At 38.3% G+C, this 72,089-nt stretch overlaps 3 protein-coding genes and 1 non-coding gene across 11 annotated transcripts; 3 read left to right on the top strand and 1 right to left on the bottom strand.

Annotated features, from left to right (window-relative positions):
- Positions 1–15,875: 15,875 nt before the first annotated feature.
- Positions 15,876–32,316, top strand: LOC112737769 (probable serine/threonine-protein kinase SIS8). 8 transcript variants are annotated; one of them, XM_025787846.3, is made up of 18 exons: positions 15,888–16,429; positions 18,223–18,265; positions 18,367–18,623; positions 20,357–20,560; positions 20,926–21,114; positions 21,194–21,438; positions 22,095–22,208; positions 22,454–22,543; positions 24,532–24,627; positions 25,234–25,329; positions 27,909–28,029; positions 28,688–28,934; positions 29,667–29,790; positions 29,893–29,912; positions 30,192–30,348; positions 31,093–31,381; positions 31,517–31,589; positions 31,869–32,316. In XM_025787846.3, the coding sequence occupies exons 3-18, from the start codon at positions 18,378–18,380 to the stop codon at positions 31,949–31,951; spliced, it is 2,394 nt and encodes a 797-aa protein (XP_025643631.1). In that variant the 5' UTR covers positions 15,888–16,429; positions 18,223–18,265; positions 18,367–18,377; the 3' UTR covers positions 31,952–32,316. The 8 variants fall into 8 exon arrangements, with proteins under 8 accessions (XP_025643632.1, XP_025643633.1, XP_025643635.1 ...); XM_025787847.3 differs by having other exon boundaries at positions 15,876–16,429; positions 18,223–18,623; positions 22,466–22,543; XM_025787848.3 differs by lacking the exon at positions 22,454–22,543 and having other exon boundaries at positions 15,876–16,429; positions 18,223–18,623.
- A 6,138-nt stretch (positions 32,317–38,454) lies between these two features.
- Positions 38,455–40,242, top strand: LOC112733102 (uncharacterized). The gene has a single exon (XM_025781977.1). It carries the CDS (start codon positions 38,455–38,457, stop codon positions 40,240–40,242), a length of 1,788 nt encoding a protein of 595 aa, XP_025637762.1.
- A 2,567-nt stretch (positions 40,243–42,809) lies between these two features.
- On the top strand, positions 42,810–43,292 carry LOC140177505 (uncharacterized). Its single transcript, XM_072210621.1, has one exon. The coding sequence runs from the start codon at positions 42,810–42,812 to the stop codon at positions 43,290–43,292; it is 483 nt and encodes a 160-aa protein (XP_072066722.1).
- A 17,632-nt stretch (positions 43,293–60,924) lies between these two features.
- On the bottom strand, positions 60,925–61,032 carry LOC112739279 (small nucleolar RNA R71). Its single transcript, XR_003170212.1, has one exon. It is a non-coding gene; the product is annotated as a small nucleolar RNA R71 (small nucleolar RNA).
- Positions 61,033–72,089: the final 11,057 nt, after the last annotated feature.

The raw sequence follows: 72,089 nt of genomic DNA, 5'->3' as shown, positions 1-72,089 counted from the left end.
TCAGGCTATCCTTAGGTTGAGAGTCCAACCATACTCTAGCTCTGTCTCTTATAGCAAACGGGAAAAGCATAAGCCTGTAGACCTCGGGATCAACCCCATTAGTCTTAACAGTATCACAGATCTGCAAGAATTCAGTTAAAAACTGAAAAGGATCTTCAGATGGAAGTCCATGAAACTTGCAGTTCTGCTGCATCAGAGAAACTAATTGAGGTTTCAGCTCAAAATTGTTTGCTCCAATGGCAGGAATGGAGATGCTTCTTCCATGTAAATTGGAATTAGGTGCAGTAAAGTCACCAAGCATCCTCCTTGCATTATTATTATTTTTGGCTGCCATCTCCTCTTCTTGTTCGAAAATTCCTGTAAGGTTGTCTCTGGATTGTTGTATTTTAACTTCTCTTAGTTTCCTTTTCAGAGTCCTTTCAGGTTCAGGATCTTCTTCAACAAGAATGTTCTTGTCCTTGCTCCTGCTCATATGACAAAGAAGGGAATAACAAAGAAAATATGGAATCCTCTATGTCACAGTATAGAGATTCCTTTGTGTGAGTAGAAGAAGAAAAGAATGTAATGTAAAGAAGGGAAGAGGGAAAACTTGAACACAGAGAGGGAGGTGGTGTTCGAATTTTTGGATGGGAGAGAAGTGTTAGTAGATGAATAAATAAATAGAAGGAGATGAGAGAGAGAATTTTAAAATTTAATTAAAATAAAAATTAAAATTGAAAGTTAGATTTTGAAAATTAAAGTTGAAATTAAATTAAAATTAAAACAATTAGTTAATTAAAAAGAAATTTTGAAAAAGGAGAGAGGGAATTTTCGAAAATAAGAGAGAGAGGATTAGTTAGGTAGTTTTGAAAAAGATATGATTGAAACAAAAAGATAAGATTGATTGAAAAAGTTTTGAAATTTGTTTTTGAAAAAGATATGATTGAAATTTAAAAAGATATGATTGAAACAAAAAGATAAGATTTGAAAATCAAGTTTAAAAAGATAAGAAGTTAGAAAAGATTTTGAAATTGAATTTGAAAAAGATGTGATTGAAATTTATTTTGAAAAAAATTTGAAAAAGAAATTCAAAAAGATTTGATTTTGAAAACTAAAGTTGATTACTTGACTAATAAGAAACTAAAAAGATATGATTCTAAAGTTTAGAGATTGAACCTTTCTTACTAGGCAAGTAACAAACTTGAAAATTTTGAATCAATCACATTAATTGTTAGCATTAATTTCGAGAATATGAAATGAAAATAAGAAAAAGATTTTTTTGAAAATTAATTTTGAAAATTTCGAAAATTATGAAAGAAAAATGAGAAAGATTTGATTTTTGAAAAAGATTTGAAAAAGATAGAATTTTTAAATTGAAAATTTGATTTGACTCATAAGAAACAACTAGATTTTAAAAAGTTTTTGAAAAAGTCAACTCAAATTTCGAAAATTTATGAGAAAATAAGGGAAAGATATTTTTTTATTTTTGAATTTTTAATGAAGAAAGAGAAAAACAACAAAAAGACTCAATGCATGAAAAGTTTGGATCAAAACATGTGATGCATGCAAGAACACTATGAATGTCAAGATGAACACCAAGAACACCTTGAAGATCATGATGAACATCGAGAACATATTTTTAAAAAAATTTTTGATGCAAAGAAAATATGTAAGACACCAAACTTAGAAATTTGCAAACTTCAGACACTAACAAATTGAAAATGCATATGAAAAACAAGAAAAGACACAAAACAAGAAAATATGAAGATCAAACAAGAAGACTTACCAAGAACAACTTGAAGATCATGAAGAACACTATGAATGCATGAATTTTCGAAAATTTTTAGAAAAATAAAAATATGCAATTGACACCAAACTTAAGAATTGACTCAAGACTCAAACAAACAACATAAAATATTTTTGATTTTTTTTATGATTTTATTAATTTTTTTGGATTTTTGTATATTTTTTTTTTCCGAAAACATATAGAAAAAAGGAAGTAATGAATTCAAAGTCCTCAATCAAGATTCCAGGAATCATACCAGGTTAGTCTAAAGCTTGATGGCCAACCAAACTTCAGCATAGCATTTTGAAACTTTAGAATTCATTCTTAAAAATTTTAAAATAATTTTTGAAAACAAAAGGAAAAAATTTTTTTTGAAAGATTTTTGAAGAAATTTTTTTTTGAAAATAAAACAAAAAGAAAATTACCTAATTTGAGCAACAAGATGAACTGTCAGTTGTCCAAACTTGAACAATCCCCGGCAACGGCGCCAAAAACTTGGTGTGCGAAATCGTGATCATTCCATTCCTTAGTAACGGCGCTAAAAACTCAATACGTACGTTCATGATCTTATATCTGTTTCACAACTTCGTACAGCTAACCAGCAAGTACACTGGGTCGTCCAAGTAATAAACCTTACGTGAGTAAGGGTCGATCCCACGGAGATTGTCGGCTTGAAGCAAGCTATGGTCACCTTGTAAATCTCAGTCAGGCGGATTAAATTGTATTAAGAAATTATAGTGAATGAAAATTAAAATAGGATAGGGATACTTATGTAATTCATTGGTGAGAATTTCAGATAAGCATACAGAGATGCTTTCGTTCCTCTGATCTCTGCTTTCCTCCTGTCTTCATCCAATCAATCCTACTCCTTTCCATGGCAAGCTTTGTGTAGGGCATCACTGTTGTCAATGGCTACTTCCCATCCTCTCAGTGAAAAAGGTCCAAATGCTCTGTCACAGCACGGATAATCATCTGTCGGTTCTCGATCATACTGGAATAGGATCCATTGATCCTTTTGCGTCTGTCACTACGCCTAGCACTCGCGAGTTTTAAGCTCGTCACAGCCATCCCTTCCCAGATCCTACTCGGAATACCACAGACAAGGTTTAGACTTTTCGAATCTCAGGAATGGCCATCCATGGGTTCAAACTTATACCACGAAGACACTAATATCTCGGACTCGGTCCCCTGTATTAGATATCCAAGAGATATCCATTCAATCTAAGGTAGAACGGAAGTGGTTGTCAGGAACGCGTTCATAAGTTGAGAATGATGATGACTGTCACGATCATCACATCCATCATATTGAAGTGCGAATGAATATCTTAGAAGCGGAATAAGTTGAATTGAATAGAAAAACAGTAGTACTATGCATTAATCTTTGAGGAACAACAGAGCTCCACACCTTAATCTATGGTATATAGAAACTCTACCGTTAAAAAATACATAAGTGAAAGGTTCAGGCATGGCCGAATGGCCAGCCCCCATGATATAAGAACTAAACGTCCCAAGATGTCTAATACAATAGTAAAAAGTCCTATTTATACTAAACTAGTTACTAGGGTTTACAGAATTAAGTAAATGATGTAGAAATCCACTTCCGGGGCCCACTTGGTGTGTGCTTGGGCTGAGCTTGAAGTTTACATGTGGAGAGGTCATTCTTGGAGTTGAACGTCAGTTTGTAACGTGTTTCTGGCTTTGAACTCCACTTTGCAACTTGTTTCTAGCGTTTGACTCCAGAATGCAGCATGGAACTGGCGTTGAACGCCAGTTTACATCATCAATCCTTATTCAAAGTATGGACTATTATATATTGCTGGAAAGCCCTGGATGTCTATTTTCCAACGCAATTAGAAGCACGCCATTTGGAGTTCTGTAGATCCAGAAAATCCACTTTGAGTGCAGAGAGGTCAGAATCCAACAGCATCTGCAGTCCTTCTTCAACCTCTGAATCTGATTTTTGCTCAGGTCCCTCAATTTCAGCCAGAAAATACCTGAAATCACAGAAAAATACACAAACTCATAGTAAAGTCCAGAAATGTGATTTTTAATTAAAAACTAATAAAAATATACTAAAAACTAGCTAAATCATACTGAAAACATACTAAAAACAATGCCAAAAAGCGTATAAATTATCCGCTCATCAAGAGCCGTACAGAAGTAGGATCAGAGGCTGAGGCTGGTTTGGATGGTGGAAATGGATCTCACAAGGAGGAACAACGACTGAGTTGGGAAGAAGAAATAGCTGAGAACAAAGAGGCTTAGAAATTAGCTATAGAGTCCGATGCTCAGTGCCGTGATGAGGAGGATATTATGGCAATCCTATAGGAGTAAAACGAGGCAATGGCCCTAAAGCGACGACAGGCAAAGAAAAAAAAGAAAAAATACGAAGAAGCCAGCTAAAAACTCGCAAGCCAGTGTGTACTAATAATGTTAAATGATTATAAGTTCTTGGAATATCAGGAGTTTGGGTGGTGCTGGAAAATTCAGTATGCTAAAGAATTTTAAAAATAAGTTTAGATTGGAAATGTTTGGATTGATAGAAACAAAAAAGGAGTTAGTGACTAATTTTGAAGTAATGAATATTTGGGGTAGTGACGGAGCTAGCTGGGAGTTTGGAAGTTCAGTTGGGGCTACCGGAAGGTTAATATTAATATGGGATGAATCAGTGTTCAAATTGACTGATTGCTATAAAGGGGATAGATGGATATGTGTAGAAGGGGTTGTGATAAAAGATAATTTTTATTGTGCTGTTTGTTTGGTGTATGGACCACATGTGAGAGCTGAGAAGATCTCAGTGTGGAAAGAGTTGAGCTATATTGCAAGGTTGTTCCAGGTGCCTGATAAACCACTATTTTGTGGTTTATTTTGTATTGAATTGAGTGGATTTTATCCATTATTCTCACACTTATGCATATAATTTGCATGTTTTACATTTTCCTTCCTAATTTTATGCTATAATTGAAAACATGCTTCTTTGTCCTTAAAATTGCTAATTTTTAATCCTCTTTGATTACCATCGATGCCGTGATATGTTTGTTAAGTGTTTTCAGGTTTTCTAGGGTAGGAATGATTTAGAGGATGGAAAAGAAGCATGCAAAAGTGGAAGGAACACAGGAAAGTGAAGTTTTGAGAATCTAGTAGTGACGCGCACGCGTGGACGACGCATACACGTGACTGAGCCAATGTCCAAATGATGCGCAGCGTGGCTGACGCGTAGGCGTGACGAGCGTCACGTGCTGCAATTTACAGAATTTGCTGGGGCGATTTCTGGGCTGCTTTTGACCCAGTTTCAGGCCCGAAAATACAGATTAGAGGCTGCAGAGTGGAGCTGGAAGGGGGGAATCAATCATTCACTTCTCATTCACACAATTTTAGTTTTTAGATGTAGTTTTCTAGAGAGAGAGGCTCTCTCCTCTCTCTAGGTTTAGGGTTTCTTCTTTCAATTTTTCTTTAGGTTCAGGTTCAATCTTCCTTTAATTTAATTTTTGTCTTACTTTTATTTGTTTAAGCACTTTAGTTCATCTTCTTCTCTTGTTAATTTCCCTTTTTCGTCATTTTTATGTTTATGAGCTCTTGTTACATTTGATTTCTATTAATACAATTTATGTTTTTCATGTTTATTATTACTCTCTTTAATTATTAGTCATTGATGCTTGCAATTGGTTGTTTAGATTTAATATTCCTTGTTAATTTTATCATGCTTCTATTTTGTGCCTACCAAGTGTTTGATAAAATGCTTGGGTGGATTTTAATTTAGATTTTTACGTTCTTGACTTGGATTGATTATTTAGAGACTCTTGAGTTATCAAAAGTCTTTTGTTGATTGGTGATTAAAGATTGCCGGTTAGCTTGAACTTCACCAAAGTTAGTCTCTCACTATGAGTTGGCTAGGACTTGTGAACTCAAATTGATTGTATGCACTTGACCTTCCTCCATTGGTTAGAGGTTAACTAAGTGAAGGCAATCCACATTTACCATCACAATTGATAATGATAATAAGGATAAGACTTCTAATCCTCTTTCCTTGTTAAGAGCTTTTGTAGTTATTACTTTATTTTCTTGCCATTTTTACTTTCTTGTCTCTTAATTCAAAAACCCTAAAAACGTTTTCCCAAAATCAATAGTAAGTACACTTCCCTGCAATTCCTTGAGAGACGACCCGAGGTTGAATACTTCGGTTAATTTTATTGGGTTTGCTTAAGTGACAAACAATTTAAATATTGACTGAGGTTTTATTGTCGGTTTAGAACTATACTTGCAACGCGTTATTTTTGTGAAAATCTTTATCGACATTTTTCCTCCGTCAAATTTTTGGCGCCGTTGCCAGGGAATTGCAAATGTGTGCCTTATTATTGGTTATTGTGAATATTGTGAATATGTTTGCCTTTTCGTTTCTTTGTTAGTTGTTTCTAATTTTAGGAGTTTATTTTCATTATTTCTTATTAGTTTTTGTTTTTATTTTCTCTTGCTACTATGAATTTTCACCTCTTTGGCTATGAGTTTGGTTCAAATTATGTTGTAGGGAATGAAAACTACAATGAGAATATGCATCAAGGTTGTGACAATCAAAGATGGGAGGAGCCACAAGGATTTGATTAACCCTCTTGGCAACAACCTCCTCCAATGTACTATGAGCAACAACCATTCCATGATGCATACCAAGACAATGGTTATGGTGGACTTCTTCGTGACAATCAACAACCACCATATACCTATGAACCCCCTCCTCAATATAGCCCTCAACTACCATACTCACAAGCTCCATTTTACCAAACACCATACTCATATCCACCATACCAACGACTTTATGAGCCATATGAACCACACATAGAACCCTCACCATTCTAACCTAGTTACTCCCAAGAACCACTACCTCAATATACACCACCTCTAATGTATGAGAACTTTCGATCACAAGATGAATTTTTCTTTCCACCGCAACCCTCCATAAGGGAATGTCCATATCCATCAATCCAAGAGCAATATGTTCCTAATTATGTTAGCCAAGTAGAACAAGAGCCACGGGATCATTTTAAGGAAGCAATGGATCGACTTCAAGTAACCATCCATCAAATGGAGCGTAAGGAAAGTTGAAAAGCACACGAAGCTCTCATGGCTAACAAATCTCGACTTGAGAACAAGGGACTGGAGTGTGTTGTACAACAAGTGGAAAAGATAGAGTGTTGAACCGCCACATCCTTATCAAGATGAACCACCTTCCTATCATGAACCCTTTCTCCCATATAATGAACCCTCCTATCCACCCCAAGCCCCAATAGATGATTCTCTCACTTTACTACTTCAAGGGCAAAGAGAGATGCAAAGGACGCCACTGGAATTTATAGCTACCTTGACCGAGGTAGTAGATAATTTAGCTTCATTGTACTTTAACACTCAAAGTACTTCTATGGCCGCATGTGGAGAATCAATAAAAGAGTGTAGCATGAAGGAGATACTAGAAACTCTGATGGAAAGTGAGGAATGTGGCTTTGTATTAGAATAATTGGAGCAGGCCGTAATTGTTGAAGAGGAAGATGTGGTTGAAGACTTAGGAGATGCTGAACCTCCATGGGAATCTAGAGTTGCAGAGTATTCCTCTAAGAAGCTTGAAATCGATGTTGAGGAGGCTAGTGCACAACCTCCAAGGCATATTTCCTATGAAGAATTGGACAGAATAGATCAAATGGCAAGTTCCTTTGGTGATGATGATCATGAATCAAGCCATCCTAGTAATGAATTTGCATCCACAAGTGAACCCCTTGAGTTAGAAGAGCCTTCTCCCGGTGACATTGGAAGCGACGTTGAGGTAGATTCTTCTCAACCTCATATTTATGATTTGAGTGATGGAGAAGAGTTGGATGAATTCGGTGATGAAGAGCTTGAAAGTGAAGAATCTTTTCAAAAGGTGAAAGTCCTTCGGAAAGGTTAGACGGGAGTTGAATATGCTTTGTCAAGATCGTTGGAGACTTCTCTACCTAGGTTGTTGTCTACTCCTTCATTTGAGTGGGTAAAACTTATCTCTATTAGCTTTACTATCCCACTTGAGTATGGTATTCTTGAAACAAATGGCCAACTTAGGAGGCTTTGTGGAATGAAGCATAAGAGAAGGATGTTTAGTAGTTGGAGTTGCAAATCAAGACTCATCGAGGTTGAGATTTCAAGAGGTAGATGCAAGGGTTGGACTAGTGATCAATTGGTTGGATCTAAGAGAAGAGTTTGGTACTTCATTGAGAATTCGGATTACTTGTCACCCGGTTGGAACAATGATGGTCAACTTAAAGAGGAGTGTAGAAACAAGATTTGGGATCCTGGCATACAAGAGGATCAACTTTGGGAGCTCAAAGCTTGTGAGAAACTTCATCAAGGCTTGGTGAACTCATTTGGAAATGTTAGAGCTTACTGGAAGTCCAAGCATTGGTGGAAGTTTCAAAATGAGTTCAAGCACAAGCCACCATGACAAGGAGCTCACCAAATGTCCAACTTAAGGACTTTAACTAAAAGTGCTAGCTAGAAGACACCTCACCATGGTAAATTCTTCCTATTTTCCGTTTTTGTTTATATTGGTAATAAGTTGCATTTTTATTTTTCGTTAGGTTTATTTAGTTTAAGTTATGGTTTTACTTGTTTAATAATGGTTGGCATTACTTTTATAGCTTGTTAGTTTCTTATATTAAAAAAAAAAGAGGATGTCAAGCGTACGCATGACCGACACGTACGCGTCAACGCCTGAATTTGGTTTGTGCCTAAACTGTGCTGAAACAGCATGACAGCGTGGCCTGGACAATAAGTTGTGCCAGGACCACGCTGGTGGGGTGCCAGGCGCACAGCCCAACCCACGCGTGAGCGTGGACAACGCGCACACATCGTATGTTAATGATGCCACCTCCAGTACTAAAACCCAAGATTTTTGCGGGTACTATGCGAGTGTTGTGCGAGGAGCACAAATCACCTCCACACGTACGCGTGACTGACGCGTATGCGTCACTTTGTAATTTCTGCTCTTCACGCGTACGCGTTGCTTCCCCATTCTGCAACCCACGCGTCGCTTCTCTACCCCATTCCTTTCTCACTTTCTTCTCCCCCTTTCTCATCCTTATTCTCTTTTACTTATTGCATTTGCATACTTTCATTCATTGTATTTTAACTCTGTGCATATTTTTATTCTCTTTTCTAAGCTTGCTTTTTTTTCATTGGTGTTAAATTTTCTTACTCACCTGTTAAATATTCTGGCATTGTTTTGGTGCTTAGTGACTTGTTTTATATTGTTGGGTGATATTATTTGTAGGTCAATGCTAATCTTTTATCACACTTGTATTCCTTTTGCATTGATATGAACTTATATTGTCTTTCATGACCCCCTCTCTCTCCCTTATTGTTGTAATTCTTGCACTATTGATATGCCATTTGCTTATACTGCTTTCTCACTTGCATGTTGTAGCTACCATGTAGTTGAGAACCTCATTATTATTTGACATTCGCCCACCCATATTTTATTTGTTTGCATATCCTTGTTTGTGGGTTATTCTTCTTCCTTTTCCTTTTCTTTCAGGATGGCCACCAAGAAGGGAAGCGGAAAACTTCTAAATGGGGTGGACAAACAAGTTTTTGTGCACAATCTTTGGAGAAAAAAGCATCAGTTGTAGCAACCCTAGTCCATTTGCACATCTTTGCATGCACCGAGGACGGTGTAATCTATAAGTGTGGGGAGGTCGATACCGACTTCCGTGGGTTAGTTACTTTCTTTCCAACACTAATGTTTACTTTTCTTTATTAGATTCGTTGTTGCATTGCATGATAGATTTCATGTATAGTTAGTTGCTTGTATGTATATACTACTTGGTTGAAGTGATGAATTCTCTTCCAAGAAACTATTTTATAGCATTTCACTAATTTGAATTAAAACTTTTTGAACTTGCTTCAAGAATTTTATTTTGGAACATGGTTTAGAGCTCGAACACACAAAACCAGCGAGATTTTGAACCTATTTGATTGGTTGCTTCTTATCAACCAATGTTTATTTTTGGTGTGTGTTGTTCTCTCTAAAATTGTGATATTTGTCTTGCTTGATTCTATATTTCCATTGTTTGATGTATGCATACACTTGATTGAGGCCCTTGTTTCACTAAGCTTACATATCCATATGGCCTTACCCTTTCATTATCCTTTGGAAACCAATTTGAGCTTATTTTATCCCATTTATTCTTTACTTTAGCTCATCACTAACTCTAAGCGGAAAAATAATAATGTCCTTAATTTGAATCCTTAGTTAGTTTAAACTAGTGAAAGTGTTCATGATTTAAGTGTGGGAAAGTTGGGTTTAGAAAAATTTGGTTTGAAAATTGAGTATGTTAGACTTTTCTGTGAAAATGTGAAAAAAATGTTGAGGACATATTCATGCATTCAATATCTTAATCATATATATTGAGAAAAACAAAAGAAAAGAAAAAAATAAAAAGAAAAAAAACAGAGAAAAAGAAAAGAAAAAGAGCAAAAGAAAATAAAAGAGGACAAAATGCCCCAAAGTAAACGGTAGTAGCAATGCATATGAGTTGTACTCAAATCGGAATGCATGAATATGTGGAAAACATAGTTAATGGGTAGTTAGACTTTATATTCTGATTACATGGATTGTCTTAAGTTAGGTGAAAAAATTAGGTTAATTAAGGATTCAGATTTTAGTCCACTTGACCAAATACAATCCTACCTTGACCCTAACCCCATTACAACCCTTAAAAGACCTCTTGATATGTATTTGTACATTAAATTTTTTTTGATTGGTAGAAGAAGAGCAAGCCTTAGAAAGCAAGGTTAGTAGAGAATTGAGAGAATCGAACCTTAAACACTTGAGTGATTAGAGTGTATACACTTCGTGTGAGGGTTCGATGCTCGATTCTTTGTTCCCGGCTTTCACGAGCTTTCTTCTTGCAAGTCTATTTGTACTTCATTTTATGATTTGAATTAGTGAGTTCATATTTGTTTTTTTTTTGGAAGATTTATTTACTTTTAACCAAGTAGGTAAAAGCATTTTGCATTTAGTTGCATTCATATAGATAGGTTGTATTTCATAAATTCTACCATTCCTCTTCACCTTCTTTATAGCTTCTTTTGAGCTTAGCATGAGGATATCCTAATGTTTAAGTGTGGGGAGATTGATAAACCACTATTTTGCGATTTATTTTGTATTGAATTGAGTGGATTTTATCCATTATTCTCACACTTATGCATATAATTCGCATGTTTTACATTTTCCTTCCTAATTTTATGCTATGATTAAAAATATGCTTCTTTGGCCTTAAAATTGCTAAGTTTTAATCCTCTTTTATTACCATCGATGTCCTGATATGTTTGTTAAGTGTTTTCAGGTTTTCTAGGGCAGGAATGGCTTAGAGGATGGAAAAGAAGCATGTAAAAGTGGAAGGAACACAGAAAAGTGAAGTTTTGAGAATCTAGTAGCGACGCGCACGCGTGGATGACGCGTACACGTGACCGAGCCAATGTCCAAATGACGCGCAAGCGTGGCTGACGCGTACGCGTGATGAGCGTCACGTGCTGCAATTTACAGAATTCGCTGGGGGCGATTTCTAGGCTGTTTTTGACCCAGTTTCAGGCCCAAAAATACAGATTAGAGGCTGTAGAGTAGAGCTAGAAGGGGAGAATCAATCATTCACTTCTCATTCACACAAATTTAGTTTTTAGATATAGTTTTCTAGAGAGAGATGCTCTCTCCTTTCTCTAGGTTTAGGGTTTCTTCTTTCAATTTTTCTTTAGGTTCAGGTTCAATTTTCCTTTAATTTAGTTTTTGTCTTACTTTTATTTGTTTAACCACTTTAGTTCATCTTCTTCTCTTGTTAATTTTCTTTTTTTTTGTCATTTTTATGTTTATGAGCTCTTGTTACATTTGATTTCTGTTAATACAATTTATATTTTCTATGTTTATTGTTACTCTCTTTAATTGTTAGCCATTGATGTTTGCAATTAGTTGTTTAGATTTAATATTCCTTGTTAATTTTATCATACTTTTATTTTGTGCCTACCAATTGTTTGATAAAATGCTTGGGTGGATTTTAATTTAACTTTTTACGTTCTTGACTTGGATTGATTATTTAGAGACTCTTGAGTTATCAAAAGTCTTTTGTTGATTGGTGATTGAAGATTGCCGGTTAGCTTGAACTTCACCAAAGCTAGTCTCTCACTATGTGTTGGCTAGGACTTGTGAACTCAAGTTGATTGTATGCATTTGACCTTCCTCCATTGGTTAGAGGTTAACTAAGTGAAGGCAATTCACATTTACCATCACAATTGATAATGATAATAAGGATAGGACTTCTAATCCTCTTTCCTTGTTAAGAGCTTTCGTAGTTATTACTTTATTTTCTTGCCATTTTTACTTTCTTGTCTCTTAATTCAAAAACCCCAAAAACGTTTTCCCATAATCAATAGTAAGTACACTTCCCTGCAATTTCTTGAGAGACGACCCGAGGTTGAATACTTCGGTTAATTTTATTGGGTTTGCTTAAGTGACAAACAATTTAAATATTGACTGAGGTTTTATTGTCAGTTTAAAACTATACTTGTAACGCATTATTTTTGTGAAAATCTTTACCGACATTTTTCCTCCGTCAGTGCCGTTCGGTTATTTGGGTGATTTTAATGAAATTATGCATTTGAAAGAAAGAAAAGAAGCGACTAGCTTATCAGCGTTTGCTGAGGATTTTAGAGCATGGATAAATGATATGAAGCTGGTTGATCTGGCGTTAAATGATCGAAAGTATACATAATTTAGGGGGTATTCGTGCAGTCGTATTGATAGAAGCCTTGTTACCTTAGGGTGGCTTGAGATGTATCCAGGGACACGACTAAAGGGAGGTCTAAGAGGCTTATCAGATCACTATCCATTGATAATGAAAAATAGCAGAAAGTTTGATGGCCCAAGACCTTTTCGAAGCTTGGACTCGTGGTTCACACATGAAGGCTTTCTAAGAATGGTGAAGGAAGAGTGGAGGGGAATCAGGTGATGTGCAATTCTTAGACAAGATGAAAGCGCTATCAGTACCACTACGGAGATGGCATAAGTAGCATTTTGGGGATATAGCTGAGAAGATAAGGAAATTTGAGGAAGAGATAAAGAAGGTGGATGATATGGTTAGTAGTGTGGAGTGTATGATGGTACAACAGGCAAGAAGAAGGGCATTAGTGAGATGCTGTGAGAAGTGGTATGTCAGACAGGATGTTCACTGGAAGAAAATGTCTAGGGCTCGGCATGCTAATGAGATGGATAGGAATACAAGGTATTTTCACAATATTGCTTCGGCAAGAAGAAAGAATAACAGGATAGAGTCAGTGGTTATTAATGGGAGACTAGTAAGGAATCAAGCGAGAATCAAGGTGGCGATTCGATACTTTTATAAACGTCTGTACCACCAGGAAGTCTCCCCAGCTTTGAGCTTTACGGATGGATTAGTCAACCGTTTGGAGAGGGAGGAAACTGAAGCCCTAGAGGTGATGCCATCAGTAGAGGAAGTGAAAGAGGCAGTATGGGACTGCAAATCTTCTAAGGCTCCAGGGAGTGATAGATGCAACATAAATTTTATAAAGTGTTGGAGTGAGATTGTATCGGAATTCACTATAGCTGTGATGAGCTTTTTTGCGACTGCAAGACTACCAACAAACTCCAATGTCACATGGGTAGTGTTGGCTCCGAAATTCGTTGGGGCAAAAGAGATAAAAGACCTCAGACCTATCAGCATGGTTGGATGTATTTATAAAGTTATTTCTAAACTGCTGACACGAAGAATGAGGAGTGTCATGCCAGGTTTAGTTGGAGAATTCCAGAGTGCCTTTGTGAAGGGGAGAAAGATACACAATGGAGCTTTAATTGCATGTGAAATTGTGCACTGGTTAAAACTGAAAAGAAAGGCATCAGCGATTATCAAACTGGATTTCCACAAAGCCTATGATAGAGTTAAATGGTGCTTTGTCGATACTGTGTTAGAGAAGATGGGATTCGGTAGTACATGGAGGGTACGGGTCAAGGAGTGTATTAGGTCGGCATCTATCTCTATTCTGGTTAATGGGTCACCAATAAAAGCTTTCAAAATGGAGAGGGGACTTCGTCAAGGCGACCCATTATTGCTGTTTTTGTTTGTTCTGGTGGTGGATGTGCTCAACAGAATGATCAGGGAGGCAGTAAGGAATGGTCGAATATCTCCACTTTTAATCGGTAGGGATGATATTGAGTTATCACACTTATAATTTGCGGATGACACAATATTATTTTGTCCGCCCAAGGAGGAGACAATGAGAAATTATAAGAGACTTCTGAGGTGCTTCGCGATTATGTCGGGATTGAGCATTAACTTTGAGACGTCCAGCTTGATACCAGTGAATTGCAGTCAGGAGTGGACTAGTCGGATGTGTCAGATGCTTGGTTGCCAGGAGGCAGCCCTACTGGTGAGGTATCTTGGTATTAGCCTAGGAGCGAATCCGTGATTAGTAAAACCTTGGAAGCCGGTGATAGATAAGGTGGAAGAGAAGCTCAGCTTATAGAAAGCGAAGGTCCTAAGTAAGATTGAAAAGCTGGTACTCATTAAATCTGTCATAAATAACCTACCAACTTATTACCTGAGCTTGTATAAGATGACAAATGCGGTTGCACGAAGAATCATCTCTTTGCAGAGGAGGTTCTTCTAGGGGAAGGATGACGGACGACCTAGTATAGCTCTTGTAAAGTGGGAGAGGATCCAGGCACCAAAGAAGTTAGGAGGACTGGGGGTGGGTGATGTAGTGGTTTGTAATACTGCTTTACTGTTTAAATGGTGGTGGTAGTTCTCAAAGGCGGACTGTCCGCTTTAGAAGAAGATTGTGTGTTCTTGTAATAGTTTGAACCCAAATCAGTTGTTGTTTACTCAGACTTTACCAGAGAGAGGTGGCCCATGGAGAGACATATGTCAACTACAAATAAAGGAGCAACAAGTAAAGTAGAAGATGATTGATGGCCTTGCTATAGAGGTAGGGGATGGTAGGACCACCAGATTTTGGGTGGATACGTGGCTCCTAGTGGGAAAGTTGAAAGACTTTTATCCGAGACTCTTCTTGATTTCAAGCAAAAAAGGATCATCAATTGGGGATTGTGGGTTTTGGGATGGGATAGAGTGGGTTTGACATTTTCAGTGGAGGCGGGAGCTCAGCCAATGGGAAACAGAAGTGCAATCTGTTAGACTGATAGCAGAAGTGCAAGATAAAGTGGTGTGAAAATTTGACAAGGAAGACGTTTATACTACTAACTCATTTGTGCAGGTTTTTCAGGAAGCGACTTTGGACGAGGAGATTCTCAGCTACAGATTCACAAAAGAAATTTGGAGAGGCTTAGTTCCGCTTCGAGTTAAGTTGTTCACTTGGTTTGCATTGGTTGATCGGGTCAATACAAAGGACCGACTGAGTAGGTTGGGAATCCTATAACAAAATGATAATATGTGTGTGTTGTGTAACAAAAAAATTGAAAATGTTCGGCACCTGTTTGTTATTTATGAGTACTCTTGGTAGGTGTAGTATGCATGGATCACGGAATTTGGTCAGGTGTGGACAGCTCCCGGCACTTTGAAAGATCACTTTGAGAGTTGGAGATCCATGCCTATAAGAAAGGAGGTGCGCAAGTATTGGTTAGTTGGGTTTTTCTCAATTATATAGAACATTTGGCTACGAAAGAATGATGTAATATTCCAGAACAAGACAACAGACGTTGTAGATTGTGCGACTCAATCGTTTTTATGTGCTATAGAGTGGTGTGGTAACTAACTCATGTTGTTGATGGTTATGCCAAAGATAACATAAAAGTTGGTTCGTCTTTTATTTTTTTTGTCTTTGTCTTTGTATGTTCCGCTTCAAATGTTAAATTCTTTCTTTCAAAAAAAAAAAAAAAATTCTTAGACACCAATTTAAATAAATATTCTTTCTCAATTTTAAGTTACTATCGAAATGTTTTATTTTTATTATTTAATTTTAAAAGTTATATAATTTTATATATTTATTTAATTATTGTCCGTTTAGCTAATAATTCAGTGGTGGAGTCAATAGTCAATAAATCAATAACTTGATCACGGATTACGAAGTGGAATTTAATAACCAGTATTTCAATTTTCACGCTAATGAAGCAGCGGCTATTGACTATTGAGCTAGCTGGCTGGGCAATGGGCATGGGAGATCCCTTCCCTCTTACATCTCCAAGACTCCAATCACCCCAAGCACGTGACTCACCACCCGTCAGCTCCCCAGCAGGCCACCACCCCTTTCGCTCTCTCTTGACTCAATCTTATTAGTTATTTACTTCTCTGTTCTCTGACTTCTCTCCCAAACCCACCAAAAGCCCATCGCTTTCCATTAATCCAAAATTCCAAATCCGTTATTAACCCATACAAACAATTCTCTCTCTCTCTCTCTCTCTCTCTCTCTCTCTCTCTCTATACGTTTCCTTGTTTGCATCACATCACACCTTGTTCCTGTCGTTTTCTATAACCACTCTTCACTTGGGCGTCCGCACGCGTGTTTAATGCCTTGGCCGCAAGTCGTCGTTAGAATAATGATTAGCCACTGAAAATCGAATGCCACTGAAGGACAAACCCCGTTTTGCGTTTCAAACCGAATGCTTGGATCTCGTGCCTGGCGGTATAACCTCTCTCTCTCTCTCTCTCTCTCTCTCTTCTTTGTAATAATCATCATTTATCCCCTTTTGGATTTTAGCGATTCTGTTGGCGGCAATTTTAATTCAGTTACCTTCATAATTTCTTTATCCTCCTTTTCTGCATTGGATGTTTGATCATTGATGCTTTTTTTTTTTTCGTATAATCCTTGATGTGGTTTTGTAATTTTTTATATTCCGTTTTTATTTTTAAGCATGCTTATTAGTGATTTAGATTTTGTATTGAATGAAGTTGAGCCCGCGTTGGGGTTAAGCTTGCTTTAGTTTCAATTGAGGAAAAAAGAAGATATTATTTGCCTTATATATATATATATATATATGCACTTTGAAATTGTCACTCTTGCTTACTGTCAATTTTGAAACATGACTAGTAGAACATGGAATTTTGACATTGCGTGGTTGTGAAGTTTTGTTTATATTTCTTGATTTTTCTGCTGTTCTTGCAAATCCTGGGTGCTAGCTGCGCCTTTGATGTCCGAGTAATTAGTTTTTATGATTTTTCCCCTCACGAGATGCATGGTAGTGGTGGTGTTATTCTTTTCCCTAACTTTTTGTTTAGATTGCTTGATTACAAAAGAATCATGCAGTATATAAAAGTTATGTCCATAAGATATTTTTTGTAGGCCTTTTTGAATGTAAAGTAAGCTAATCCAAACATACACTAAATCCTAGAAATGCATCAATAAATCATAGAAAATTAAAAATACATTAATGAATGAAGGATGAAATATAAATAGGAGAGGATTTAATATGAAAAATCTTTCCCTTTTGTTATGCCATTTTACCAAATTGTGTGTAGAAATTGTGTTTGGAAAGAAAATTGAAATTGAAAATCTTGAATGAAGCTTATATATAATAAAAACCTGAATGGAGAAACTTTGGTAGAGAATCTTGATATACCAAATAAAGGCAACACACATTTTACCAATTTTGTCGCGGGAGTTTTATATTTTGTTTTCAAAATAATCTAAATAAAAAATGTATGGAATTCCAATATAGATGCATGTGTCTTGGAGTTTCAATTTTACATGATTAATACATAAAATGATACTGTCAGGGTTCAAAACAAGATCTGCAAGGATCAAATGTTACATTTTTGTCACCCACAAGAATGCTATTTGATATAACCATAACCATAGTATAATTCTATCGAAGCCTAGTATTGAAGATAAGTGCTACTTTTTAACCTAGATAATTGAATCTGTTAATGGAAGTGTCTTGGTCCTCTTATACTCATATGATGTCTAAATCTGTTTTGTGAGGATAGATTCTGGCTTCAATATATTTTGTTTCTCTGTGGCATACCCATAGAAAAGACATGATGGGGGTGCCAAACATGCAGACGGGTTTATCCATGACTAACGACTGTTTAATGTTTACTTGTCTTTTGCATGTTTTAGACTCGCGTCATCCCTGTTCTCTATTTCCCCTGAGCTCGTCACTATTGATAAATTCTGTTTTGTATTTGCCTTGTGTGATTACTCTTGGGATCAATTTTAGTGGCTTACCTAGTAGTGTCTGTTGTGACTTGTGGATGTATAGTTCATAGAGAGATTATTGCAAAGGAGGAGCTAGGCTATTTTAAAAAAATTCTCTCTTATTTTTTAAGGTGAAACTTTACCAGCTCATGGTAGGAAATGTTTTGTTTTATTTGGTATTTATCATTTAATGATTTGAAATTTCTTTGATTTGGATGCTATATTGTGATATGGTTTTCTCATCCTAAACTTCCTGACATCTTTTTATTTGGTTGATGCAGGTTGCATGGCCCTCAACTTGAAATGGTTGAGGCTACAAAACAAGTAGGCATTCAATTCAATGATTTGTGGTTTAATAACTTCCTTAAACTTTCGTACATCTTTTATGGGTTAAGAAGTGTGGCAAAATGGTTTTTCATTCCAAGTATATAAGAACATGGAGGAGACACAAGAAGATGCAGGGCAGGCAACGCAAAGGCCATCCAGCATGTCAGCGTGGCCTTCAGATTTTGCTGGAAAATTTGGATCTGTTTCTTTGGGTTCTCAAGAAACCTTAAATGATAGTGACTCACATAGACATTCTAATGAAGATGTCATGTCACCGCATAAAGCATCACAGATTCTCTGGCACACTGGAATGCTTTCAGAACCAATACCAAATGGTTTTTATTCAGTTATTCCGGTGAGGATTGATTCATACTTTACCCTCTCAATGTGGATATATACATTATCTTCTAAAGTTTCTAGTAAATAATAATTTATTATGTTGAATTGTAAATAATAATCATTGCAGAAAAGTGAAATAAATACTTTTAGATAGTAGAGATATATACCAAGGTTGAATTGTAAAAGTGAAATTTTCCCCTGAAGTTTTCTTTTGTGTTTGGCATTTATTCTTTAGAAGAAATATTATTGTGTTAATTTAGTGCTTGCATTTTCTTTACAATTTAAAGAGAGTGTGTGTGTCTATATATATATATATATTTTTTTTTTTTTTCTTTCTTGGCATGACACATTTTGATTCATTCATGGTACAAATATTCACGCTTGGGTTATCTCAATTAATATATATACCATATTAAATTCTTAAGTTATTTAGTTGTGGGAGTGAAAGTGAGTCAGGCCATATCATATCATTTGCAATTCAATTAATACCTTAATAAGCTGGGCTTAAGAATCAAGCTCGAGATAAGGATTTGAATTCATTCATCGGGTCAAGCTTAATTATGTTCAACTCAACATTCCATAAGATGGGATTTATACTTTATACATATAAAATAGTATTGACTCAATTTACTTTTGCTAAAGAATTGTAGGCCTCTCATTGTTTTGTCCCTAAAAGTTGTGTGATTTAGATTCAGAATCAGGGACTTATCAATTTGTAATTCCTATGGTTAGATCTCCTTTGAAGGATTTTTTGAAATCTTGGGAGTGTTGCGGTTGGCCTTATGGGCCTTGCATCTTTTCTTATAGCTTGGTCGGTTTGGTGCATCTAGCTTATTTTCAATAGTTTTAATTGATTCCATTTTCGCTTGATTTTATTGGAGGGGATTAATTTTTTGGAATGCTTTTGGTGCTTTCCACATGATTGGTTTGATGGTTTTCCTTTGGCCAATATGATATACAAAGGGGTTCTCATACTTTGTTGCATGTTTTTGTCCTTATAGGACTTGGTCTTGTATTTTTGTGACGATGTCTTATCCTCTTTTGTGCTCTTTTATTCCCTTCTAATAATTTTTTTTCTTTCCGTTATTGATAACTATTTTTTAGTACATATATCATGATTGCTATTGTGAATTTGTAGGAAATGGAAGAGAAGCTAGAAGTGAAAATCGAGAAAAGATTAGCACTGATAGAAATGTTGAGGTTTAATTCTTTCTTAACATAGATAGCAGCAGCAACAGTATATATATCCATTGAAGAATAAGTACAAGTTTAGGCTTACTGAAATAAAAGAGAAGTGTGAGAGTGGAGAAACTGGAAAATGTGGTAGAAATGTTTAGGCTTGCTGCATTTAGAATTACCTATTAATCTGGAACCAACTCTTCTTTAGGTTGCTAGGTCAACACTTATGACTGGTTTTTATATAGTTCACTTGAAACGTGAATAATTAAGAGGCTTACCTTATATTATGCTGAAATTTAGGTTTTTGGAAAAAACACAAGTTGCTAATATTTAACTTCTAACCACTTGACCATAGAGGTTTTGGTACCATGCTAGGAGATAACATGTTATGCGAAGACTTATGAGTGGTTTTAGTTATTTAGTATCTAATAAATGCTTTGCAATAACCTTATGCTAAGTTATGGTTTGCATTATTGTTTTAGTTCACAGGTGGTATGCTTGTTCTCATGCATAGGTAAAATGTTTTCTTCCAACACATTTATTATCATTGATTAATCTGCTACGATGCAGGAGAAAAGACTCAAGAAATATTTCGATGATATTCCTACTTTGGATGAGCTTCAGGCTTTGAGTATAGATGGTTTTAAGGCTGATATCATTCTTGTGGACACAGAGAAAGATAGAAAGTTATCCATGTTGAAGCAACTAATTGTGACATTGGTCAAAGGATTGAACTCAAATCCAGCTGCAACGATTAAGAAGATAGCTGGATTAGTAAGTACTCTCATTGTATCTTCTATCCTAGATTATTGATCATTGTTATCCAGCATTAAGATTCTCTGCTGTATAAAAATGTATTGTACAATGTCAAATACTTTCCAGTATTAGGTTGAAAGAAACATTGTTCATTTCGATGCTGTTATGCATGCTTTCTGCTTTTTCAATAACATCAATTGCCACCTTTCTTGAAATGAACCATTCAATGTTAATTATAAAATACAAGTTTGTTGGCCTGCATTAATGAGATTAGTGTACATTCACTCTCTGGACTTTCTTTTTATTGCCTACATGCATTATTCAGTTTTCCTATGCATAGTAAACGGTGATGTCAATTTGTTTTGACCTTGATTTTTATACAGGTTTCTGATTTTTATAAGCGACCAAATGCAGAAAGTCCCGCAAAAGCTGCACTAGAGGAGCCCTCCCATGTGTTTGAAAATTGTGGTGTCCAGTTGCTGGGGCAGATAAGGCATGGTTCATGCCGTCCTCGAGCTATCTTATTTAAAGTATTAGCAGACACTGTAGGTCTTGAAAGTAGGCTTATGATGGTAAGCTATGTTTTCTTTTCACTGTTGCAGTTGTTCTCTACAATGTCAATATGTCTTGTTTCACCAATTTCCTTATCAGGGTTTCCCAAATGATGGAGCTGCTGAATGTATAGACTCTTACAAGCATATGTCTGTGATGGTTGTATTAAATTCTGTGGAGCTGCTGGTTGATCTCATGCGTTTTCCTGGCCAATTGTTACCACGATCAACCAAGTCAATTTTTATGACACATATATCTGCAGCAGGAGAGAGTGATTCAGCCGAAAATGATTCTTGTGATTCACCATTGGAACCAAACAGTCCTTTGTATGGGGTTTCAGAGAGGTTAGATCCTGAGAAGTTTGCAGCCTATTGTCATTTTTGCCCTTGGCTTAACTGCCCTTTTACTTTCTTTAGTGTTTTGGTTGTCACCTGTTCACTAATTTTAGTTGTAACAATCTTGTCCTATTTTTCATATTCATGCAAGTTCTTATGTTTTGTTCAAGCCTTGGAATAGCCATTGATGCATTTATTAGGTTAGGTTGCTTACATTACATCTTTGGGTGCGACATTTTCTTGGAACCTACTTAACGCTGGATGCTTGTACACTAGGCTGCCCTTTTATGCAATTAAACCCTTTTGTGAGGTTTAGATTGATATGGTACACATGTGGGATTGCACCACATATCCAAGTTAGTGAGGTGAATAAAAGGAATGATACATCACCAAATTTATGCCATGTGTGCAAAACAGCTATCGGCAAAGCTAGTCACATCAGCATCAAACTGACAGAGCGATTTAATTCAACAAATTGAGAACTAAGGATAACATTATTGGACTAAAACTGGTCATCATGAAACTAACAGAACCGGACTTATAATTAAGCCTCCTCAACCCCCCCCCCCCTCTTTTTGGTTGCAATTTGTGACTAGCTTCTCTATCTGTTATAGTTATAAGTATTGTCAACTGGCGAGTATTGATTTCTTGGTAACTTCTTGTAGTGTTGAAAGGGAAAACTTTCAGTTCCGAAGAAAATTTGAAGGGTCTTCAAATGTGTCAGGCCTCTCCTTGAGAAATTTGATGTTACGATATCCCAGTCTTGAAAGGAAAATGAGGTGATAACTCCATTCCTTATAGAGATGTTCTGTTTGGCTGTTTCACTAATTCATTGTTTTCCTTTCAGTTGAAGGTTTTCTTCTCTTAGTTTCGCTTGTTTCTTTTCCCTGTTCTACTTCAATTTGTTTGATTAGGATAACTTTTTTCTTTTCTTGGTATCATATGTGAACCCTTTTGCCTAGAATATCTCAAAGATGTAGAATACCAACTGTTTATTGTTGAATGGTTTTGTCAATTCTCTCAGTTTGTCTCATAGTGAACCCAACATTGCAACTGCATTTGGTCGGCATAGTAGGAGAAAGGTCATTGCTGAACAGAGGACTGCTAATTCAAGGTTATTCATTATTCTCTATTGTTTAAGATGAATATGAGTATACATGCTAGGTTAAGAAGAAATTATTGATAGTATTTATAACCTTGATTTTGTATACATTGTTTATCATGATGACCTTTTTTCACCTTCTTCTAATAGAACGGGTTACTTTATTAGAGAGGAGAATATACATAGAGGATAAAAATTGTCATATATACAAAAGAAACAACTATGTCCAGTGTCCTAAAGGGATAATAAACTATGTGACAGGATATCAGCTGAGCTTCAAAGGGAAGCCTAGCAATTAGAGTTCCTTCCAAATAAAATCAATAGTTTAAAAGGAATCACCAAAGTTCCTAGAATTCTTTTCCAGCCAAGTACAGCAAAGCACTAAAAACTTGGAATAGCCATAGAAACTTTGCTGCTTAGTGAGTAGAAAATAGAAACTGATATAACCCTGTAGGGTAAACTCATGATTCCTCAAAGATAACCAAGGGGTTGATATAAAGAGATCTCACCATAGGCAAATGCAACAAAAGATGAACTCCAATTAAGGATCTAATAAGATAAACATTTTAAGTTTGATTGCGAGCACTATGAGTATTTTCTTGACTACAGATTGACTGTTGGTATTTGTCAGAATTCTAAGGTATAGGACTGTCAATAGCCTTAAGTACTAGACACTATGCTTAGCTACATGATATTTTTGGCAAGGAACAACCAAGGTTGTGATAGATTTGTTGATGCCCCGAAGTCATCAATGATTAGTCCTTCTGAATGTGTTACTTCTCATATTTTAAAGTTATAAATATTCCTGGTTGGTATGTCTTTATTTATGAAATTAGTTATTCCTCTGCCTGGACCTAATTGTGTTTTCAAAATGATTCCTTACATTACATAATGATATACTTGGTTTGGCCAGGAAAAAAAATTGATAGAGAGTAGAATATGATGATAAATGGAAAAGGGTTATTTCTGAAAGACATCACTATTGCTAGTTTAGGGAAAAGGTTTTATTTGTCTTGAGAAATCTGTGATTTGGAAGTGACTGTACAGTCACTATAATCTTGGTTAGATTATTGAGACTTCTGAATGTCTTTTGACTTCTATGGGATCTGGCACAAAATGACAAGTAGTTTTTTAGAACTAACAAAGTGAAACCAAGAACGCAGTTACATTTTTTTTTGGGATAAAATAATTTTATGAACAGGAAGAGAAGAATATTACAAAGAGAAAAGGAGAAGAGGTCCTCATCACAAAATCATGAACTAACAAAAGAAGACGTCAAAAGTGCAAGTTTTTCTAATCTCTCTGCATACTTAAGGGTGGGAGAGAAACTCCTCTGAAATGATCATACACTTCTATAGCAAGTAGAGGTCAAATGCCTAATCATATCACACACGAAGTTGTCACAAATTCACAATGCCTGCCGTTAAAGATGCAAGGGTTATACTCCATTCAATTTCACCAAGAAATTGCATAGTCTGAATACCGTCACAAAGATTTGGCTTCTGTGCTTCTCCCAAAACTAGCAAAACTAGTCAACAATGACTGGTATGAAGTCATAGGATTCACCCAGCAATTACCATATACTAACTAAAGCATTTATAAAATGTCAGACATAGAACAATGCAATAATAGATGTTGAATTGGTACAAATTTGCAGCACAAATAACATTGCTGCTGTCTGAGTTTTATGAGGAGCAGAGTAGTACTTTTTTATAGTATTGCTGTTGTGACCATATTTCTTTGAAACCAATTATATCTAAGAACCAATTTAATAATAATGTTTTACGATTGCTAATGGATGGAAATGTTATCACAAGCACATCACTTATTGATGGAGCCCTTGGCCACTGTCTTCCCAAAAATCGGTCTGTGCATTATCATTTTGTGAAATTAGTGGCAAACCTATCTATTTGATCTCAAAACTTCATGTGCAAAAATCCCTTATAATTAATAATTTGTTCACTTTTCTGTTTGTGTTGTAAACGTTTATGCTTTCACAGTCCAGAACATCAATCATTTCGAGCACATCGGCGATCCATGCTTAGCGGTGATAGGTTAGGATTTAGAGATTTTGCTGATGACCAGAGCACATTAAGGTTTATTCCTTTTTGTTCCCTTTATATTTTCTTCTACTTTGTGATGGCAGGTCTTTTTTGTTGTTCTTCATTTTTGGCTTCTAAAGTTTCATTATTTACTAAATGAAAAATAGTTGCTTGTTAACCTTTCTAGTTTGTTTCTATCCCAGTTTGTGATATCATGTTTTTCACATTTTTTATTTATATTGTGTATATGAAACAATTTTACGTCAGCATGTACTTCACTTTTGTTGGTTCTGGACTTATGAAGTTACTTTCCTCTATCGAAACATTGTTGGGTATATCATAAGTAGCTTCAGAATTGGTTTCAGTTCAAGTTTTGATGAAGTAATTATGTTGCTTAGTTTGATTTCATTCTAGAAGAGCTGCCATTGTAAACTGATAAAAATAGAGAGAACAGAAAAATGGATAGACATAGATTTCCATCACCAAGTGTCGTGGTGAACTGGTGCTTAGGGATCTATTTCCTTCTCAACTTTTCGTTGGTTAATGTGGGTTGTTACTTGCCATGCATATGTTTATTAAGTTCATTATATGTTGTTTTGCACCTTTATGCAAGTATATTTTTCCTAATTTTTGAATAGATGAATTTGTAAAAATTTTCAGATCCAGCTATAGGTCAGATGGTGCATCATCTTCACAAGCTCGCAGGGTACGAAGAAGTGTCAGTGTTACTCCTGAGATTGGTGATGATATCGTAAGGTTGACTATTATTCTATTATGCTTCTCAATTTTGTACATGTTGAGTGTTCCATCCTTGGTGCTGATCAGATTTATTTTGTGTTTTTTTTTTCTTTTAACTTTTTTTAATTTTTATGAATTTGGTTGATTACACGGTTTTCCCCCAGTATGATGGTAGTTTACATTAAAAAATGGCTTTTCAGCCAAAATCTCTCGTGTAAGTGAAATGGCAACTTAATGCACAAATTCTATCTTTAAATGTTTAATTAGAAGTGTTTTTAGAAGCAAAATAAGATAACATATATATGACCCTTACCATGGCTCTGGTTCCTTCATATTTTTAATGATTCATTTTGTTTTCTGTTTTCAATTGTTGAGTGAATTGTCTATTTCCTATATTTTAATATTTATGTTTTACCAGCACATGTTTCATTTATTTTGGACATATGCATGCTCATGGAGATCTTTTATTGTGTTAAAAATGATAGATTTCCTGGCGGCCTGGATCATGTTGTCAGTTAATCATATATAGCAAAACTGAGACCTTACTACCTGATCCTGGATCACATTAGTTGAAAATTAATGGTGACACTATAGCAACCATGTTTATCAAGTATGTAGTTGCTTTTAGATGTCTTTGAATTTAGAAGTTCTAAATCAATCGTAAAAACTTGCTCATGAACCTAGAAAGGCTGTTCAGACCATGTCTCTAGTGGATGTATTATCCAAAGTTACTTACACGCCCAATCACACCCAAGACTAGACATCTAAAGTGTGAAGCTTGCTTATTAGAGTTTTGAGAGAGACAGAGAGAAGTTCAGAAATGTGTAATGTGCATTATGAATGAGTTTAGCACTGAACTGTGCATATATACAAGGATGAATAGCTTGTTGTACAAGCAAGCCTAAGGGGCAGAATAGTTCTTTCCATCTTAAGTTAGTTTTGAAAGCTGTTAAGTAGTTACAGCTGTTCCATCCTAGTTGGCTCAGCAGTTACAACTAATACTAATAGCCTCTACTTTATTTTCTATCGACTTTACTATCACTTCACTATCGTGTCAGGAGAACTTGGAATCAACAATTAGAGTAAGAACCAACTCAGTAATGGATGACATGAGCCATGTGAGGAGAGTTCGATCCTTCTCTTCACAGAGTTCATACTCGCTGGATGAGGCGCAAAATGATAGACAAGACTGAGGAGGCGATTGCAGTTGGTCGCTGCAAGAATTTGATGGCACCAAAGAACAAAGCACCAATCATCAAGATTGAGTAACATGTTCGGGATAGGGCACAAATGTGGAAGAGGAGGAACCACCAAAGATGATGAGTTTTCTGGAGGTGGAGACAAAGGGGAGGATCCATCCTTTAGCTCTTATAATTTCTGGACACCATAATAGTTAAGATGACAGAATTTAGAGTAACAGAGAGTAGTTCAGAAATGTGTAATCTGTATTATGACCAAGTTTAACACTGAACTGTGCTTATATACAACTATACAAGGATTAATACTTTAATAGCTTGCTGTACAATCTATCCTAAGGGGTCAAATAGTCCTTTATATCTTAAGTTAGTCATGAAAACTGTTAGGTATTCGGAGCTGTCCTTTCCTAGTGGACTCAGCAGTTACAACTAATAGCCTCTACTCTATTCTCCATAGGCTTCACTATCACTAAGCTAACTTACTCTATTATTGCAAGACCAAACATCTACTAATAACCCAATATAGTGTTTGCATGCACTTATGAGGGATGGTTGTCCAAGAACTTACTAAGGCTCTTTAGGTCTTATGTCTAATATAGATGAGACACTAATAGAATTATATGAAGTCTTTAGGACTTTGATTTTTCCTTAGTATCTCTATCTCTATCTAGATCATATCTTTCATCAAAGTGGGACTTTAAGGGGGCTGAAGGCAATAGAGAAAGGAAGGATTTAGGCTGGGCAGGGCCTGAGGAGAGTGGTGGCTCTCTAATGCTACATTGTTATCTACTTTTAAGTATTTTGCTCTTCCATTATAATATATCAGAGACTGGAGAGTATCACCCTGATATCTTCAGCTCCTCTATTTCTTATCCGTGCACTCTTCTACTCTTTCTTCTACTCTACCTTTCATAATTCTATATCCATTCTTACACATTCTGTTATTATTCTGTTGTCACTGCCTAGTCCTAGTATTTGTGGTACCTAGCTTACAGACTTCTAATAAGATGATTAATATAAGGAGGGGAAACAATTTAAGAGAGGAAAGCTTTACCTTGCTCGAAACAGAAGCAAGATGCTAACTTTATCCCATAAGGAGTTCTTGTCCGAATGCTTGCCATTATAAATGTGAGTATTGAGCTCCAATCAAATACCCAAATAATGGCATGGTCAAACAGATAGTACACTTCCTCAAAGATCAAGTTTCTGTCATTCTCCCCAAACCAACAATGTTAGTCAACAAGAACTGGGCCAAAGCTTTCTGCCACACTCAGCACACACACTAAGGATACCAGCCAATGTAACCCAAAGAAAATCACCATAGAACAACAAAAAACAAGGTGTGGAATTGATTTGTAAGCTGTTTTAATACTGTGATAACACAGGATCTGATTTTTGTAGGGCTGTACGGGCAATGAATGAAGCACTTAAGCAAACTCGTCGTCTAAGAGAACATGGGGATCATAGTTCTTTGTCCAATTCTCTGAATGATAGAACTAGTGGTCCAGATCTTCAGAGAAATGTATGTCCGCAAATTTTCCCCTAACAATGGAGTATGCTATCTTTTTAATCTTCTTTCTCTGTCTATGCATCTTTCAGCATCTCCTGTGCAACAGAGCTAAGATTTTATTGCATAATTAAAAGTATAAGAGAGCAATATGCTATTGCAATAATGATCTTTTTTATATAAAGAAAAAAACATTACATATATTTATTTGTTCATGAATATATTACAAATGATTTAAATTACAATATCTGCAAATTTCATCATTTTATAAAGATTACATCACATTATCCTCTATCTACTCTTTTCTTTCTTACAAAAGAATTACTTTTGATTTAAAATAAATATATATAATAATCACTCTTTTTAAATGAACATTTGGATTAGCCTCTACATGTGTTCTTTCTTGATCTTTCCGAGTTTTTCATGTGATTCTAGCTCTATTATATATCATGTAGCAGAGTACTTAGGCAGATATACCTTTAATATGGCAGAATGCTAGAATTTTAAAGAGAGCTGGTGTTTATATGTGACTTTGGCCTAATATATGGACTAGCTTCTACGTGTTCCATCCTTGTGATTCTTTTAATAGAAAAAGAAGAGGAAAGGGTGTATCATTCCTTTCAGTTTAACTAGCTTCCAATATCTTCACGTCATTCCCTCTCCATTATCACAGCTGTCAAATTTCCATGGTCGTGGTGACAGTTCTCAGAAAGCAATGTCATTACCGTCTTCACCGCATGATTATAGAGGACAAGCGCCTGAGAGAGGTGGGCCATCTGGATATGGAGTGAATGCTAAACTGGAGTTGACTTGGAATAAAGTTCTCGAATCACAAATGTTCAACAATAAACCTCTGTTACCATTTGAAGAATGGAATATTGACTTCTCGGAATTAACCGTTGGAACTCGTGTTGGGATTGGTATGTTTTGCTTCTTATTTATTAGATTATTAAAGTTATACTATCTATAATTTTCATGGTGTTATTCAGTATCGTTCTCATGGTATATGCTACAGATTGTTTACAAGGGTTAGTCATGGTGGTTTTTTGAATTGATTATGAATCACTTGGCTTTTATTAATTTTTGACTTTGTTTTCCCACCACATATTTGTGCTTGGTTGTGACAGATCTAGACTGCTCTGGAGCAAATTTGTCATAGCAGATTGAAAAATTCCCTAGTTTATTTCAACCTGACAACTATTCATTCTTAGGAAGGAAAAGAATTGAAGTTTTGGAATTAATGCAAAAAACGAAATAGAAATAGGAGCCTCAGCATTTGAGAAATAAAAAGTAAAATTAGAAATTTGGATATCCTGTTATAATTATGAACACACTATTTTAGCTAATTTCAATTTGTTACTAACTCACAATATGATACAATTGACGATTGTATGCAAAGTTTGGGAAAAGGCTGCAAAGCATCCCAAATCCGGTGCAAAGCATCCCGGTGTATACAAGGTTCGGGGAAGGGCTGCACACACACCCAAAGGGTAAAATGTTGGCAAACTTAACCTAATACAAGTCACGGCTTGAATCTATGACCTTGGGTCAAATGGAAACAACTTAGTTGTTCCAAGACTCCCCTTCCCATAAAAACTGCACCATATTTGACAAATTTAGTTGGATTTATTCTCTGTATCCTTCTTTCCCAGGGTTCTTTGGCGAGGTTTTCCGTGGCATGTGGAACGGCACAAATGTTGCAATCAAGGTTTTTCTTGAGCAAGATTTAACTGCTGAAAATATGGAAGATTTCTGCAATGAGATAAGCATTCTCAGGTATTTTGTGTTGTTTTTCTGTTCCTCGGCAATTCTGGTACTTTGAGAGTATTTGCTGACGCCTCATCTCTCCTTTTTGTATGTGATTTTGTTTTCCTCTAGCCGGCTGCGACATCCTAACGGTACTCTCAAACATCCAAACTAGTTGTTTTTACAGTTATGGTCTCTCACTAACTGGTCCTGCACTTTTTTTTGGGGGGTATATAGATGGTATTTGATACAAGACAAACTAAATCCTTAAAAAAAAAAATTATGATGACGAAGACTGGAGTAATCATTTTATCAAATTCTTCACCGCTCAATTATAAGGACAATGTTGTTCATATAGTTGTAAATTCTTTAGGTAGTCTGTTTTTGTTTGGAATCTGCTAATATTTATCAGGTGATTAAATTTTATGCAGTTATTCTGTTTCTTGGTGCATGCACAAAGCCTCCACGTTTGTCAATGGTTACGGAATATATGGAGGTGGGATCTTTGTATTTCTTGCTTCATATGAGTGATCAAAAGAAGAAGCTTAACTGGAAGAAAAGGCTAAAGATGTTGCGTGGCATATGCCGGTAAGTATTCTGTTTCTGCATCTTTCAATATCTCTTCTCCATCATAACGCCTTAGTTTTCTACGAAGCTATATGGTTTGTATTGTCCGTTCATGTTGATGTGAGTATGTGATACATCTTCTTGCTTCTGTCTTTCAAACTCTTTTCTTCAATACAGTTTATGATAGTAAAGTGTAATAAATCATTTAAGCAAACTCACATACTGGGCCAAAACTTATTTACTTATTTTCAATTGTTGACTGGACAGACTGGACTTGTATCTGGTTCCATTAAAACCCGCAATATTTGTAAGACTAGACTTAGGAAGATAACATCTGTTCAATCAACAAATTGGAAAAGTGAGATGAACCCTACTTTAGTAAGCATAAGACAAATGGAAAGATTTACTTTGGAAGTTTTTGTCAGATCAGGATAAATGGAATTTACCACTATCGGAAAGACAGGAACTTTGAGCATCACAAGACAAGAAATTTTCAAGTGCAGTACGACCTCGATTGTCCCGATTAAATGCATTTGCACACAATTTTTATTATACCGTTCTTGTGCTATTTCATTTTTTGAAACAAACAGCAAAATAAAAGTTTCAATATACAGTCTTTCTTTCGCCTTCCCCACTTTCCTTCCATAGGATGTGACGTAATGTGCCAACAAAAGGATTGTAACTGTCATTTTCGTTGAAATATCAATATTTGTGAGATTTCTTTTGATATGTTAATGCTGAAAAGAACACCTTGGCGGCATACAGGGGCTTGATGCACATCCATCGTATGAAGATTATTCACCGTGATGTAAAAAGTGCAAATTGTCTTGTAGACAAGCATTGGACAGTGAAAATCTGTGATTTTGGACTCTCAAGAATAGTGACAGAGACTCCCATGAGAGATTCTTCGTCAGCCGGAACTCCAGAGTGGATGGCTCCTGAACTCATTCGAAATGAACCATTCACTGAAAAATGTGACATCTTTAGTCTTGGGGTGATAATGTGGGAGCTCTGCACCTTGAGTAGGCCATGGGAAGGTGTACCGCCAGAGAGGGTATGTTGACAGATTTATTCTTTTTCATGATCTTCTATCTGTCATGCTGCTTCATTGAATTTTTCTTTATTGATTCATCAAACTCTTAAGAATTTTTTTTATTGACTTCTATTTTTTTCTCATTCTTCTGATTAGGTTGTTTATGCTGTAGCTCACGAGGGTTCCAGATTGGAACTTCCTGAAGGCCCAATGGGCAGGCTGATATCAGGTGTCTAAAAGTGCAAAACATTAATGATTTGTTTTATTTCTCAATTTTTTTTTCGAGAGAGCGAGAGCAAGCGAGAAAAGGGGGGTGGGGGTGGTGTTTCACTACCACTGCACTTATCACTTTTAGGATATCTCATATCTTTGATCAGTGTAAAAAGATGTACCAAAAAGTGACAATGACGGTGCTGGATAAAAAGAAATGGATGAAATATATGTTAATGGCATTATTTTGATTCCATCGATTAACTCGGTATTTCCTTGTGTTCTTTCTTGCGTGCAGATTGTTGGGCAGAACCGCATGAGCGACCAAGTTGCGAGGAGATCCTCTCTCGTTTGGTAGACATTGAGTACTCAATGTCTTGACGCATTGCTTCATGTCTTGTACATACTACATAGTGAACTTGGGTAGAGTTATTACATAGGCTAACGTTGTCGTCGTCTTAATGAATTTTGTTCTGTTTTTCTCTCGAGGGTGGGGAAACATGTAATTTGCATCGGTCAGTTCATTCCCGGATTCCCTACCTTAACTTTCTTTTTGTGTTTTTTCAACCAAATCTGTTAAGCGGGGGTAATAAAGAAAGTTGCGTTCTATCCTATTCTCGCCTCGTCTTTACGACAAATAAGAAAAAAATATTTCTGGTCCAGGTCTAAAAGGAGAGATTCTATAATCTTTTACGGATTATGTAACTTTGAGAAGTAATAATACCATTCGGTTTTTTCACAAGTAATTTTTGTGTGTGTTGTATGTTTACATAAATTTTAAAAAAGGAATAGCATTATCAAAATAGGAGTAACAATTCTATTTTGGTAATAAGGTATATGAATTAAGAAATTGTGAGAAATACTATTTTTTCTATTTAACAAATACATTCAAAATCTGAATTTGCAAATATACTACAATATTTTGATGTGAATAGTGGAAATTTTCAAAAGCTAACACTTATGGACCTTCAGAAAGTGGTGGATTGAATCAATATTATTTTTAGGTGGATTCTATAGTGTAGAAAGAAAGAATTTTCTAGTGTATATATATTTGTTGTCAATAGAAAAAGCTACCAAGTGTCCAAAGAGAAAAATTTAAAGACATTATCTTGATAAGTTGCTAAATTTTTTCTATTTTTTATTCTTTGATGTACGTGAAATAATAAATATTTATTTAATTAGTAGTTATAAAAATAATATTAGACTTTTATTTGAAATTTTTTTTGTTTTTTTAAAATTTTATTTATTTTCGGTCAGACCATATTTATAAATAAAAATTGAAAATACAGACCTAAATTTTATAAATTACAAGACTTATAAAAAAAATTCATTAACTTTTTATATGTATTAAAGCATGTATTAAGTATGGTGCAGGAAGAAAAAAAAGTCTTTCCAAAATGTTCACAAAAAATACATAAAAAAATTCTATAGTAATTAGATAATTTTTTGGAATAATAATTAACAAAATTTATTTTAAAATACTACTTAAATTAAATAATTATTTAAAATAACTGTTAAAATTTATTAGAAATATCAAAAGAGTAATCATTTAGTTAAAAAATTTGAGAAAGTAATATATATTTAGAAAAACAATATGATTAAGGTTTAAAAGGTTAAAAAATTTTCATAAATAATATTTCTAGTAAATAATATAAAATTTGTGATATACGTAAATATAATTTTTAATTAATATATGTGATTTGAATATTAATTTAAATTTAAATTATCTATTTTATAATATTAAACAGTATTTTATATTGTATTTTGATTTTTAAGTTGATAAATGAATAATTAATTATTTTTAATTTATTATGTGTTAATTTTTAATTGTGAGATGAATTTGATTATTTCACATATCAAGTATTGAATCTTAATACGGACAACACCAAATCTCAAAGCACAAGATACTTTTTTTTTTTCTCTTACTACCTTAAAGAGTAGTGAACTCAAGAGAGGGAAAATAACTTGCACCATCTATTTATTAGTAATATATTAAAAGAAAGTTAAAGAAAACTTTCATATTCATTCTTAGCCTCTTAGAAAGCTACATTTAGCTCTCTTTTAATATATTACTAATAGATAAATGGTGCAAGGTTCACTACTAAGAGAAAAAAAAGTGTGTTGTGAATTTAAAATTTTGTATTGTCGGTATTAAAATCTGATTAGGTTTAACACTTGATATGTAAAATAATCAAATTTATCTCATAATTAAAAATTAGTACATAATAAATTAAAAATAATTAATTATTAATTTATCAACTTAAAAATCAAAATACGGTATAAAATACAGTTTAATATTATAAAGTAGATAAATTTAAATTTAAATTTAAATTAGTATTCAAATCGCACATATTAATTAAGAATTATATTGACGTATATTACAAATTTTATATTGTTTACTATAATTATTATTTATGAAAATGTTTTAACCTTTTAAACCGTAATCATTATTATTTTTTAAAATATATATTACTTTCTCAAATTTTTAACCAAATTATTACCCTTTTGATATTTCTAATAAATTTTGACAGTTATTTCAAATAATTATTTAATTTAATTAGTATTTTAATATAATTTTTGTTAATTATTATTCTAAAAAATGTGTTTAATTACCATGAAATTTTTTATGTATTTTTTGTGAAAAAATACTAATATATTAGGTCTATTTTTAATTTTTATTTATAAATGTGGTCTGACCAAAATAAATGAAATTCACAAAAACAAAAACAAAAAACAAATAAAAGTCTAACATCATTTTTATAATCACTAATTAAATAAATATTTACTACATTTAGTTACTAAATCCCTTCACGTGTCTTAAGGAATAGCAAAAAAAAATAAAAAAAAAAATTTCGCAACTTATTAAAACAATGACAGATATTATCTTTTAAGTTTTTTCTTTTTAAACACTTAATAGTTTTTTCTATTGACAATAAATATATATAGGTATAAAAGATTCTCTCTTTCTACACCATAGAATTCACTTTTATTTTTTGCCTTATGTTCTTACTCGTTCAGATTTGTTAGACAAAATGAAAAAGGCTCTTGCACTCAATGAGTCAATGATATCAAAATCCGTTTTGTACTTGAAAAAGAAGACCTTGATTCAAATTTCCTTTTCTCAATGTCTACTAGCATTTGACCGGTGCAACAACACAAGACTACAGAATTTATTTTCACCACAAAAATTATTTATTTTAGATAATATTTTTAACTTTTCATTATATCAAAATGTCGTACATAGGTATAATTTCAAAATCTGAGTTCGTTCAAAATCTGAGTTCGTTCGATGTTAATAAAATATTCTATTGTACTAAAGATTTTCAATGTTAGTCTAAATATATATTAAGCACAAAATAAAAGAAGTTTGATGTATTATAGAATAATATTTTTTGTTCATAAAAATAAAACTAAATTACACTTAAGATTTAAATTATATTTTCTTTCGTTAATTAGAACTATATTCCTCTTTATTTTTTCTTTTTAAAACACTAAGACCGAATTCGTTCACATTACTTAACCATAACATTACGAAATTTTAATTAGAACAGTTAAAATGGATTGGGTCCATTAGGATTGGCTCATTTAGAGTTGTTTAAGGTGCTTGATCAAACAGTTGGTCTACGAAATAAATGAATTGACTTATTTACTCGTTTAATTTTTTTTATTTTTTTCTTATTCTTTTTTCCTATTTTTGTTAATTTCTTAACAATTTTTTTCTTAGCAATCTAATTCAGATATCTTTACTTCTAATAAAAAACAACTCAAATTCCAATCTTATCTATTAAAAGGCAAAAAAATTATTCGAACATTAATATTTTAGATTTTTAGTCCGTAATATAATTTTTTTTATTTAAATAAAAAATTACCAATTCAGACAAAAGAAAAATAAAAACTAAACTCGTTAGCCCGTTTTGTTCATTAAACTTTTTTTAAATGGTCCAAACTCTCATCTTAGAAGTCTATACATATTTGTACATAATTGTTACACCTAACATCATTCTCTAGTTTAATCGAATCTTTGATGGCACGACCCAAAAAAAGAGGGAAAAAATTGGATTTTTGATGGGGAACCAAAATGTGAATATCCATAGATCACTCAAAGATAATAAATATAAGTCTTAAGGAACTGTTATTATTATTAACACTAATATGTTCTTCATAGGCATGGACGTATGGACTCTATTTGAGCAAAGAAAAAATATGTTTTCAAGAGTTTGATTAACAAACTATGCGCTTGTTAAATTTGTTAAAGAAGCACTTTGTTTGTTGGTGATTCAAAAGTTACTATTATTATCTACTTAACAAATGTTCTAGAAAATATTTATTAATTAATTCCTTATTTAGACCATGTTAAAATCAATATCAATTTTATCTTGAAAAATGAAAATCTTTACCTTTTTTATACATATATAAAACTAATCCCATGTAACTTTTATGGACATCTAAGTTTTTCATAATATTAATCTACTACTGCTACTACTACAACTACCAAAAATAATAATAATGAAAAAAAACTATAACAACTAAATGTTATATGACTTTCCAAAATTCCAAATGCAACAGATACTGCACTATTGTCGTTTGCTTCTTATCAAAGTTTGTGCTTCAAAATTACTCACAATTTAATATGGGAGGTTTGAAGTTTTTTATATTTTTGACTTTGAAGACTTTAAATTTCAATGTTAAATAGCAAAGATCTTTGTACCTGTGTGTCATGTAGTTGTCCTACAAAAAAGGCAATGCATGAAATACCATTCATTGGTTATGAAAAGATATATTAAACTATTCTTCCACCTTAGCCTATAACAACAATAAAGAAGTCTTGTGGTCTACAAATTCAACCCAATAGAATACATAATTCAATTACAATTTTAGTCTTTATTATTTTATCTTATCTTATCTTTAGTTGTTCACTTGTTCTTATCTTATCTTTATTTGCTTTTATCTTTCTTAGACTAATGCTTTATATATATATATATATATATATATATATATATATATATATATATATATATATATATATATAGTTTTACCTTCATACTTCAATTCAATTCAATCAAGAAATATAAAGTATAATATTCTTCCTCTCTCTTTTCTTATTCTTTCACAATTTTATCAAGATGAAGAGATTGTTGTCTACAGTAACAATCTGGCTTAGATACTTTGAGATGCAGGTAATAAGGTCTTTAACATGATTTGTTGAAAACAATTAGCACTTTAGTAAAATACTCATTCAAATAGGAGACAGTATTCTAAACCTCAAGCTAAAAAATACCAAACATAAAATAACATACAAGTTCTAGAAAGAATTCAAATAACTCAATGATATATTATTTGCTAAGAGATCAATCACATTCCTCCGTTACTATAGCCCATTTCTTATATTTTGCTAATAAATTTCTTACAGCTTAATTTATATTGACCCCAAGATGTTTGTCAGAAATGATGAAGTTTAGCTTTAACTTTAAAATATTACAAAAATTATCCACAAACATTGAAAATAGGCATACGTAACCATTCTTTATACCAAACAAATTGCCAAAAAATCACCATACCTAAAGACTTGAAATCATTTTTGTCAATAAAGTAAAGATCACAAAGATGAACCCAAAGAATATAGATATCAAAGTAATACAAATATAAATGCACTAGTAAATATGAGAATAAAAGAGAATAATTGATATAAAGTTTTTATATAAGGCCACCAAAGTTTCATCCATTTAACTATACAAAACTCATGTAGTTATTCTCATCAAATTGAAAAAAAAATGATATTATATGAGTGCACCAAATAGCAGTGACTCCATGGATGTTTTATCAGTATTGCCAAAAAATAATGATTTCGACTTCAAATTATAAAGAAAGATTAAATGGATTATGTTACGGACTCACAAGTCCAGCCCAAGTAGTCGCCGAGTCGGGGCACTGCTCCGGCCTAAACCTCCAGCAAAGGGGTCCAACGTGTCGGTCCCCAACATCCGACCCAAGGCCCGACCGACCTACCACCTAAAGCACGCTATCGCTCGGGTCGGTGTCCACGGGGCGGAGCCCGGCATCCCGATCCGAACTACGGGATGACCTGCCCACATAGAATGCGACAGCTCACAGCTCCTCCACCAATGGGCTAGACCATCACTAGGCCCACCCAACATAGTATATAAGGGGAGAGGACAGCTCTCCCCCCGAGGTACGTCACTCTTTACCTAATTCGGCTATCCTCTGGTATGGACTCTGACTTGATCGTCAGAGTGTCCTTGCAGGTGGCCACCCCCCAACGTTCCGTTCAAACCATGACCTCGCTAGCACCCTCCGACCCTCGTTCCACGTCAGCGCGGGGTCTTACCCTCTCTCCTACTCATCACCACCTGACTACCCGAGAATATCAGGTAACGAACATTGGCGCCGTCTGTGGGGACCCGGCGCAGACATGGAGCGACCCATCACTTCGGAGGAGCTCCGTGAAAGAGGCGGGGCTCGTTTGAGCAGGGCGAGTTCGACAGCCCGCGCTGCCAAACAGCCGAGATCCTCCGTTCAACCAACCAACAAATGTACACCAAGACCCCCGAAAGACGCCCCTTCGGGGGGACGGGGCCGACAGCGCCAATATCATGCAAGAGCTCAGGCATAGAGTACAAAATCTTGAACGGGAGCTGGCGGCGAGGGGCTAATCTCGCGAAGACGCCAGCCACTCGCACGGCGGCGTCAGCCGCTCCCACGCCCACACCTGCTCCCCTTCCCGAGCACACGACAGCCAAGGGAGAAGTCTAGCAAGGCACGAAGAGGCGCACACGCAAGCGACTTCCAGGCCTACTCGAAGCAAGTCGGAAAGCCGCTGGGGATCTCAGAAGGGGGAGGCCAGGAGACAACAAGATCCCATTATCATGGGAGCCACCCCTTTTCACCCCTCAATCCTCAAGGTTTGGCTCCCGAGAAACTTCGACAAACCGACGGACATGAGGTATGATGGGACCAAGGACCCCCAGGAGCATGTCACAGCCTTTGAAGCAAGGATGAACTTGGAAGGGGTAGGCGACGCGGTCAGATGCCGGGCATTCCCCGTGACACTGGCCGGACCAGCGATCCGATGGTTCAACGCCCTCCCACAGGGGTCCGTCACAACTTTCGCAGACATATCCCAGAGCTTTCTAGCTCGGTTCACGATGCGCATAGCCAAGGCAAAGCACCCAATCAACTTATTGGGGGTTACCCAAAAACCTGGGGGGCCGACTAGAAAGTTCCTAGATAGGTTCAACGACGAGTGTTTGGAGATCGACGGCCTCACGGACTTAGTCGCTAGCTTATGCCTAACAAATGGCCTGCTAAACGAAGACTTTAGGAAGCACCTCACAACCAAGCCTGTATGGACCATGCAGGAAATCCAAAGCGTAGCCAAAGAATACATCAATGATGAAGAGGTCAGTCAGGTTGTAGCAGCCAATAAACGGCAGCTCCCTAACCCGCCAGCCCGACAGGCCCCTCAAGTCGACAGGTACAAAGAAGCTCCCAGGGACGGCACCCTAAACAAGTTACCCAAGCATCCACGGGTAGGAAGGTTCACGAACTACACGCCACTTACGGCGCCTATAGTAGAAATCTACCAACAAATTGCACACAAGGGAATCCTATCCAGACCTAGACCATTGAAAGAGAGAACGGGAGGCAACAAAAGCCTTTACTGTGATTACCACAAGGGATTTGGTCACAAAACACAAGACTGCTTCGACCTCAAAGATGCCTTGGAACAGGCCATCAGAGAGGGAAAGCTGAGCAAATTCTCCCGGCTCATCAGGGAACCGAGGAGGCGGGAAAGGGAACGCTCCGAGGAAGACCGGAGCCGAACTGTTAAGCCAAGACAAGAACCCACATGGGATGCCAGTAACCCCCCAACTTTTGTGGTCAACATTGTGGTCGGGCGCGACAGCCCCCCTAAATCCAAGTCGGCAGCGAAAAGGGACACCCGCATACTCTCCATCTCGACAGATGGTCCCGCCGCCAACAAAAGGCATCCCACAATATCTTTTGGCTCAGAAGATAAATGGTTCAATGACCTCCCCGAAAACCCCCCCATGGTAGTTACCGCAATGGTCGGGACAGGACTGGTTAGGCGCATCCTCATCGACACGGGAGCCGATTCTAATATCCTATTTAGAAACGTATTCGACGCCATGGGGCTCAAGGAATCCGACCTCAAAAATCACCAGCATGGAGTCATGGGACTAGGAGATAACTACATCAAACCCGACGGGACGATCTCCCTCCCAATCAGCCTAGGAACCGGTGACACCAGGAAATCGGTTATGACAGACTTCGTAGTCCTCAGAGACTCCACTGCCTATAACATCATCCTAGGGAGAAAAACTATCAATAAATTCTCAGCTGTAATATGCACCAAGTTCCTAACAATGAAGTTCATAACGGACAAGGGAACAGTTGGTTCCATAAGGGGAGACCTAGAGACGGCAGTTGCCTGCGACAACGCAAGTCTCTCCTTAAGGAAAGAATCTAAGAGGGTAGCTGGCGTATTCCTAGCAGATTTGGACGTCAGGATAGAGGACAAGCCAAGACATGAACCAGAAGGGGACATGAAAAAGTTCCAAATAGGAAAATCAGCAGATCAGTTTACCTTCATAAACAGGAACCTACCCCATGAACTCAAGGGCCCCTCATAGAGATCGTAAGGGCAAACGGTGACCTCTTCGCATGGACCCCATCAGACATGCCGGGATTGGATCCCGAGGTCATGTCCCACCGGCTAGCCATAAAGCCCGAGGCCAAACCGGTAGCCCAGCGGCAAAGAAAGATGTTGCAAGAAAGGGCTGAAGAAGTTGCCAAACAAACAGCAGAATTGCTAGAAGCAGGGTTCATCAAGGAACTCGAGTACTCGACATGGCTGTCCAATGTTGTCCTAGTTAAAAAAGCCAGTGGAAAATGGAGGATGTGCGTCGATTACTCTGACCTGAACAAAGCATGTCCAAAAGACTCCTTTTCCCTCCCCAACATTGACACCTTGGTTGACTCGGCGGCAGGATATCATTTCCTCAGCTTCATGGATGCCTATTCCGGCTATAACCAAATCCCGATGCACCGACCTGATGAGGACAAAACGGCATTCATAACACCAGGGGAAACCTATTGCTACAAAATAATGCCTTTCAGACTGAAGAATGCAGGGGCCACCTACCAAAGACTGATGAGCAAAGTCTTCCACGACCTCACCGGCAAATCGATAGAGGTGTATATCGACGACATCCTGGTAAAAATAGCAGAGCTAAATAAACTAATAGACGACCTCCAGGCTGTCTTCAAGGCACTAAGGAAATTCAACATGAGGCTTAACCCGCTTAAATGCGCATTCGCCATGGAAGCAGGGAAATTCCTGGGGTTCATGATAACACAAAGAGGGGTAGAACCAACCCGGACAAATGCAAAGCCATCCTCAAAATGACAAGCCCTGGGTGCATCAAAGATGTGCAACGACTCACCGAAAAGCTCACGGCTCTGTCTCGATTTCTCGGAGCATCGGCAGAAAGGGCCATCCCATTCTTCAACCTAATGAAGAAAGGAATCACCTTTGAGTGGACCCCGACATACGAAGAAGCGTTCAGCCATTTCAAGAAGATACTCTCGGAACCTCCCGTACTCAGCAAGCCTAGAGAAGGGGAGCCCCTATACTTGTACTTGGTCGTGACTGCGCAAGCGATGGTGGCAGTCCTAGTCCAAGAAGAGGACAAAACTCAGCGCCCAATGTACTTCATCAGCAAAATACTCCAAGGGGCAGAGATGAGGTACACCAAGTTGGAAAAGCTGGCCTACGCCCTACTGATCTCATCTAGAAGGCTAAAGCAATACTTTTAAGGGCATATAATCATTCTAAGAACCGACCAAGCCATCCGACAAGTCCTCCGAAAACCCGACCTGGCGGGAAGAATGATGGCATGGGCAATAGAACTGTCCCAATATGATTTGCAATATGAGCCAAGACAGGCAATCAAAGCCCAAGCCATGGCAGACTTCCTCGTAGAAGTCACAGGAGAGACTCCCGACACACCGAACACACGGTGGAAACTCCACGTTGACGGAGCATCTAACCAAGCGTTCGGAGGAGCCGGAATCATCCTCGAAAACTCGGCAGGAGTAGCCTACGAGCAATCCGTCAAGTTCGACTTCCAGGTCTTCAATAACCAGGCCGAGTATGAAGCCCTGATAGGGAGACTGATACTAGCCAAAGAAGTCGGAGCATCAAGGGTGGAAGTCAGTAGCGACTCCCAAGTCGTCACCTCCCAGGTAAATGGCAGCTACCAAGCCAGGGACGTGCTACTACAAAAATACCTGGAAAAGGTAAAAGAGCTATGCAAAAGCTTCGAAGAAGTCATAATCCAGCACGTCCCCAGAGAAAGAAATGCCCGAGCCGACCTCCTTTGTAAGCTAGCAAGCACCAAACCCGGCATAGGGAACAGATCCCTAATCCAAGGGCTAGCAACGGAACTTGCAATCGTCATGTGCACAACCCAGGTGCCGAACCCCCCCTCATGGATAGATCCTATCTCCCGATATCTGGAGCATGCAAAAACACCCCCAGATGAAAAGGAAGCACAAGCTGTCAAGAGGGAAGCTCCCAAATATACAATTATACAGGGGTAGTTGTACAAACAAGGGCTCCACCAGCCCCTACTCAAATGTCTGCACCCCGACCAGATGGACTACGTCCTAAAAAAAGTCCACGAAGGGTGCTGTAGTCACCACATCGGGGGAAGATCTTTAGCAAGAAAGATCATCCGAGCAGGATATTACTGGCCTACAATGATGTCGGACGCCCAGGAGTTCGTGAGAAAAATGCAAAAAATACCAAGAAAATGACAACTTCCACAAAGCACCTCCCGAGGAGCTCAGTCTAATGATGGCTCCCCGACCTTTCGCCCAATGGGGAGTCGACTTCTTGGGGCCATTCCCACCAGGGCCTGGGCAAGTGAAGTACTTGATAGTAGCCATAGACTATTACACCAAATGGGTGAAAGTAGAACCACTAGCTAGCATATCCGCAGTAAATTGCCAAAAGTTTATGTGGAAGCAGGTGGTCACTAGGTTTGGGATCCCGGAGACCGTCATATCGAACAACGGGACACAGTTCACCGACAAGAAGTTTAAAGGATTCCTAGAAGGACTAAAGATCAGATAGAGGTTCTCCTCAGTCGAGCACCCCCAAACCAACGGCCAGGTGGAAGCAGCCAACAAAGTTATGCTAAAAGGGTTAAAGAAGCGACTTGAAGGAAAGAATGGCTCATGGGCAGACGAGCTAGCCTCAGTCTTGTGGTCATATAGGACCACCCCCCAATCATCTACCGGCGAAACCCCCTTCCGACTCACATATGGGGTCGACGCAGTCATCCCAGTCGAGGTCGGGGAACCAAGCCTAAGGTTACTCCTCGGAGGAGGGAGTGAGGCAATCGAAAAGGACCTGGTCAACGAGACGAGGCAAATGGCACACTTAGCAGAAGCAGCAATAAAGCAAAGAGTAGCCCTAAGGTACAATGGCAAAGTGCTAAAGAGAAGCCTAGGAGAAGGCGTCTTGGTCTTACGATGCAACGACATAGGGCCACCAACCCCAGGGGAAGGCAAGCTAGCTGCGAACTGGGAAGGCCCTTACAGAGTAAGAGAAGTCCTTGGCAAGGGAGGCTACAAGCTAGAAAAATTGGATGGAAACGAGGTGCCGAGAACATGAAACATGGCAAACCTCAAGAGGTTCTACCCATAAGAAGGGACGACCACACGACCTGACGACCTCAACTCCCCTCTTGTTTCAACTTTATATTCTCCTTTTATGTTCCTCTTTTTTACAGTCACATCATTTTCCTCTTCTATTATCTTTCATTTAATTATGCATTACATTATTTCCTTGTTTTAGAATCCTAACAATATGATAAATTTTACTTTTCATAAGTCTCGAATCGAACATAACAAGAAACGTAAAAAGGCGAACAATCGACCTAACGAAAATCCGGGACTGATCACCCCGGAAACCGTAGGGACAAAAAAAAACGGCTCAGACAAGCAGCAAGAATAATAAATACCACGAAAAACGGTAAACCAAAAGGCCGCAACGGCCCGAGCAAACAAAACAGTAAAGCAAAGCCACGACGGCCCGAACATAACAAGCAATAACCAAAAACGGCAGTTTAAAATAAAGGCAAAAGTATTCGATACAACCAAAGGGCGCCTTATAATAGGCCCCAGAATAAAAAGCAAGTTACAAGATAAAGCGAAGGGCATGAAAGTCGGGAAATATCCACCTAGCGCTTAAGGATGTCAATGATCTTCCTACCCTCCACTGTCTTCATCGCACCAACTTGGGAAAGGTCGAGGTCGGGAGCCAGCATGGCCAGTTGGAGCTTAATCCTTTCCTCGGTCAGCATAATGGCCTCACGGGCCCTGTTCCGAGGGTTACCTGAAACTGGAGGTCGATCTCGGATGAGATCCTTGGTACTGGTCGGAGATGACGTGTCCGGCTGGCTGGTGGCGGCCAGAGCTGTTGTGTCCGACTTGTTGGACTTGCTGCACTGCTAATCCTAGGCCACCGGAGGGTGGGGGGTACCTGCAAGAGACTCCGATGCTTAAGTTAGCATGGGTATTAAGCAGGTTTTATGTAGAATCAGAGTATGAGTTATACCTGGGTGCTCCAGTGTATTTATAGTAGTGTGGGCTGACCTTTCTGATAAGATAAGTTAGTTATCTTATCTTATCTTATCATGTTTTGGATGAAGTCAGCTTATCTTCAGGGGAACCGCCTTTATCTCTATAGGCTGAGATTGCCTTTAGATTTGGGTCGTGTTCCTCTATTTGGGCCCTTTATTGGGCTTTCCTGTCGATATGGCCGAGTTCTTTGTAACGAAGTCGGTCCGCTTGACCTTAACAGGTCAGTCGCTGCATCGTTGATCATCCCAGGTCGGATAGCTCGACCCAGGGTATGAACAGTGCCCCTGCTTGAGCTCGGTCTTCTTTGTCGAGGTCGAGTCCTTGACTTCGGTCCTTCTCGTAGCGAAGCCGAACTCAAGCATTTTGTCGACTTCTTTTGTAGCAGCTTTTGAATGTAGAACGTTTTCCTCTACAAGCGCGCGCTTTTATATCGGTGCTTTGGGAACGTGCGAGGGTTTAATGCCTTTTAATTTTAGCATTAATTGCCCCGTTTCCTTTTGGCTCTTTAATTTTGAAAACCCAGAAATGGTTTCTCTTCTTTCGCCCTTTTTGTAACTTCTTCGCATTTTTCCTTTCATTCTCGCTTTCAACTTTTCTTTGTGTTGCGGCGTTTGTTTGATTTTTTTGAAGCCTCTGCCTGGAGTTCGTGGTTTCGCGTTTCAGCCCAGCGACATTTTCTTTTGCTCGTGTCTTTTCTTTTGCTTCGAGGTAGTGATTCCAGATTTTGCCGTCCCTCTTCACCTTCCCTGAAGTCTTGCTGCCTTTTCAGGTTGGTACTAACTTTCTTGCTTCTTTCACAGCTTCATCTTTAGTTTTTTGGTGAAGCTTTTGGATTTGCATGTTTTGAAAGTTTGAACCTTTTCGTGATTTTGCATCTGTTTGTCGCTTTAAATGCGTTTTTCTTGGCTTTCTTTTGTGTTCCTCTGGCATTTCCTGTCGAGGCTTTATATGGTTTTTGTTTGTTGCTTCTGATTTTTTACTATCTGATAGAAACTCTGCATCCGTTCCTTGCTTTGCTTGATTGCTTTTTGTCTGATTTCTCAAAAGTTCATACCTTTGATGATTTCCATTTGACGTGTTTTGATGTTTTGGGAATGCTTTTTGCTTGGTTGACTGTGATGACTTATGCTTCTGGAAATGCTTGCTTCTTTGAAGTCTTTTTCTTGTTTGTAAGATGCTGGGGTGAGAGCTGTAGATTTTCCTGGAAACCTTGCTTTGTTACTGCCTCCAAAGGATGCCCCAAGATTTTGGTTTGAGTCTTGGGGTTTTCCTTTTTTGTGTGATCACCTGCATCGTATTGAGTTGTTTTCTCCCTTGTCCGAGATATTTTTAGTAATCCCCTCTTCTTTTCTTACTTGTAGGATTAGTTGGCCTCATGTCTTCTCGCAATAACATTGTAGAGATGTCTTCCAGAGTTCCCGAGGGGATGTCCGATTGGCTGGACTCCCTTGTTTTGTTGTGTGTTTCTATTGTGGATGTTGAATTTTGCACAGAGCTGAGGAAGCGCCATAGGATTTGTGCTAACAGTGCCTGCGAGGGTGATTATGAGCTTGTTGCTCCTGATTCCGATGAGAGAGCTTGTTTTCCGACTTCCGTCGAGCGGGAGCGTCCCTCTTTCTATGCTTATGAATACTTCTTCAGCCAACTGAACGTTACTTTCCCTTTTACTGCTTTTGAAACTGACTTGTTGTGGTCCTGCAATGTTGCTCCGTCCCAACTTCATCCAAACTCTTGGGGTTTTATCAAAATATTTCAACTTCTTTGTCAGGGGTTGGACATAACACCTTCTGAAACTCTTTTCCTTTATCTTTTTGTCTCGGCCAAACCTGGAGGTTCCTCCAAAAAGAAAGCTTCCTGGGTCTCTTTCAGGTCGGCCCAGGGGCATAAAGTTTTTGCCATGTATGATGAGTCGTTTAAAGATTTTAAGAACTATTTTTTCCGAGTCCGTGTCGTTGAGGGGGTTCGCCCCTTTTTTCTTGATGAAAATGATGAGCCTGCTTTTCCTCTGGAGTGGCAAAAGAATGTAAGAGTGCCACGTTACACATGAAAAATGCTTAGTGAGGTTGAGCGGGCCTTTGTAGTTGTTCTTGAAGTTGTGGGGGAAGCCACCCCACCTGGACACGAAGAGATTTTTGAGTGATCCATCTTTGGTTCGGGCTGCTTTGGGTACTGCCTGATTTATTTTTATACTTGCTCCCGAGCTTTGTTTCTCCTGTGTTGTAACTTGTCTTTGTTTTTTGTGTTTTTCAGAGATGTCAAAGAAGGCGACCGCTGCTTTAAACATCTCGGCCAAGGCGGCCGGAGAGGGGTCTTCTCAGCCTCTAGTTAAACCTCCTATACCGAGTTCTCCCGGGCCGAGGAGAGCAATTCCTACTCCTCGGGTCCGTCTGGTCGATCCTCCACAATCGTCCGTTGCAGCTTCCGGTGCCCCTCCTAGTAAAAAGCAAAGAACAACTGAGCCTTTCAACCTTGATGCTCCTGACTTTGATGCGGTTGAGTTTGTAGATCAACAAATCGGCCCTTATGGTGTTCTTCCTATGGACGATGTGTCGATTCTTCATCATTTTGATTATATCACCCGGAGTGGTATCAAGTTGGCACATATGGGGGTGGCCCTATATCGAACTGCTCAAAGTCTTCCTCTCCATGCCACTAAAGCTTTTATGAAGGAGGCCAAACAGGAGCGAAGAGTTGGGGAATGCCCGGGAGAATTATTCTGAACTCCAAGGTCATCTTGTTGGCAGTGTAACTACTGCCTATGAGAACCTGAAGGAACAAGTTCGGGTTATTGCTCCCGAGGCCGACCTGACCCTCTTTAGCTTGGAGAACATTGTCAGGGATGGCAAGGTTGTCCCTGATGACGAGGATGAGGATGATGTCGATCCTCCCCCTGTAACCTCTACCAAGGTGTCGACTTCTGCTGCCCCTGCCGAGGTTGGTCCTCCCGCTTCTGATCCCGACTGCCAGATCTTGAACCGGGATGACAGTACTGTAGATGCCATTCCTCTCCAGACTCGGCCTCCGTCTCCTCGGCCTGATGCTGCTAAAAAATCTTCTGACCCTTAGCTTTATCTTTATTCTGGATATGTAGTTGGCCCGGCTTGTGGGCTTTTTTAAACTCTTTATGTTTTGTTAGTTTGCTGACACTTTCCCGTTGCTTGCCTAGCAACTTTTGTTTTTTATGAAAAACAAATGGTAGCATGCTTTAGCTTTTTTGAGATAGGTTTTGGTGGCCTCTGAGGCTGTTATAACCTTGTGGATGATATTGCGCTTTTTGTGCTTGACTTTGGTATCTCTTTCTGCGAATATTGGAACCTTGCTGCTTAACCTTTTTTGGATTGCTTTGTACTTTGTATCTTGAATCCTTTGTGGTTGTGACTAGGTAGGTCTAACTTGCTTTTTTCTTTCTCGCTCCAGCTTGCATTTCTGACGATTTGTAGCCGATTTCTTCAAGTTAGTCCTCCGAGTTGTTTTCGCAGTCCTTTTTTAAGTTATTTTTGTGATCCTCTTTCTTGGATCTTTGTCCGATCTCTTTCAGGGATTACTTTTATAACTTTTTAGTTGTAGGAGTCCGACTTGGTTATATCGGTCTCCTTTAAGTTATTTGTAGTCCTCTTTCTTGGATCTTGGTCAGATCTCTTTCAGGGACTACTTTGATAACTTTTAAGTAGTAGGAGTCCGACTTGGTTATATCGGTCTCCTTTAAGTTATTTGTAGTCCTCTTTCTTGGATCTTTGTCAGATCTCTTTCAGGGACTACTTTGATAACTTTTAAGTAGTAGGAGTCCGACTTGGTTATATCGGTCTCCTTTAAGTTATTTGTAGTCCTCTTTCTTGGATCTTTGTCAGATCTCTTTCAGGGACTACTTTGATAACTTTTAAGTAGTAGGAGTCCGACTTGGTTATATCGGTCTCCTTTAAGTTATTTGTAGTCCTCTTTCTTGGATCTTTGTCAAATCTCTTTCAGGGACTACTTTGATAACTTTTAAGTAGTAGGAGTCCGACTTGGTTATATCGGTCTCCTTTAAGTTATTTATAGTCCTCTTTCTTGGATCTTTGTCAGATCTCTTTCAGGGACTACTTTGATAACTTTTAAGTAGTAGGAGTCCGACTTGGTTATATCGGTCTCCTTTAAGTTATTTGTAGTCCTCTTTCTTGGATCTTTGTCAGATCTCTTTCAGGGACTACTTTGATAACTTCTCATTTTGGGCCGACTTTGTCATGTCGAGCCCTTCTAAGTTAAAGTAATCCTCTTTAATAGGGTTGGCCAGACCTCTTTCCAGGGATTACTTATAACTTGGGTTGACTTGGTCCGACCTCTCAACGTCGGCCAGTCTTTATGTTATTATTTTAGCAATCCGTAAGACCTCGTCAGGTTCTTTTTTGGATCGCTTTCGATAACTTCTTACATTATTCTGTGTTCATCTTTGCCGATCTGTAGAAAGTGGTTGTCATTTCTAGATCGTCCTTTGGGTGAATCGCGTTTTCACCTTTATCGGACGGTTGTCTTTATCGTGATTGTGCAGTGAAATTGTTTTTCACTTTCTGCCGATCTGTTGCTTTATAATCGGACGATGAATGCTTCAGATTAATGCGTCTTGAAATCTTTGTAGAATATCTAAAATATATTTTATTTAAAGGAAGAGTGCAAGTATATACATATGAGATTGTCTGAGTCTCAACTTGGTACCTCATTAAAAAACCTTTTCAGGAAAAAGAGTGCATCCAATGATGAGATCTTTTATCTTTTCTAACTGTAGTACCTTCTGAGGTTGCAGGCGTGCCATAACCTGGGAAACTCTCGTCCATCGAGTTCAGACAGTCTGTAGTAGCCCTTTCCAAGTACTTCTACAATTCGGTAAGGCCCTTTCCAGTTCGCTGCCAGCTTTCCCTCTCCTGGTCGAGTTGTTCCGATATCATTTCGGATTAGTATGAGATCATTTTCTGTGAAATTTCTCGGCACTACCTTTTGATTATATCTGGAAGCCATTCGGCGTTTTAGAGCTTCTTCCCTGATCTGAGCTCTTTCTTGGATTTCGGGTAGCAAGTCGAGCTCTTCCCTCTGAAGTTGGAAGTTTGCTTCCTCATTGTAGTGAACTACTCTGAGCGACCCTTCTTCAATCTCTATTGGAATCATCGCCTCTGTTTCGTATTCTAATCGGATGGGGGATTCCTTCGTGGTGGAATGTGGCGTTGTTCGATATGCCCACAGGACCTGTGGGAGCTCTTCTGCCCAGGCTCCCTTTGCATCTTGTAATCTCCGTTTTAATCCAGCCAATATGACTTTGTTAGCAGCTTCGGCCTGCCCATTGGCTTGTGGATGTTCGACGGAGGTGTACTGGTGCTTTATATTCAAGTCGGCTACTAGTTTTCTGAAGCCTGCATCTGTGAATTGGGTGCCGTTGTCTGTGGTTATTGAATATGGAACCCCGAACCTTGTGACAATGTTTCGATATAAGAATTTCCGGCTTCTTTGAGCGGTGGCATTGGCTAGGGGCTCTGCCTCGATCCACTTTGTAAACTAATCTACTCCCACTATGAGAAATTTAACCTGTCCTGATCCCTGTGGGAAGGGGCCGAGAAGATCGAGTCCCCATTTTGCAAATGGCCAAGGCGAAGGCACGCTGATGAGCTCCTCTGGCGGGGCGATGTAAAAGTTGGCGTGTTTTTGACATGGTGGACATGTCTTTACAAATTCTGTGGCTTCTTTCTGTAGAGTTGGCCAATAAAATCCCGTCCGGAGTACTTTTTTGGCGAGAGCTCGTGCTCCGAGATGATTGCCACAAATGCCGCCGTGTATTTCTTCTAGCACTTCCCTTGTGTTGGAGGTCGGCACGCATTTTAGTAAAGGTATTGAGATTCCTCTTTTGTACAGGATGTTGTTTATGATGGTGTAGTACTGTGCCTCCCTTTTTAACTTCTTTGCCTCCTTTTCTTCTGCGGGGAGTGTTCCTTCTTTGAGGTAGTTGATTATGGGGGTCATCCATCCTTGGTCCTGACTTGTTATGGCCAGGACTTTTTCCTCTTCCGAGATTGACGGGTTTTGCAACATTTCCTGGATGGGGCTTCTATTGTTGTCCCCTGGTTTGGTGCTGGCTAGTTTTGAGAGTGCATCAGCTCGGGCATTTTGTTCGCGGGGTATGTGGCAGATCTTATATTCCCCGATTTGTCCGAGTAGTTCCTTGGTTTTATCCAAATATTTTTTCATGGTGGGGTCTTTGGCTTGATAGCTCCCTGTTATTTGTGATGTGACCACTTGTGAATCGTTGTAAATGTTGAGTTTTTTAGTTCTGACCTCTTTAGCTAGCTTCAAACCAGCTAATAATGCTTCATATTCCGCTTGGTTATTGGAGGCCGGGAACCCGAACTTGAGGGAGAGCTCAACTTGGGTTCCTTGGTTGCTTTCTATTATCACGCCTACGCCGCTTTCAGTTTTATTTGAGGAACCGTCCACGTATAGATTCCATTCTGTGGGGGGTTTTCAGGGTATCTGTGAATTCTGCGATGAAGTCGGCCAGATACTGTGATTTGATGGCTGTCCGAGCTTCATATTGGAGGTCGAATTCTGACAACTCGACTGCCCATTGTAGAATTCTGCATGCTAAATCTATTTTCTGCAATATTCCTTTTATGGGCTGGTTAGTTCTAACCTTAATGGTGTGAGCCTGGAAGTACGGGCGGAGTCGTCGAGATGTTAGGATGAGAGTATAGGCAAATTTTTCTATTTTCTGGTAGTTCAGCTCAGATCCCTGTAGTGCTTTGCTAATGAAGTAGATGGGTTGTTGCCCATTTTCGTCTTCTCTGACTAGTGCTGAAGCTATCGCCCGGCTTCCTACTGCGAGATATAATATGAGTGGTTCTCCTTCTCGTGGTCGAGATAGGATAGGTGGCCATCCTAAGAATTCCTTGAAGTCTCGGAAAGCTTGCTCACATTCTGTCATCCATTCGAACTGTTTTCCCTTTCTTAACGTAGCATAGAAAGGGAGAGATCTTATCGCAGCTCCTGCTAAGAATCGGGATAGGGCGGCCAATCTCCCGTTGAGTTGTTGTACTTCTTTGACACAGGTTGGGCTCTTCATGTTGGGTATAGCTTGGCATTTGTCTGGATTTGCTTCAATTCCCCTTTGTGTGAGCATGAAACCCAAGAATTTGCCTGCTTCAACTGCGAAGGTGCATTTTGCGGGGTTGAGTCGTATGTTATGCTTCCTTATAGTGTCAAACACTTGAGCCAGGTTGGACAATCATGTATCTTCGCTTTGTGTTTTTATCAACATGTCGTCCACATAGACTTCCATGATTTTTCCGATGTGATCCGAGAAGACTTTATTCATTAGCCTTTGATAGGTAGCTCCCGTATTCTTGAGACCGAAAGGCATCACGATGTAGCAGTAGTTCGCCTTGAACGAGGTCTTTTCTTGATCTGGTGGATACATGGGGATTTAGTTGTATCCCGAATAGGCATCCATAAACGAGAGGTATCTATATCCAGAGGAAGCATCTACCAGAGCGTCAATACTTGGGAGTGGGTATGGATCTTTTGGGCAGGCTTTGTTGAGATCGGTGTAATCGGTACACATGCGCCACTTCCCGTTTGATTTTTTCACCAAGACGACGTTGGCTAGCCATAGTGGGTACTTGACTTCTCTTATGAATCCTGCTTCCAGTAACGTTTGTACTTGTTCTTCCACAGCTTGGGATCGTTCTGGTCCGAGTTTTCTTCGCTTCTGCTGCACCGGCCGAGATCCTGGATAGACCGCCAACTTGTGGCACATTAGCTTAGGGTCTATGCCTGGCATGTTTGCGGCTTTCCATGCGAAGAGGTCGACATTATCTCGTAAGAATCGTATCAGTAATTCTTTTGAATCTCCTCTTAAGACCGTGCCGATATTGGTCGTTTTGTCCGAGGTGTCTCCAATCTGGACCTTCTCTACCTCGCCTTCTGGGTGCGGACGGAGTTCTTCTCGACGCTGAGCTCCACCACCAAGCTCAATTGTATGAAACTCTTCTCCTCTGCCTTTGAGGTTTAAGCTCTTGTTATAACAGCGACGTGCCATCTTTTGATCTGCTTTTATCGTGGCTATCCCCTCTGTAGTTGGGAATTTCATGCATAGGTGTGGAGTTGAGACTATTGCGCCGAGTTGATTGAGTGTTGTCCGACCTATGAGAGCATTGTAGGCTGAACTTACGTCGAGCACAATATAGTCTATTCTGAGGGTCCTAGATTGGTTCCCTTTTCCAAAAGTAGTGTGTAGCGATACGTATCCCAATGGTTGTATCGGAGTGTCTCCTAGTCCAAACAGATTGTTCGGGTATGCTCTAAGTTCCTTTTCGTCTAAGCCGAGCTTGTCGAAAGCTGTTTTGAATAAGATGTCGGCAGAACTCCCTTGGTCTACTAGTGTGCGGTGTAGATTGGCATTTGCCAGTATAATAGTGATGACCATGGGATCGTCGTGTCCCGAGATGATGCCGGATGCGTCCTCTTTAGTAAATGTTATCGCCGGGATGTCGGATGCTTCCTCCTTTCCCTCAACATGATATACTTCTTTGAGATGTCTCTTTCGGGACGATTTGGAGATCCCACCTCCTGCGAATTCGCCGTGTATCATGTGGACGTGTCTTTCTGGTGTCCGAGGTGACCGTTCAGCTCGTCCATCATCTTCGTCTCTTCGTCTTTTTCTTTGGTCATCATCCCGGGTGGCCAGAAATCGATCTAATTTTCCTTCTCTTACCAATTTTTCTATGATATTTTTCAAGTTGAAGCATTCGTTGGTAGAGTGCCCTCGAACTCGATGGTATTCACAATATTCCTTCCGATTTCCTCCTCCTCTTTTGCCTTTGAGTGGCCGCGCTGGGGGATTTTTTCTGTATGCCAGACTTCTTTGTACACCTCGACCAGGGATGCTCTGAGAGGAGTGTAGTTGTGGTATTTTTTGATTTTCTCACCCTGTCGATCTTCTTTCCTTTTGGGGTCCTTGTCTTTGTCTTGGTAGGAGGCCCCAGATTTTGAGGTTTCTCCCAGCCGAGCGTTCTCTTCCATGTTGATGTATTTTTCTGCTCGCTCCTGTACTTCGTCTAAGGAGGTAGGATACTTTTTTGATATAGATTGGCTGAAAGATCCCTCTCGTAAGCCATTAATAAGCCCCATGATGGCGGCTTCTGTTGGTAAATTTTGTATGTCCATGCATGTTTTGTTGAATCTTTCCATATAGTTGCGGAGGCTCTCCCGATCTCCTTGCTTGATTCCTAGTAAGCTAGGTGCGTGCTTGGCCTTATCTTTCTGGATGGAGAATCTGGCCAGGAATTTTTTGGCCAAGTCGTCGAAGTTTGAGATGGATTTCGGCGGTAAGTTGTCGAACCATCTGATTGCCGTTTTCGTGAGAGTTGTTGGGAAAGCTTTGCAGCGAACGGCATCTGAGGCATTGGTGAGGTACATTCTGCTTCTAAAATTGCTGAGATGATGGTTGGGATCTGTAGTGCCATCATACAAAACCATATCCGGGAGCTTGAAATCCTTTGGGATTTTGGTCTTCATGATTTCCCTGGTGAATGGATCCTGTTCTTTGCGCGAATTTTCCTCAGGAGTGGTCCGAGGAGCTTTTGATTTGAGGTCGGCCTCTAATTGATGTAGTTTTTCTTCCAGTTCTCGGCGTCGCCGTACCTCTCTTTGTAGATCCTTTCCGATCTCCCGTTGTTGCTGGGTTTCTTTCTCAAGTTGCTTTAAGCGATTTTGAAGGGCTTCCATGGCTCCCGGATTTGGTGAGTTTTTGTCCCCGTTGGATTCCGGAGTATCTTTTAGTGTAGCGTCCGCGTTCTTGTGCGGTGTTCTGTTCTCCAGATCCGAGTCATGGTCGTTGTCATGGCCGTCCGCCATGGTTTTGGGATGACTCTCAGGTTCCCCGGCAACGGCGCCAATGTTCCGAGGGTTACCTGAAACTGGAGGTCGATCTCGGATGAGATCCTTGGTACTGGTCGGAGATGACGTGTTCGGCTGGCTGGTGGCGGCCGGAGCTGCTGTGTCCGACTTGTTGGACTTGCTGCACTGCTGATCCTTGGCCACCGGAGGGTGGGGGGTACCTGCAAGAGACTCCGATGCTTAAGTTAGCATGGGTATTAAGCAGGTTTTATGTAGAATCAGAGTATGAGTTATACCTGGGTGCTCCAGTGTATTTATAGTAGTGTGGGCTGACCTTTCTGATAAGATAAGTTAGTTATCTTATCTTATCTTATCCTGTTTTGGATGAAGTCAGCTTATCTTCAGGGGAACCGCCTTTATCTCTATAGGCTGGGATTGCCTTTAGATTTGGGTCGTGTTCCTCTATTTGGGCCCTTTATTGGGCTTTCATGTCGATATGGTCGAGTTCTTTATAACGAAGTCGGTCCGCTTGACCTTAACAGGTCGGTCGCTGCATCGTTGATCATCCCAGGTCGGATAGCTCGACCCAAGGTATGAACAGGCCCCCTTTGCAAGCTCCTTGTTCTTTTTCTTCAGAGCAGCCATCTCCCGAGGAGCGGCCTCTACCGAGCTCTCTGCCAACTTTAGCTTCTCCTCCAACTCCTCAACCCTCTTCTTGGCAGCAGCAGTCTCACCACGGGAGGTGTTCAGATCTTTCATCAAGGCCATGTCCCGATCCACCAGCCTGTTGATCTCCTTGGCATCCTCCTCAGCCTTCTTCTCCTGCTCGGACAATTTGGTATTCAGGGACTCCTCCCGAGATCGTGAGTCCGTTAGATCTTTTTGGGAGTTCCGAAGCTTTACCTCCATAGCATGATAATTGCCCAAGACAGGCCCCACCTTCTTGGCAATAGCAGCAGCTCGGAGAAGACTGCGGTAGATCCACCTAGCCTGCCTGGAAAGGTCGGCCTCATGGAAGAATTCATCGGTGCCATGGAGCAACTGGGACTCAATGAAGCCCCTAGCATCGAAGTTTTTCTCCATAACCGAGAGCGCCTTTCCGGTGTCCCGCTTCCTCTTCTTTGGGTGGCTCACGACTTTCAAATCGTCGTCACCAAACCCAAAATCTTCCTCAAAAAATTTTGTCTCCACACCATGGGACCCTGAAGTATTCTCAGGAGCAACGACCTTCTCCAGCTAAACCTGGTCAGCCCCGTCAACTTGGCCACTAGCCTCCCCGGTTTCCCCCTGATCCTGACTCGCTGTAGGAGTCGTCGGGGAGTCGTCATCACCCTCATCATCCCCCTTGATGAGGTTCATCAAATCAGTTAAGGTCTTCTTCCCGCCAGCCATGGAAACTGCGAGCAAAGAAAAAGGAAAGGTGTGAATAATAAAAAGATAAAGCACGAAAAAGTACAAAAGAAAAGGGGCTCACCAACATACGACCGACCGGCCTCCCAATCCCCCATAACCATACGGGGATTAAGGTTCTTTTCACCAAAAATGGCCAACAGAATATCAGTAATATTGCGATCTTCTGGACTCAGCCAATCATAAGAGACTTTTATTAGATAGTCGGATCCCGCCCCAAAACTCCAGTAGGTCGGGATCCGCTTAGCTCCTTCAGCCGTAAGCTAGAAAGGTTGGTGACCTTCAACTGGCCTAACTTTAAAGAAGGTAGACTTAAAGCCATGATAGGAATCCTCAAAAAGGCCAAAGATTCTATGGCCTTGTTGGGCCCTAAAAGACATATATCCCTTCATAGCCTTCCCCTGGCTAGAAAGGTTCGTGAGCAGGAAGAGGTAGAGGAAGACATTCACTGAGGCCGGCAGCTCCAGGTACTCACAAACTATCTCGAAGCATCGGATGGAAGCCCAACTGTTCGGGTGAAGCTGCAACGGAGCAACATCGCAGCGATTTAACAAACCCATAACGAAAGGGGAGAAAGGCAGACGAAGCCCCAAGGTCGTGAACATGGGCTCATAAACCCACAACCAATCAACAACTCGAGGGGAAGCCAAGTTTTTCTGGCATACGCGCTCTCGACCAGCAGGAACGTAAACTTGATAAAGCGCCTCCTCGGGACCCCCTCCACACAAGAGCCCTGACTGGCGCAGTTTTCGGAGTCCCTCCTTTGTAATTCTAGAAGGGGTATCTCTCACATCGGAAGAGACCCAGGGGTAGTGGTCAACAAAGTCGGCTAGAGGGCGCTGAGCCTGACTCGAAGAAGCAAGGCGCTCGGCCATACCTACAGCGGGGGCACCACTTAGTCAAGACGGGAAGCCGGAAACCCTCAAAAAAGTAAAAGCAAAAAGAAAAACTATGAATCACCCTCTAGCCCCCTATAACCCAGAAATGCAAGTAAAAATTCAGGAAAAACCCAGTGGCACCCCCTCTAGAAGAAAAAGCAACAAGAAAAATAGAAACCCAGGCATACACAAACAAGAATGCATGAGAACTAAAAGGAAGAAGCAACCAAAAGGGGAAAAACCATGAAAACTTACCAGGAAAATCAGAATCTGTAAGAAACAGATAGGAACGAGGAACCCAGAAAGGAAGAAAGGACACTGGAAGCAAGAGTGTTCGAAGAACAGCAAGAAGCAGAAGCAGGAGCAGTAGCAACACAAAAGAGCTAGAAGATGAGGAAAAGGAAAGTAGAGGGGAGAGGGGGTTATGAGATAAAAATAAAGGGGAGAAAAGTGTAACTGCCAAGGAAGAGCACCAAAAGGCAGGGGCATTGATGAGCGGATAATTTATACGCTTTTTGGCATTATTTTTAGTATGTTTTTAGTATATTTTAGTTAGTTTTTATTATGTTTTTATTAGTTTTTAAATAAAAATCATATTTCTGGACTTTACTACGAGTTTGTGTGTTTTTATGTAATTTCAGGTATTTTCTGGCTGAAATTGAGGGACTTGAGCAAAAATCTGATTCAGAGGCTGAAAAAGGACTGCAGATGCTGTTGGATTCTGACCTCCCTGCACTCGAAGTGGATTTTCTGGAGCTACAGAAGCCCAATTGGTGCACTCTTAATTGCGTTAGAAAGTACACATCATGGGCTTTCCAACAATATATAATAGTCTATATTTTGCCCGAGATTTGATGGCCCAAATTGGCATCAAAACGCCGGTCAGAGACTCTTTTCTGGCGTTAAACGCCAAAACTGGTAGAAAAGCTGGAGTTAAACGCCCAAACTGGCACAAAAGCTGGTGTTTAACTCCAAGAGAAGCCTATGCACGTGGAAGCTTCAATGCTCCGCCCAAGCACACACCAAGTGGGCCCAGAAGTGGATTTCTTCATCATTTACTCATTTCTGTAAACTCTAGGCTATTAGTTCATTATAAATAGGACCTTTTGCTATTGTATTTTCATCTTTAGATCATTTTTGAGACTATCTTTAGTTCATATTTTGATCTCTTGATCACGTTTTGGGGGCTGGCCTCACGACCATGCCTAGACCTTTTGTTCTTATGTATTTTTCACGGTGGAGTTTCTACATACCATAGATTAAGGTGTGGAGCTCTGCTGTTCCTCATGAATTAATGCAAAGTACTACTGTTTTTCTGTTCCATTCATGCTTATTCTTGTTCTAAGATATTTATTTGCACCCAAGAACATGATGAATGTGATGATTATGTGACACTCATCACCATTCTCACGTATGAACGCGTGCCTGATAAACACTTCCGTTCTACATGAAAACAAGCTTGAATGTATATCTCTTAGATATCTAATACAGGGGATCGAGTCCGAGATATTAGAGTCTTCGTGGTATAAGCTAGACTCCATGGGCAGCATTCTTGAGATCCAGAAAGTCTAAACCTTGTCTGTGGTATTCCGAGTAGGATTTGGGATGGGATGACTGTGACAAGCTTCAAACTCACGAGTGTTGGGCGTAATGACAGACGAAAAAGGATCAATGGATCCTATTCCGGCATGAGTGGGAACCGATAGATGATTAGCCGTGCGGTGACAGCGCATTTTGGACCATTTTCACTGAGAGGACGGACGGTAGCCATTGACAACGGTGATCCTCCAATATACAGCTTGCCATGGAAAGGAGTATGAATGATTGGATGAAGGCAATAGGAAAGCAGAAGTTCAGGAGGAACAAAGCATCTTCATACGCTTATCTGAAATTCATACCAATGAATTACATAAGTATCTTTATCCTATTTTATATTTTATTTATCTTTTAATTATCAATTCTCCATAACCATTTGAATCTGCCTGACTGAGATTTACAAGATGACCATAGCTTGCTTCAAGCCGACAATCTCCGTGGGATCGACCCTTACTCACGTAAGGTATTACTTGGACGACCCAGTGCACTTGCTGGTTAGTTGCATCGGAGTTGTGAATAAAAGTGTGAATCACGATCGTGCGTACCAAGTTTTCAGCACCATTATCAGAGATCACAATTTCGTGCACCAAGTTTTTGGCGCCGTTGCCGGGGATTGTTCGAGTTTGGACAACTGACGGTTCATCTTGTTGCTCAGATTAGGTAATTTTATTTTATGTTTAAGCTTTTTACTTTTTATTTTCGAAAAATTTCAAAAAAAAATTTCTATTCTGTTCTTCGGAATTTTTAAGAATGAATTCTAGAGTTTCATGATGATCTGTTGAAGTCTGGCTGGCTGTGAAGCCATGTCTAATCTTTTGGACCGAGGTTTCAACTTATCATCACAAGAGCTTGTTGATTTCTATCAATCTTGCTGTTGAATGTAATGACATGCTAAAGCTTGGCTGGCCATTGGCCATGTCTAGTGTTTTGGACCGAAGCTTTCACTAAAAGCCTGGCTGGCTAGTAAGCCATGTCTAATTCCTAGACCAGAGTTTTAGACTAACATTGCATGATTCCTGGAATTCTCATTAAGAATTTTGAATTCCTTATTTTCTTTTTCCAAATAATATTCGAAATTTTTTTTAATAAAATCATGAAAATCAAAAATAATTTGTGTTTCTTGTTTAAGTCTAGTGTCAATTTTTAAGTTTGGTGTCTTGCATGTTTTATTTATTTCCTTGCATTTTCGAATATATGAATTATGTTCTTCATTAATCTTCAAGTTGTTCTTGATGATTTCCTTGCTCTGATCTTTAAATTCTCTTGTTTTGTGTCTTTTGTTGTTTCTCATGTGCATTCTCAATTTGTTAGTGTCTCTAATATGAAAATCTTTAAGTTTGGTGTCTTGCATGCATTGCTTATCTGATCTTAGTTTTCCATGATTAGTTTCATTTTGTTGTTTCTCATTAAAAAAAATCCAATTTTTTTTTTCAAAATTATGTCTTTTCAAGTCAATAATATAGAGAATTGAAGATTCAGAACATTCAGCAGAGGAATTACAGAGAAAAAGCTGGGCGTTCAAAATGCCCAGTGAGGAAGGAAATCTGGCGTTTAAACGACAGCCAGGGTACTTGGCTGGGCGTTCAATGCCCAAAAGGGTAGTATTTTGGGCGTTAACATTCTGGGCGTTTAATGCCAACACAGCATAAGGGAGGTAAGTTAGTTTTTAATTCAAATCTTTTTCAATTTTTCATAATTTTTCAAAATCAAATCCTTTTCAAATCATATCTTTTCAATCATATCTTTTCAAAATCAAATCCTTTCCAATTTTTTTCTCACAATTTTCAAAAATCCTTGCTAACACTTAAGGACTTGATTCAGAAATTTCAAGTTTATTACTTTCTTGTTAAGAAAGGTTTCAATATTTGAATTTTAGAATCATATCTTTTAAACTTCTTGTTAGCCAAGTCATTAATTTTAAAATCAAATCTTTTTAAAGTATTTTTCAATCATATCCTTTCAATCATATCTTTTTAAAACCATAGCTTTTCAATCATATCTTCCCACTCATATCTCTTTTTAAAAATTAATTTTCAATCATATCTTTTTGATTGCTAATTTCAAAATCTTTTTCAAAATCATTTAACTCCTTTCTCAATTTTAATTTTCGAAAATCATCAACCAATTTTTCAAAATTTCTTTCAATTATTTCAAAATCTTTTTAAATTTAATTTCGAAAATTCTTCCCCCCTTTTTCACATTCTTCTATTTAAGGGACTAACACTCCTTCTCAATGTGCAATTCGAACTCTCTCCCTCTTGATACGTTCGAATTCTCTCCTCTCTACCTCTTCCTTCTATTCTTCTTTTCCTCTGACACCTCAAGGAATTTCTATACTGTGACATAGAGGATTCTATATTTTCTTGTTCTCTTCTCTTTCATATGAGCAGGAACAAAGACAAAGGCATTCTTGTTGAAGCTAATCCTGAACCTGAAAGGACCTTGAAGAGAAAGTTAAGAGAAGCTAAAGCACAACTCTCTGGAGAGGACCTAACAGAAAATTTCAAACAAGAAGAAGCCATGGCAGCCGAAAACAACAACAATGCCAATAATGCAAGGAAGGTGCTTGGTGACTTTACTGCAGCTACTTCCGACTTCTATGGGAGAAGCATCTCTATCCCTGCCATTGGAGCAAACAACTTTGAGCTTAAACCTCAATTAGTTTCTCTGATGCAACAGAATTGCAAGTTTTACGGACTTCCATTGGAAGATCCTCATCAGTTTTTGGCTGAATTTTTGCAAATCTGTGACACTGTCAAGACCAATAGGGTTGATCCCGAGGTCTACAGGATATTACTTTTCCCCTTTGCTGTAAGGGACAGAGCTAGAATATGGTTGGACTCACAACCTAAGGAAAGCCTGAACTCTTGGGAAAAGCTGGTCAGTGCTTTTCTGGCCAAATTATTTCCACCTCAGAAGATGAGTAAGCTTAGAGTGGAAGTCTAGACCTTCAGACAGAAGGAAGGTGAATCCCTCTATGAAGCTTGGGAAAGATACAAGCAATTGATCAGAAGGTATCCTTCTGACATGCTTTCAGAATGGAGTATCATAGGTATCTTCTATAATGGTCTGTCTGAACTGTCCAAGATGTCATTGGACAGCTCTGCTGGAGGATCTCTTCATCTGAAGAAGACGCCTGCAGAAGCTCAGGAACTCATTGAAATAGTTACAAATAACCAATTCATGTACACTTCTGAAAGGAATCCTGTGAATAATGGGACAAATCAGAAGAAAGGAGTTCTTGAGATTAACACTCTGAATGCCATATTGGCTCAGAACAAGATATTGACTCAGCAAGTCAATATGATTTCTCAGAGTCTGTCTGGAATGCAACCTGCAATAAGCAGTACTAAGGAAGCTTCCTCTGAAGAAGAAGCTTATGATCCTGAGAATCTTGGAATGGAAGAGGTGAATTACATGGGAGAACCCTATGGAAACACCTATAATCCTTCATAGAGAAATCATCCAAATCTCTCATGGAAGGACCAACAGAGGCCTCAACAAGGCTTCAACAACAATAATGGTGGAAGAAATAGTTTTAGCAATAGAAAACCTTTTCCATCATCTTCTCAGCAACAGACAGAGAATTCTAAGCAGAGCCACTCTGATTTAGCAACCATAGTCTCTGATCTAACTAAGACCACTCAAAGTTTCATGACTGAAACAAGGTCCTCCATTAGAAATTTGGAGGCACAAGTGGGTCAGTTGAGTAAGAGAATTACTGAAACTCCTCCTAGCACTCTCCTAAGCAACACAGAAGAGAATCCAAAGAGAGAGTGCAAGGCCATAAACGTAACCCACACGACCGAACCTGGAGAGGAGGAAAAGGCAGTGAATTCCACTGAGGAAGACCTCAATGGACGTCCACTAGCCTCTAAGGAGTTCCCTAATGAGGAACCAAAGGAATCTGAGGCTCATATAGAGACCATAGAGATTTCATTGAACCTACTTCTGTCATTCATGAGCTCTGATGAGTATTTTTTTCTCTGAAGAGGATGAAGACATTGCTGAAGAGCAAGTGTACCTTGGAGCAATCATGAAGCTGAATACCAAGTTATTTGGTAATAAGACTTGGGAGGATGGACCTCCATTGCTCATTAATGAACTGAACGACTTGATTAGGCAGACATTACCTTAGAAGAAATAGGATCCTGAAAAATTCTCAATACCTTGTGCCAGAGGCACCATGACTTTTGAGAAGGCTCTGTGTGACCTGGGGTCAGGTATAAACCTCATGCCACTCTCTGTAATGGAGAAAATTGGGATCCTTGAGGTGCAAGCTACAAGAATCTCACTAGAGATGGCAGACAATTCAAGGAAACAGGCTTATGGACTTGTGGAGGATGTCTTGGTAAAGGTTGAAGGCTTTTACATCCCTGCTGACTTTATAATCATGGACATTGGGAAGAGTATGGATGAATCCATCATCCTTGGCAGACCCTTTCTAGCCACCGCAAAATCTGTGATTGATGTTGACAGAGGAGAATTGGTCCTTCACGTGAATGAGGACTCCCTTGTGTTTAAGGCTCAAGGATCTCCCTCTGTAACAATGGAGAGGAAGCATGAAAAGATTCTCTCAATGCAGAGTCAAACAGAGCCCCCACATTCAAACTCTAAGTTTGGTGTTGGGAGGCCATCATCATGCTCTGAGCATCTGTGAGGCACCATGAGAGCCCACTGTCAAGCTATTGACATTAAAGAAGCGCTTGTTGGGAGGCAACCCAATTTTATTTAATCTATTTATTTTTCATTGTTATTTTATGTTTTTTGTAGGTTGACGATCATGTGAAGTCACAAAAACAACTGAAAAAGTAAAAACAGAATGAAAAATAGTATTAAAAATAGCACACCCTGAAGGAGAAGCTTTATGGCGTTTAAACGCCAGAAAGGGGCACAGAGCTGGCGTTTAAACGCCAAAAAGGGGAGAAAAGCTGGCGTTAAACGCCAGAAACGGGCAGCAACCTGGCGTTTAACGCCAGGATTGGCAATCAAGGGGGCGTTTACACGCCAAAATGGTGCAGGGATGAGAAATTCTTGACACCTCAGGATCTGTGGACCCCACAGGATCCCCACCTACCTCAACTCTCTCTCTCTTCTTCACACCTTCCCATAACACCCTTCCCCAAATACCCCTCACCAATCACCTCCATTCCTCTTCCCCAAAAAACCCCTCACCTATCAAATCCTACCCTCTTCTCCATAAACTCTTCACCAACCCACATCCATCCTTCATAAAACCCCACCTACCTCACCATTCAAATTCAAACCATTTCCCTCCCAAACCCTCCCCTTCATGACCGAACCCACCCTCTCTCTTACCCTATAAAACCCCCTTCACTCCTTCATTTCCACATATCACAAACACTACTTCTCCACCTTGGCCGAACCACTAAACCCCCTCCATCTCCTCTATTTCTTCTTTTTCTCCGTCCTTCTTTCTTCTTTTGCTCGAGGACGAGAAAACCTTCTAAGTTTGGTGTGGTAAAAGCGTTGCTTTTTATTTTTCCATAACCACTTATGGCACCTAAGGCCGGAGAAACCTCTAGAAAGAGGAAAGGGAAGGCAAAAGCTTCCACCTCCGAGTCACGGGAGATGGAGAGATTCATCTCAAGGGTGCATCAAGTCCACTTCTATGAAGTTGTGGCCAAGAAGAAGGTGATCCCCGAGGTTCCCTTTAAGCTCAAAAAGAGTGAATATTTGGAGATCTGACATGAGATTCGAAGAAGAGGTTGGAAAATTCTCACCATCCCCATTCAACAAGTCGGGATCTTAATGGTTCAAGAGTTCTATGCTAATGCATGGATCACCAAGAACCATGATCAAAGTGTGAACCCGGACCCGAAGAATTGGCTTACAATGGTCCGGGGGAAATGCTTAGATTTCAATCCAGAAAATGTAAGGTTGGAATTCAACTTGCCAATGATGCAAGGAGATGCACGCCCCTATACTAGAAGGGTCAACTTTTATCAAAGGTTGGACCAAGTCGTTATAGACATTTGGGAAGAGGGCACTCAGTGGAAGAAAGATTCAAGAGGGAAGCCGGTTCAACTAAGAAGGCATGACCTCAAGCCCGTGGCTAGGGGATGGTTAGAGTTCATCTAATGCTCAATCATTCCTACTAGCAACTGGTCTGAAGTTACTATAGACCGGGCTATCATGATCCATAGCATCATGATTGGAGAGGAAGTAGAAGTTCATGAGGTTATATCCCTAGAACTTTACAAGGTGGTGGACAAGTCCTCTACTTTGGCAAGGTTGGCCTTCCCTCATCTCATTTGTCACCTCTGCAATTCAGCTGGAATTGACATAGAGGAAGACATCCTCATTGATGAGGACAAGCCCATCACTAAGAAAAGGATGGAGCAAACAAGAGAGCCCATTCATGGACCTCACCAAGAGCATGCGGAAATTCCTCATCATGAAATCCCTGAGATGCCTCAAGGGATGCACTTTGCTCCATAAAACTATTGGGAGCAAATCAACACCTCCCTAGAAGAATTAAGTTCTAATATGGGACAACTAAGGGTAGAGCACCAAGAGCATTCCATCCTCCTCCATGAAATTAGAGAAGACCAAAGAGTCATGAGGGAGGAGCAACAAAGGCAAGGAAGAGACATTGATGAGCTCAAGCACTCCATAAGATCTTCAAGAGGAAGAACAAGCCGCCGTCACTAAGGTGGACCCGTTCCTTAATTTCCTTGTTTTTATTTTTTTGTTTTTCGAAAATTATGCTTTATGTTTTATTTATGTTTGTGTCTTATTACATGATCACTAGTGTCTAAGTGTCTATGCCTTAAAGCTATGAATGTCCTATGAATCCTTCACCTTTCTTAAATAAATTTTTTTTTTGTCTTAATTGAAAAAGATCAAGAAGTACATGAATTTCGAATTTTAAAATAGTTTAATTATTTTGTGGTGGCAATACTTTTTGTTTTCTGAATGAATGCTTGAACAGTGCATATTTTTGAATTTGTTGTTTATGAATGTTAAAATTGTTGGCTCTTGAAAGAATAATGAAAAAGGAGAAATGTTATTGATGATCTGAAAAATCATAAAATTGATTCTTGAAGTAAGAAAAAGTAGTGAATAGAAAAAAATGGCGAAAAAAAGAAAAAAATAATAAAAGAAAAAGAAAAAGCAAGCAGAAAAAGCCAATAGCCCTTTAAACTAAAAGGCAAGGGTAAAAAGGACCCAAGGCTTTGAGCATTAATGGATAGGAGGGCCGAAGGGAATAAAATCCTGGCCTAAGCGGCTAAACCAAGCTGTCCCTAACCATGTGCTTGTGGCGTGAAGGTGTCAAGTGAAAAGCTTGAGACTGAGCGATTAAAGTCATGGTCCAAAGAAAAAAGAGTGTGCTTAAGAGCTCTGGACACCTCTAATTGGGGACTCTAGCAAAGCAGAGTCACAATCTGAAAAGGTTCACCCAGTTATGTGTCTGTGATATTTATGTATCCGGTGGTAATACTGGAAAACAAAATGCTTAGGGTCACGGCCAAGACTCATAAAGTAACTGTATTCAAGAATCAACATATTGTATCTAGGAGAATCAATAACACTATCTGAATTCTAAGTTCCTATAGATGCGAATCATTCTGAACTTCAAAGGATAAAGTGAGATGCCAAAACTGTTCAGAAGCAAAAAGCTAAGAGCCCCGTTCATCTAATTAAGACTGATCTTCATAGATGTTTTTGAAATTTATTGTATATTCTCTTCTTTTTATCCTATTTTGTTTTTAGTTGCTTGGGGACAAGCAACAATTTAAGTTTGGTGTTGTGATGAGCGGATAATTTATACGCTTTTTGGCATTGTTTTTAGTATGTTTTTAGTATATTTTAGTTAGTTTTATTATGTTTTTATTAGTTTTTAAATAAAAATCGCATTTCTGGACTTTACTATGAGTTTATGTGTTTTTCTGTGATTTCTGGTATTTTCTGGCTGAAATTGAGAGACTTGAGCAAAAATCTGATTCAGAGGCTGAAAAAGGACTGCAGATGCTGTTGGATTCTGACCTCCCTGCACTCGAAGTGGATTTTCTGGAGCTAAAGAAGCTTAATTGGCGCGCTTTTAATTGAGTTGGAAAGTAGACATCTTAGGCTTTCCAATAATATATAATAGTCCATACTTTGCCCAAGATTTGATGGCCCAAATTGGCGTCAAAACGCCGGTCAGAGACCCTTTTCTGGCGTTAAATGCCAGAACTGGCAGAAAAGCTGGAGTTAAACAACCAAACTGGCAGAAAAGCTAGCATTTAACTCCAAGAGAAGCCTATACACATGGAAGCTTTAATGCTCAGTCCAAGCATACACCAAGTGGGTCCGGAAGTGGATTTCTGCATCATTTACTCATTTCTGTAAACCCTAGGTTACTAGTTCATTATAAATAGGACCTTTTGCTATTGTATTTTCATCTTTAGATCATTTTTGAGACTATCTTTAGTTCATCTTTTGATCTCTTGATCACGTTTTTGGGGCTAGTCTTACGGCCATGCCTAGACCTTTTGTTCTTATGTATTTTTCACGGTGGAGTTTCTACACACTATAGATTAAGGTGTGGAGCTCTGCTGTTCCTCATGAATTAATGCAAAGTACTACTGTTTTTCTGTTCAATTCATGCTTATTCTTGTTCTAAGATATTCATTCGCACCCAAGAACATGATGAATGTGATGATTATGTGACACTCATCACCATTCTCACCTATGAACGCGTGCCTGACAAACACTTCTGTTCTACATGAAAACAAGCTTGAATGTATATCTCTTAGATATCTAATACAGAAAACCGAGTCCGAGATATTAAAATCTTCGTGGTATAAGCTAGACTTCATGGGCAGCATTCCTGAGATCCGGAAAGTCTAAACCTTGTCTGTGGTATTCCGAGTAGGATCTGGGATGGAATGACTGTGACGAGCTTCAAACTCATGAGTGTTGGGCGTAGTGACAGACGCAAAAGGATCAATGGATCCTATTCCGGCATGAGTGGGAACCGATAGATGATTAGCCGTGCGGTGACAGCGCATTTTGGACCATTTTCACTGAGAGGACGGACGGTAGCCATTGACAACGGTGATCCTCCAATATACAGCTTGCCATGGAAAGGAGTATGAATGATTGGATGAAGGCAATAGGAAAGCAGAAGTTCAGGAGGAACAAAGCATCTTCATACGCTTATCTGAAATTCATACCAATGAATTACATAAGTATCTTTATCCTATTTTATATTTTATTTATCTTTTAATTATCAATTCTCCATAACCATTTGAATCTGCCTGACTGAGATTTACAAGATGACCATAGCTTGCTTCAAGCCGACAATCTCCGTGGGATCGACCCTTACTCACGTAAGGTATTACTTGGACGACCCAGTGCACTTGCTGGTTAGTTGCATCGGAGTTGTGAATAAAAGTGTGAATCACGATCGCGCGTACCAAGTTTTTAGCGCCATTATCAGAGATCACAATTCCGTGCACCAGGCATATTCGCCATTTCACCCAAAATTTCAAATCAATGAAATGATGGGCATTTAATGTCCAGCGTGAAAGCCAAGAAAGGAGCACAAGGGTGGAGGCGACCACGCGTGAAGGAAACAAAACGCCACCAACGAGTTCTCGAAGAAGAAGAAAAGTTTGCCGCCTTGGCGAATAAGACAAACGCGCCTAGCCACGAGCCCCAAACCTCAAGGCTGGCGCGTTGGGGAAATGTTACGAATTGACAAGTCCAGCCTAAGTAGTCGCCGGGTCGGGACACCGCCCCGGCTCAAACCTCTAGCAAAGGGGTCCAACGGGTCGGTCCCCAACACTCGACCCAAGGCTCGACCAACCTACCACCCAAAGCGCGCTATCGCTCGGGTCGGTGTCCTCGTGGCGGAGCCCGGCATCCCGATCCGAAGTACGGGACGACCTGCCCACGTGGAATGCGACAGCTCACAGCTCCTCCACCAATGGGCTGGACCATCACTAGGCCCACCCAACATAGTATATAAGGGGAGAGGACAGCTCTCACCTCGAGGTACGTCACTCTTTACCTAATTCGGCTATCCTCTGGTACGGACTCTGACTTGATCGTTGGAGTATCCTTGCAGGTGACCAACCCCCACGCTCCGTTCAAACCATGACCTCACTAGCACCCTCCGACCCTCGTTCCACGTCAGCGCGGGGTCTTACCCTCTCTCCTACTCATCACTACCCGACTACCCGAGAACATCAGGTAACGAACAGATTATAATAACAAATCAAATAATAAGAGCCTTGCTATCATCAACGGTGTAACACAGTGAAAGATTAATTACATAAAACAGGGCAGAAAGTTGGATCTAAGACAGCAGTACTTACATGCTAATTGTTAAAGGCTGATAAAGTCATAAACTAAATGAAGCATGACTAACATTCTTCTTTTTCTGCATAATCAAAGCCTTATGTATGTCTCGAAAAGTTTTCACAAGACAACCTCTTCATGAAACTAACGAAATACGATGTTAAATCATATACAAAAGACTTAAAAGAATCAAAATTACCAAAACAGAAACTTTATATCATGAGAGAAAAGTGACATTGTTTTTTGTATTCTAAGAAGTTTTTGTTTTTAAATTGATTACCCATCTTGGGTTGTTGAAGATGAACAGAAAATGTCATAACTCCATTGAACACTTCTTACGGTCACCGCTAAGGGTGTGTTTGGAGTTCACGTTAGAGAAGAGCTTTGAACGTCCCATCTTTATGTTTAGCAACTCTTTGGAATTCTGAACCTAGAAGTGATTTTGCCTCTAAACGTACGTTTACAGGAAGCTAAAAATTCTAGCTTCTGCGTTCACGTTGGAGAAGGTTAATTACAATTGAGAAATTAAGTAAGAAAATTATTCCTCTTCTACCAATCCTATCCTTCATTTTCTTCTATAAAAATGATGTAAGTAACCATATAATTTTCACACTAGTTCTTTGTGTATGTTCTTGGTTCCAATTTTTTTTTCATCAGAATCTTTCAGATTTGTTACAATCACTGTCAAGATAAATATTTTAATTTTTTTTATTACTTTTAGTACTCTCTTTCATATTTTGATTTTTATGTTTTTTATTGTATTTTTTTATTTATTTATAAATATTTTTATATTATTTTTTGTATTATGATATTATTTTTTTAGTGTACTGATGTCATATTTTTATTGTATTTTTTATTCATATGACAACTATTGTTGATATAAATTCTTATTTTTATTAATTTTTATGATATTTTTTATTATTTTTTGTTCATATAAATTCTTTTTTCTACCCTTTATTGTATTATATTTATGTTGTGTATAAAATTTTTTATTTTTTTATTTATTTTTATTCATATGAATTTTATTTACTTCTTATTATATTTTTTTTGTTCATATGATATATGTTGTTAGTTGTAATTATTATATTTTATGTTTGTACGAAATTTTTTTGTTTATTTTTTTGTATTTCTTATTGTACTTTATTTTCTTTTTTATTATATACTAATTATAAAAATTTATAGTCCAAAATAATACTAAATTAAAGAATAATAACGGTACTAAAATAATATAGAACATTTTTTTTTGTTTGACATTATAAAATATATAGTACCCCTTTAGTGTTTTTATGTATTAAAATATATTTTATCAATTTTTATATGTTACTTTAATTTTATAAATAAATATTAATTTTATTATAAAATAAATTAATAAAATTTATTCAAATATCTAAAGTAAAATGATAGGATAATATAAAAAATTATTTAAAAGTGATTTTGAGTAATATATTCCAAACAATATTTATTTTACTATAATCCATTTTGATATAAAGATTGCTAAACATAAATCACGTTAGCACAAACTTACTTTTCATCAAAATCAAGTTTACAAAATCACTTTTATACAAACTCCTATTTATAAACTATAATCCAAACACAGACTAACTTTGCACTCAAGTTTTTCTGCATCTTCTCATGCTTTGGACTCCAAGAAAAAGCCACGGCCTTAAAAGCAACTCAAGAATCATGAAAAACCTGCATCTTCATGCAATGATTACATCCATTTAGGTGTCATAAAAAGGAATCAATAAAAGAAAAAAAAATAGTATTATTATGAGTAATACTTGTGTATATTATTATCTAAATAATATTACTTAGAACACACTTGTATTTTTTGTTGTAAACCTAATCTCACCTCCTTTGGAGATTTGTGAGTGTAGAACTATAAAAAAGACACATGCATTTCTTAGCAAAAAATCTAGCGCACATTTAAAGAAATTTTTTTAACTTAAAGAAAATAATTAAAATTCACAAATCATTAAAATATTAGTATACATATTCCTTTAATTAAATTTATAATAATACTATCAATTAATTGTTTAATAATAAAAGATTCCAGAAATAACCGTTAAAAAACAGAAGATTATAATTAAAAGGCGCTTAATTTAAAAAAAGAATGAAAGATCACATAAAACATACATCTTTTATATTATTTTGAACTAACCAAAAGTCAACATATCTATATGAAATAAACTCATGAATAAGAAGAAACTAACCAAACTGCATTAGGAGCACTAAAGGTATTAACATATCGCAAATCACACTTTTTTAAAGTGGTAAAGGAAGCTTACCTACCAAAATAGAATCCGCTTAGTAGTTGTACCTGTAGGTATGTCCTAAGGCCACATAGGAGTCACAAATACACACAAAACTTCTCATGGGAGAGAAATTTGTAAAAATTAAAAGGACTATTTTATATCCCTGCTTATAGTATAACTCTAAGAGAACATATCCTTTAATTAACTTCTCATACTCTCCAAGATCTTTGTGATAATTCCAATTATATGATGATTCAAGAAAGTAAGTATTGGTTCTCAATAATCAATATATATGAACTCTGGGACAACTCTAATAGCTTTGACATATGTAAAATATATGCTCATGTCTATTATTACAATCTTTTTACATACCAAATTTTGTGCGATGAAGTAATAATCATAATCAGCTCACTCATCCTCAAAGCCAAAGCTAAATTTTCTTCAATAGATAAAGAAAGACACATGCCAAATAATAATATTCACCCTTCTTATAGTATTTTTAGGTTCTTTGGAAAATCCTTTCATAGAATTAGAATGGGATAAGTACTGTTTTGGTCTCTAAAGTTTAGGGTCAAAATCAAAATCGTCCCTAACCTTATTTTAGATTTAAAATCGTCCCTAACGTTTCATTTGGTATTAAAATCATTATTTTGACCGTTTTACCCTTATTTCACTAACCCTACTATCTCACCTCTCTAACTCCATACCCTATCTTCTTCACTCCACCGTCACAACATACGCTTCTTCTTCTTCTTCTTCTTCTTCTACTTCTTCACACAACTGTCACTTCTTCTCCATCACACACACTTCACCTCGACGGCGACCTCCACCCCGATGGCGTGGCGACCTCCAAGCGCAGCAGTGGCCAACGGCGACCTCCACCTTGACAGCGCGGCAACCTCCAAGAGCAACAGCGGCCAACGGCGACCTCCACCCCGACGGCAACTTTCAAGAGCAACAGCGGCAACCTCCATACTTTTTATAAGATATAGTTTCATTCTTTTTGTTTTTTTTTTTTAAATCTGAATTTGTTGTTGTTGTTAGATTTGAAGAATTTGATGTTGTTCATCACAATCCCTAATTCCCTAATTTTTATTGTTGGTTTTGTTCTTATTCTTATTTCTGGATTTCTAAATTGTTGTTGCTTTTTTTTTGTTTTTGGATTTCTTGTTTCTTCCTAACTTTTGTTCTTGTTCTTGTATTTGATTGTTCTTGATAATTAAATTTATAGATTTTTGGTTTTTGTAATTAGAGATGAATTTGGATATTTTTAATTCTTATAATTAGATTTTGTTAATTATATTTAAGGATTGGAAGTTTTGAGTTTTGCTAATGGAAGAAGAATTTGTTGAATTTGTTCTTCTGGAAGAAGAAGAATAAGAAAAGTGAAATGGTGAAAAAAGGGGTATTTTTGTCATTTAGAAAAAAAATTATTTAAAAGGACGATTTTAATACCAAATGAAACGTTAGGGACGATTTTAAATTCAAAATAAGGTTAGGGACGATTTTGATTTTGACCCTAAA

Source organism: Arachis hypogaea, chromosome 13 (assembly GCF_003086295.3).
Source record: "Arachis hypogaea cultivar Tifrunner chromosome 13, arahy.Tifrunner.gnm2.J5K5, whole genome shotgun sequence".
Classification (NCBI taxonomy): domain Eukaryota; kingdom Viridiplantae; phylum Streptophyta; class Magnoliopsida; order Fabales; family Fabaceae; genus Arachis; species Arachis hypogaea.
This window is presented reverse-complemented; position numbering and strand designations above follow the sequence as displayed.

Coding starts and splice junctions, on each gene's coding strand:
- LOC112737769 (XM_025787846.3), top strand. CDS start 18,378: ATGGAGGAGACACAAGAAGATGCAGGGCAGGCAACGCAAAGGCCATCC. Junction 18,624..20,356: donor GTTTTTATTCAGTTATTCCG/GTGAGGATTGAT, acceptor GCTACGATGCAG/GAGAAAAGACTCAAGAAATA. Junction 22,544..24,531: donor CAGAGGACTGCTAATTCAAG/GTTATTCATTAT, acceptor ATGCTTTCACAG/TCCAGAACATCAATCATTTC.
- LOC112733102 (XM_025781977.1), top strand. CDS start 38,455: ATGGGAGCCACCCCTTTTCACCCCTCAATCCTCAAGGTTTGGCTCCCG.
- LOC140177505 (XM_072210621.1), top strand. CDS start 42,810: ATGCTAAAAGGGTTAAAGAAGCGACTTGAAGGAAAGAATGGCTCATGG.